This window comes from Coregonus clupeaformis, chromosome 23, assembly GCF_020615455.1.
Source record: "Coregonus clupeaformis isolate EN_2021a chromosome 23, ASM2061545v1, whole genome shotgun sequence".
In the NCBI taxonomy this organism is placed as follows: Eukaryota; Metazoa; Chordata; class Actinopteri; order Salmoniformes; family Salmonidae; genus Coregonus; species Coregonus clupeaformis.
In genome coordinates, this window is record NC_059214.1 from 34,708,495 (window position 1) to 34,780,583 (window position 72,089).

General features: G+C 43.3%; 2 protein-coding genes and 1 long non-coding RNA gene across 8 annotated transcripts in view; 2 read left to right on the forward strand and 1 right to left on the reverse strand.

The window, feature by feature from the left end:
* The first annotated feature begins 360 nt into the window (after positions 1–360).
* On the forward strand, positions 361–5,472 carry LOC121536321 (alpha-globin transcription factor CP2-like). 3 transcript variants are annotated; one of them, XM_041843596.2, is made up of 6 exons: positions 361–509; positions 2,852–2,938; positions 3,081–3,194; positions 3,331–3,473; positions 4,336–4,381; positions 4,491–5,472. In XM_041843596.2, exons 1-6 carry the CDS (start codon positions 410–412, stop codon positions 4,532–4,534), a joined length of 534 nt encoding a protein of 177 aa, XP_041699530.1. In that variant the 5' UTR covers positions 361–409; the 3' UTR covers positions 4,535–5,472. The 3 variants fall into 3 exon arrangements, 1 of the variants encoding a protein (XP_041699530.1); XR_005994855.1 differs by lacking the exons at positions 361–509; positions 4,336–4,381; positions 4,491–5,472 and having other exon boundaries at positions 2,833–2,965; positions 3,085–3,184; positions 3,331–3,413; XR_005994856.2 differs by lacking the exons at positions 361–509; positions 2,852–2,938; positions 3,081–3,194 and having other exon boundaries at positions 3,435–3,473; positions 4,336–4,385; positions 4,497–5,472.
* A 6,932-nt stretch (positions 5,473–12,404) lies between these two features.
* Positions 12,405–55,688, forward strand: LOC121537009 (sterile alpha motif domain-containing protein 9). 4 transcript variants are annotated; one of them, XR_006657272.1, is made up of 6 exons: positions 12,405–12,734; positions 45,244–45,297; positions 45,402–45,484; positions 52,152–52,233; positions 55,113–55,162; positions 55,265–55,688. XR_006657272.1 is itself a non-coding variant. In XM_041844725.2 (4 exons), the coding sequence occupies exons 3-4, from the start codon at positions 45,461–45,463 to the stop codon at positions 50,276–50,278; spliced, it is 4,560 nt and encodes a 1,519-aa protein (XP_041700659.2). In that variant the 5' UTR covers positions 12,406–12,734; positions 45,244–45,297; positions 45,402–45,460; the 3' UTR covers positions 50,279–50,618. The 4 variants fall into 4 exon arrangements, 2 of the variants coding, with proteins under 2 accessions (XP_041700659.2, XP_041700660.2); XR_005994936.1 differs by lacking the exons at positions 55,113–55,162; positions 55,265–55,688 and adding an exon at positions 52,373–52,427; XM_041844725.2 differs by lacking the exons at positions 52,152–52,233; positions 55,113–55,162; positions 55,265–55,688 and adding an exon at positions 45,743–50,618 and having other exon boundaries at positions 12,406–12,734.
* A 7,401-nt stretch (positions 55,689–63,089) lies between these two features.
* LOC121537010 overlaps positions 63,090–72,089 on the reverse strand; it is a 14,140-nt gene continuing 5,140 nt past the window's right edge. Inside the window, exons 2-4 of the long non-coding RNA XR_005994939.1 lie at positions 69,994–70,048; positions 69,806–69,876; positions 63,090–63,214 (exon numbers count right to left, since the gene is read on the reverse strand). This is a non-coding gene — a long non-coding RNA (uncharacterized LOC121537010). The remainder of the gene's footprint in view (positions 63,215–69,805; positions 69,877–69,993; positions 70,049–72,089) is intronic.

Genomic DNA, 72,089 nt, shown 5'->3' on the forward strand with positions numbered 1-72,089 from the left:
TATTTCATAGTTTTGATGTCTTCACTATTATTCTACAATGTAAAAATAAAGAAAAACCCTTGAATGAGTAGGTGTGTCCAAACTTTTAACTGGTACTGTAGGTAGGTAGATAGAGCAGCGGAATTAAATTCAGTATGAGTCGTCAGGCAAATGTAGGACGAGGTCTCAGGTCAGCCAAATTGAATCATTATCTACAGTCCAATCCCATTGGAAATGCTTATTTGCACTAGTCTTATCAGCACAAATCATTACTAAATGACCCAACTCTTGTTCTCTTCCACGTTTGTGTGACACTTTAGTATTAATGCTGTTACTCTCATCTCTTATCTTTTTAGGCGATTGTTTGGAGGCAGTGGGCAGTCAGTGGGTGCTATAGCTACTCATTTCAAGGGCTGTTCTTCTTTTTGACATGTTGCACCTTGTGCCATCGTCCTCACCGCAGGACACGCTGCAGTGGCTTCAGCGTCACAGGTTCTCGCCTTTCTGTAGGATCTTCTCCAGCTTCTCAGGTACTCTATAGTGTGTGAGCTCATTTTCTAAGTGGGCTGCTCATTTGACGACTACACAGAGCAGGTCTTTGCCGAGAAGCTGCTTAAGTACCAGTCCCTCGTGGTACGCTTGGACAGCTTTGTGTGTAGGTGCAAGCTGGTGGCACTGATATTCAGCAGTCTCGGCCAGGTACACAGGCTTGCAGTGCTTGGACTCCAGATTGCGGGCCTGACAAAAACTAGGGCAAAGCAGTTAGCTAGGTACCTCTCTGTTTCAGCTGTCGTGGGCAGCCTAGTTGTTTGGAGAAGTAGGTGCTTTCTGTACCCTTGAGTGCCATGCATACAGGGACCTTTGAAATGTTTGGATCCTTTTTTTGTAAATTTGATTGGTGGATTCAAATAAAGTATTTAAAGTGTGTGTGTGTGATTCATCTAATGTAAGACTTAACCTACTGTTTGTTTGTTCCTGTACATTGTTGCCAGAACATCCATTTGCTTGAGAATGTTAGGCCTGTTTCTAAAAGTATCAGCTGTCTTTGTATCTTTTTGTTTTGATGCCTAGGGGTTGATGTCTGAAGGACTTTTCTAGTGAAAATGAAAGATATAGGTTAGAAAATGTACACTGCTCAAAAAAATAAAGGGAACACTTAAACAACACAATGTAACTCCAAGTCAATCACACTTCTGTGAAATGAAACTGTCCACTTAGGAAGCAACACTGATTGACAATAAATTTCGCATGCTGTTGTGCAAATGGAATAGACAACAGGTGGAAATTATAGCCAATTAGCAAGACACCCCCAATAAAGGACTGGTTTTGCAGGTGGTGACCACAGACCACTTCTCAGTTCCTATGCTTCCTGGCTAATGTTTTGGTCACTTTTGAATGCTGGCGGTGCTTTCACTCTAGTGGTAGCATGAGACGGAGTCTACAACCCACACAAGTGGCTCAGGTAGTGTAGCTCATCCAGGATTGCACATCAATGCGAGCTGTGGCAAGAAGGTTTGCTGTGTCTGTCAGCGTAGTGTCCAGAGCATGGAGGCGCTACCAGGAGACAGGCCAGTACATCAGGAGACGTGGAGGAGGCCGTAGGAGGGCAACAACCCAGTAGCGGGACTGCTACCTCCACCTTTGTGCAAGGAGGAGCAGGAGGAGCACTGCCAGAGCCCTGCAAAATGACCTCCAGCAGGCCACAAATGTGCATGTGTCTGCTCAAACGGTCAGAAACAGACTCCATGAGGGTGGTATGAGGGCCCGACGTCCACAGGTGGGGGTTGTGCTTACAGCCCAACACCGTGCAGGACGTTTGGCATTTGCCAGAGAACACCAAGATTGGCAAATTCGCCACTGGCGCCCTGTGCTCTTCACAGATGAAAGCAGGTTCACACTGAGTCTGGAGACGCCGTGGAGAACGTTCTGCTGCCTGCAACATCCTCCAGCATGACCGGTTTGGCGGTGGGTCAGTCATGGTGTGGGGTGGCATTTCTTTGGGGGGGCCGCACAGCCCTCCATGTGCTCGCCAGAGGTAGCCTGACTGCCATTAGGTACCGAGATGAGATCCTCAGACCCCTTGTGAGACCATATGCTGGTGCGGTTGGCCCTGGGTTCCTCCTAATGCAAGACAATGCTAGACCTCATGTGGCTGGAGTGTGTCAGCAGTTCCTGCAAGAGGAAGGCATTGATGCTATGGACTGGCCCGCCCGTTCCCCAGACCTTAATCCAATTGAGCACATCTGGGACATCATGTCTCGCTCCATCCACCAACGCCACGTTGCACCACAGACTGTCCAGGAGTTGGCGGATGCTTTAGTCCAGGTCTGGGAGGAGATCCCTCAGGAGACCATCCGCCACCTCATCAGGAGCATGCCCAGGCGGCACGTGAAGGCCACACACACTACTGAGCCTTATTTTGACTTGTTTTAAGGACATTACATCAAAGTTGGATCAGCCTGTAGTGTGGTTTTCCACTTTAATTTTGAGTGTGACTCCAAATCCAGACCTCCATGGGTTGATAAATTTGATTTCCATTGATAATTTTTGTGTGATTTTGTTGTCAGCACATTCAACTATGTAAAGAAAAAAGTATTTAATAAGATTATTTCATTCATTTAGATCTAGGATGTGTCATTTAGTGTTCCCTTTCTTTTTTTGAGCAGTGTATTTTAAATGTGAAATCACCCATGAATGGCACTCAGATGACTGTCAGACACATCTACAAATCTATAATTGTTTCTCACTTTCTAATGCCAAAGGCCTTTGGAGAGAATAACCCAATCATTTTCTCTCTTTGTGTGTCTTTGTTCCTCCAAAACGTCATCAGACCAGTTTGGAAGTGACTGTGGATCTTCTGTGAATGTTGTAGGTGCTGACCTGTTGAAGATGAGCAGAGAGGACCTGATCCAAATCTGTGGTCTGGCAGCTGGCATCCGACTGTTCAACGCCATCAAAGGAAGATGAGACTATAGTTACAGGAAAGGTACCTATAACAGACCAACAAAATGGCAACACTTGACATCTTCACATGTTTAGTGCTTTGTTCAAGTGTATAGCTCTATATCTAAAAAAAGGACAATTCCTGTGGCGTCCACTGTGCAGGTGTATAAAGCCCCACCTCACCATCTATGTGTGTCAGCAACAGGCCAGGAATCAACCACAGACCAGGAATCAACCACAGACCAAGCCAGGGGGGGAGAGGGTAGGTCTCCGTATTACATCCCACAGAATCTCTGTTGAACATTCCTCTTAGTCCAGGACTAGGCTGGAAAAAATCTTTCTCTCTGTTTGGGAAACCAGCCCCATATTTTTTTACTGATTATGATCTCTTCCCTCCCATGTCCACAGTATACCACACTCTCTATCTAGAGGACCTGACACTGTGGGACCTCTCAGAGAAGATGGCTCTCCTTTACAATATAACTCCCCAGCAGATCAGCCACATCTACAGACAAGGACCTACTGGGATCCACGTGCTGGTCTCTGATGAGGTGAGAAAGTGTGGAAGCAGAGTTGGATTGGTTTTAATTTATGAGACCATTTTTGTGTGTTTCTATCAGTGAGTAGTATAGTAATAAATTATGTAGGAGAGCCAGTTGTTCCATGTAGGAGAGCCAGTTGTTCCATGGAGCAAGCTCGGCTTTATTATGCAATAAAGTCTAATTCTTGGATTCACAAGCTCCGGTCTCTTGAGAAATATCTTTAAGTTGTCTACTTTTCAGTCAAATATTTCTACGACAGTAGTGATAAGGGCGGGGAACAGTGAGGAGTGCTAGCTAGGGTTTATCTCCTCCAGTTGTTAGGTTATCTCCTCCAGAGGCCCTGGGTTGGTTGTTTGTCCCCCTGTGCCCTTGCCTGGCTTAGGTCAGGATGGGCCCACGAATCTCACTAATGGCCCTGTGTAAAAGGCAATTGCAGGGAAAATCACTCATTAACGACTGGTAGGGAACAGGGGAATGTAGGCCTATGGATGCAGGATCAACTCTCGCTCAGGTCTGGCTGTTATGGCCATGGCTGTTTCCATGCACTTGATGATGATGTCTAGTTACTGATCGACTGATAGATATTTGGGGCCTCTAGTCTCTAAGCTCTGGGGCAACATAGCAAGAAGGGCCCTTGAATACATAACACTGGTCATAATACTGTGAAGTAGATGATACTACCAGGATCAACCGAAACCCAGATGAAGGAAGCCATCTGTCGAAACGTTGGTTAATTAATTAATTAATCAATTGGATCGGAGCAATAGAATGTGGCGACCTTCTTTTTCTTTCTAACTACCAGAATCATACCAATAGAGAGAAAGATACAGTATGTCATTTTAATATCACATAACAAACAAATCTTTCTCAGATGGTGCGAAACTTCACTGAGGAAACAAGCTTTGTTATTAGCACTGAAAGGTAATATATTTCCCTCACTTAAATGCACAGAACCTCATCATGTAGATATTCAATTTTGATATATATATATATAAAGCCTAATAGTTTGTCCTGTTTGCCTTCTATTTGCAGATGAAATTAATGACAGCTACCATGTTGTGTTGAAGTGACTAGAGGAAAGGTCTGGAGTGGAGTGGATGGTTTCAGATCACTGTCCAAGTGTCTGGAACATATAGGGCTTGTTGAGGAGCATTAGACTTTGTAACATTAAACGGTGCAATTGTATAGATTGTTCATAGCTCACCCTATATATAATTTTTCTGTCCAAACACTGCAATAACAGTAAAAATCCCCTTGAGACAGCTATTTAGTTTACATTTGTATTTTTTTGTATTTTCTAAATTAAGTTATTGATTAATTTTGATTAGATGTATAATTAGTTTTTAAAATATGGTTTATTTAAAATACCTTTATTACTCCTGCAAAATTGACATGTTTTTTAAATCAATACCATGAAAGTCAATATAAAGTCATGTTTGTGAAATGTATCATAAAGTGCTGTTCAAAGAAATCCAAAATACTGTATACTACGTTGGCCTTCCTTTGGTACAATCTGTAGTTGTTGATTTGTTTGATGTTACATATTAGAAGGCTAACATTAGTTTCTGCGGTATCAGTACATATGGTATTATACATTGAGTGGGGACCAACTGTTTTGTTGGGGTCACACTAAAGTATTCACTCTTTGTTTGCTTCGTACCACAATTGCTTTAACGATTTAAATATTTGAGCTAAAATAATACAGACAAATATTTAAACCCCCAATACAGACTTACAGATAAGGCAAATGAACAGATAATATAGATGTAATAGCTGTATGATGTTTAGCTAATGATTCTATTCTGCTTCTGTTATTTATCTCCCATTTTATGTAACATTTTATGTACAGCATATCAGTTCTTCCACATACCTGTCCTGAAATGTAAATGGCTTAATATTGTCCAACATGTTAAGGAAAGTATTACTGCCCCAATGTTTCAATTTCAATGAAAGACAATCGTACATTTGGACTTGACTGTGATGATGTGATTTCACTCAACATAAAGTATTTTGCACTGCTCTGTACTATTCTTCTGAGTTCAGTTTCTTATTCAATTAAAAACAAAAAACAATGTATTAAGTGAGAAGTAGGTCATTGGTCTGAAGCCGAAAAAGATTAGATAATAAATTCACATGAGCACCACCATGCCTACTCCACCCATGCTCTACCAAGGTTTTACAGCACACATCTTTGGCCTACTACAGTAGCTATGTTGGTCTATTGTACTTTAAACAATGTATATGTAGGTTGATTAGGATTCAAACCTTCTCAAACAGCCTAATTTATACTCTTAGAGGAGGTGCTCCCACAATAATGTGATTTGTACTGCATACAAGTTAAAGTATTGGAATCTTGACACACGACACCAATCCCGTTCCACTACCTTTTCATGTTTTGTTTTTGTATTATAGGAACGCAAGCTTAGACCATCAAGACCATCATGCCACTGTAGTAATGTACTGCCTGACTGTATTTCCTTCACCTTTATTTTAGCAATACATGAAATTGAGAAAAAATTATATTTCATAACATCTTTTTTTGGTCAGTAGGGGCCAACATAACAACAGGTGATGGTTTGTTGGAGACTGACACTCATATAGTGCCTTCGGAAAGTATTCAGACCCCTTGACTTTTTCCACATTTTGTTACGTTACAGCCATATTCTAAAATTGATTAAATTGTTTTTTCCCCTCATCAATCTACACATAATACCCCATAATGACAAAGCAAAAACAGTTTATTTTATATTTTAAATTGACATATACATTTACATAAGTATTCAGACCCTTTACTCAGTACTTGGTTGAAGCACCTTTGGCAGCGATTACAGCATTGAGTCATCTTGGGTATGATGCTACAAGCTTGGCACACCTGTATTTGGGGAGTTTCTCCCATTCTTCTCTGCAGATCCTCTCAAGCTCTGCCAGGTTGGATGGGGAGCGTTGCTGCACAGCTATTTTCAGGTCTCTCCAGAGATGTTAGATCGGGTTTAAGTCCGGGCTCTGGCTGGGCCACTCAAGGACATTCAGAGACTTGTCACGAAGCCACTCCTGCGTTGTCTTGGCTGTGTGCTTAGAGTCGTTGTCCTGTTGGAAGGTGAACCGTCGCCCCATTCTGAAGTCCTAAGTGCTCTGGAGCAGGTTTTCATCAAGGATCTCTCTGTACTTTGCTCTGTTCATCTTCCCCTCAATCCTGACTAGTCTCCCAGTCCCTGCCGCTAAAAAACATCCCCACAGCATGATGCTGCCACTACCATGCTTCACCGTAGGGATGGTGCCAGGTTTCCTCCAGACGTGAAGCTTGGCATTCAGGTCAAAGAGTTCAATCTTGGTTTCATCAGACCAGAGAATCTTGTTTCTCATGGTCTGAGAGTCTATAGGTGCCTTTTGGCAAACTCCAAACGGGCTGTCATGTGCCTTTTTACTGAGGAGTGGCTTCCGTCTGGCCACTCTACCATAAAGGCCTGATTGGTGGAGTGCTGCAGAGATGGTTTTCCTTCTGGAAGGTTCTCCCATCTCCACAGAGGAACTCTAGAGCTCTGTCAGAGTGACCATTCAGTTCTTGGTCACCTCCCTGACCAAGGCCCGACTGCTCAGTTTGGTCGGGTGGCCAGCTCTAGGAAGAGTATTGGTGGTTCCAAACTTCTTCCATTTAAGAATGATGGAGGCCACTGTGTTCTTGGGGACCTTCAATGCTGCAGACATTTTTTGATACCCTTTCCCATATCTGTGCCTCGACACAATCCTGTCTCTGAGCTCTACGGACAATTCCTTCAACCTCATGGCTTGGTTTTTGTTCTGACATGCACTGTCAACTGTGGGACCTTATATAGACAGGTGTGTGCCTTTCCAAATCATGTTCAATCAATTGAATTTACCACAGGTGGACTCCAATCAAGTTGTAGAAACATCTCAAGGATGCTCAATGGAAACAGGATGCACCTGAGCTCAATTTCGAGTCTCATAGCAAAGGGTCTGAATACTTATGTAAATAAAGTATTTTTTAATTCAATTTTTTAAAATACATTTTCAAAAATCTCTACAAACCTGTTTTCGTTTAGTCATTTGTTTGTAGATTGCTGTGTTTTTTTTATTTTTATTAATCCATTTTAGAGTAAGGCTGTAACGTAACAAAATGTGGAAAAAGTCAAGGGGTCTGAATATTTTCTGAAGGTCTATAGAGGCTGTCTGCATTCCTGATTTCTGTAACTGTCAGTTTACCTGTGTAATATTGACATGAGTGCAGAAACACTTGTTTTGCAAACATGGTCCTGTTTTATCAAATGCTGTGCTGATCAATGGGCAGTTCATTACCTCTGTCAAATGAACATGTACACTGAACAAAAATGCAACATGTAATGTTTTACAAGATCCCAGAAATGTTCCATAGGCACAAAAAGCTTATTTTTCTCAAATGTTCTGCACAATCCCTGTTAGTGAGCATTTGTCCTTTGCCAAGATAATCCATCCACCTGACAGGTGTTGCATATCAAGATGCTGATTAAACTGCATGATCATCACACAGGTTCACCTTGTGCTGGGGACAAGAAAAGGCCACTCTATGTGCAGTTTTGTCACATGACTACATTAAAATATAAATACAGTAGGCTACATAGGCCTATATATTTAAATCATATTGAAATCAATTTCATGTTCAATAAATGTAGATTTGTTTAGCTAATTGTAGGCTACTGTATCAAATGTCTGCCTCAATTTCATGATGTGTAGGCCTAACAACATGTGCGCAATGATGCGCCAAATATTCGATTTAGTGCATAGCATTAGAATAATCAGCCTCAATATTTGCAGCCATAGGTGATAATTTATTTCTAGCAGCTGATCCGTCATCAGTATCTAATGTTAAGGTAAGATTTGAATGGAGAACACTGATCCGAGAGCGGCGCTGTTCTTTCAATCCTATCATTTTTACATTTACATTTTAGTCATTTAGCAGACGCTCTTATCCAGAGCGACTTACCGTTAGTGAATACATATTTTTTTTATACTGGCCCCCCGTGGGAATCGAACCCACAACCCTGGCGTTGCAAACGCCATGCTCTATCAACTGAGCTACATCCCTGCCGGCCATTCCCTCCCCTACCCTGGACAACGCTGGGCCAATTGTGCGTCGCCCATGAGTCTCCCGGTCGCGGCCGGCTGCGACAGAGCCTGGATTCGAACCAGGATCTCTAGTGGCACAATTAGCACTGCGATGCAGTGCCTTAGACCACTGCGCCACTCAGGAGCCCCTGTATCGACACATGCTTTAAAGACGCACTCATTTAAAGTTCTCTGTACGTGGTGTTTTGAGAAACGTGAGTTCTTCGACTGTTATAGAAACAACAAATCGTTACAACACTTGTAAGCTTAAGTTCCATCGCTATCGGGAAAATGGGCCTTGGCTATTACGTCATAGACATGGCTATTTGTATTCATGCAAAACATATGGATTCTCCCTTTGAAGAGGGGAGGGGGGTGAAGTTCACAACAATTTCTTATTGTTTTACACTAATTCAGTTAAGTCAGATGTTTGCCATCAGACCGCCCTCCCCTTGAGTTTAGCTGTTTGTATGTCTTCTGTATCCTTCCAGATCTTTCTCCTCCTTTTGACAAAATATTTTCAGCACCGACCATTATAAACGTCATTTTGCTTACTGGGTTCAGATCGTAGGGAACACACTGAAAAGTAACTTGACACTGTTGGTCAGTCAGCATTAAAATGGCATGAAGCCAGCTACAGTATCTAGCCAGTTTGACTGTCAAAAATCTGGTATGGTGGTGTGGTTCTCGGTAACGGCTGGACGGATCATAACGAGAGGAGGGGAGTGTAATAATCTCAATGCATTTAATATAGATTAGATTTACAACAAACTGCAGCTCCAACTACTAAAAGCACAGGTCAGGGTGCACTGTATAACACAGGAGCTGTCAAAGAGTTGGTGGATGGTCTAAGGCAGGGATGGGCAACTGTTGGCCCGCAGGCCGCATGCGGCCCCCCTTTTGTAGGCCAGCGGACCAATAAAACAAATATATACACTACTGGTCAAAAGTTTTAGAACACCTACTCATTCCAGGGTTTTTCTTAATTTTTTACTATTTTCTACATTGTAAAATATTGGTGAAGACATGAAAACTATGAAATAATATATGGAATCATGTAGTAAACAGAAAAGTGTTAAACAAATCTACATTTATTTTATATTTGAGAATCTTGAAATAGCCACCCTTTGCCTTGATGACAGCTTTGCACACTCTTGGCATTCTCTCAACCAGCTTCACCTGGAATGCTATTCCAACAGTCTTGAAGGAGTTCCCACATATGCTGAGCACTTGTTGGCTGCTTTTCCTTCACTCTGCCATCCGACTCATCCCAAACCATCTCAATTGGGTTGAGGTCGGGGGATTGTGGAGGCCAGGTCATCTGATGCAGCACTCCATCACTCTCCTTCTTGGTAAAATAGCCCTTACACAGCCTGAAGGTGTGTTGGTCATTGTCCTGTTGAAAAACAAATGATAGTCCCACTAAGCCCAAACCAGATGGAATGGCGTATCGCTGCAGAATGCTGTGGTAGTCATGCTGGTTAAGTGTGCCTTGAATTCTAAATAAATCACAGACAGTGTCACCAGCAAAGCACCATAACACCTCCTCCTCCATGCTTTACAGTGGGAAATACACATGCGGCGATCATCCGTTCCCCCACACCGTGTCTCACAAAGACACAGCGGTTGGAACCAAAAATCTCCAATTTGGACTCTAGACCAAAGGACATTTCCACCGGTCTAATGTCCATTGCTCGTGTTTCTTGGCCCAAGCAAGTCTTTTTTTATTATTGGTGTCCTTTAGTAGTGGTTTCTTTGCAGCAATTCGACCATGAAGGCCTGATTCACGCAGTCTCCTCTGAACAGTTGATGTTGAGATGTGTCTGTTACTTGAACTCTGTGAAGCATTTATTTGGGCTGCAATTTCTAAGGCTGGTAACTCTAATGAACTTATCCTCTGCAGCATAGGTAACTCTGGGTCTTCCATTCCTGTGGCGGTCCTCATGAGAGCCAGTTTCATCATAGCGCTTGATGGTTTTTGCGACTGCACTTGAAGAAACGTTCAAAGTTCTTGATATTTTCCGTATTGACTTAATGTCTTAAAGTAATGATGGACTGTCGTTTCTCTTTGCTTATTTGAGCTGTTCTTGCCATAATATGGACTTTTAGCAAATAGGGCTATCTTCTTTATACAACCCCTACCTTGTCACAACACAACTGATTGGCTCAAACGCATTAAGAAGGAAAGAAATTCCACAAATTAACTTTTAAGAAGGCACACCTGTTAATTGAAATGCATTCCAGGTGACTACCTCATGAAGCTGGTTGAGAGAGTGCCACAAGTGTGCAAAGCTGTCATCAAGGCAAAGGGTGGCTATTTGAAGAATCTCAAATATAAAATATATTTTGATTTGTTTAACACTTTTCTGGTTACTACATGATTCCATATGTGTTATTTCATAGTTTTGATGTCTTCGCTATTATTCTACAATGTAGAAAATAAAAAAAATAAAGAAAAACCTTTGATCATCAGTTATCATATTAAAAACTGCAAACATTTGCCTCCACCCTATGGCAAAATGTGTAGAATTTGCAGACCCACGAGCCACTGCGGCCCCTCATGATGAGTTCTGTTTTTTGGTGGCCCCCACCCCCATCAAAGATGCCCATCCCTGGACTAAGGGCACTCGTTAGGTATCGTGATGTTGACTATTCACTGTTTTCTTCACACCTGACACAACCTCACAGTTCCTCTGTAGCAGTGAGGTCATTCTGGTCACAAGGGGTACAGAGAAAGGGAGTACCAGAACCAGACAACTTGGTAACAATGCCACTTCGTGTAGGACCGGCCAGCGGTTCTCAACCTTTTCTGTTCCGGGGACCCCCAAATCACTGTCAAAAGCTCTTGAGGACCACCATTCGGTATTTCTTAGCATAAAATATCTTGTCTGTCAAATTTTGTCAATTTTATCAGTGAAAGTTAACAGATTAAAGGCCTACTATTATTATTATAATAAACAATTTACATTGTGAAAAGCAACGTAAAATTGCTTATAATTAATACTCCCAGCTGTTTTTAAAAATATATATATATAAATTCGCTGGGCTACAGTATCACAATTTGACTTGCACCTGATGATCCGTTTACACTCTTCATTGGTGTTTTACATTACGCGTATGAAGTTATTATAATGTTATTACCATAGAATTACATACAGAGTGAATTATAGGATCTATGGTTATTACAGAGTATTCCAGGATTGCATTTGTCATCGCAAAACAATATAGTTCAAATTAGTCATACAATCAGGTTTCATGGTACATTATTGAGCAGCATACAGTAGGCTATCCTCTCACCAATGTCCCAAACTTGGCTTTCAGCTTCGTCCAGCATGCCTGTCCTGTAGCTGGTTAGGATCCTGTGGCCAGCTTAGGAGGACTAAGAATGATCTGCAATGATGGTCTGAGCTTTCAGCTTCAAGGTTGTAGGCTGTTTGCTGGGTTAGTCTTCATTTGAATAAATTCAAAGTAGATCCCTAGTCTGGATTTCCATATAATTTGTGTAGAGAAAAGGGATAGGGCACAGTACAAGTTTCAAGTTCTTTAGTCTTATGTATGGAATAGGCATGGTATACATTTTCAACGAAATGCTTACTTGCAGGTTCCTTCTGGACAATGCAACAACAATAAGAAATAGTAAAAAATAAGAATATTAACATACAGGTCTACAACATGGGGGCATATCCCCTCCTTTCAACACAGATGAAAAAGAGAAGACGGAGAGAGAGTACCACTGGGATGATTGAGATACACCCCAAGTTAAATTTCGGTTCAACTGAAAGGTTCCGAATTTGTAAGGAGGAAGCTGAGGAAAGGGATTGCCCAGAGAAGACAGACAGCTAAAGCCGCCACCCGAACGCAGTTTCAGTATAACGGATGATCCTTTAAAATAACTATTTTAACAGTCTTTGAAAATCTTTCATATTTCTAATTATAGTGTTACATTGAATTTGGCCACAACAACTTCTTATTGTTTTACACTAATTCAGTGAAATCAGATGTTTGCCATCAGACCGCCCTCTCCGTGATTTTATTTGTGTCTTCCGCATCCTTCCAGATCTTTCTCCTTTCGACAAAATCTTTTCAGCACCTACCGTCGTTTCTTCCCACCACAGAGATCAGCAAACTATTTCATGTTGGAATCTGTCAGCAAAGCTATGATCATGAGTGGTACGTTTGCATGACGTTTTACATTATAATATAGCCTCTGATATAATTATAATTTACAGAAAATATGTTTTATGTTCAGTCTGATATCTATCCTCATTTGACATCGACGAGCCCTCGCAATTATGTTATCCATTATCTGGATGTGACATTTCTATAAGCCTATTATTATTAATGACATTAAAACATCTATTTGAACCGATTTTCATGTATTATGGAAATCAAGGACATGTTGCAGATTGAACTACTGTAGCCAAACATATACATTTACGTTTTAGTCATTAAGAAGACGCTCTTATCCAGAGCGACTTACAGTTAGTGAGTGCATACATTTTTCTACAAGAAAAGTGTTACACTACACTCTTAGAAAAAAAGGTGATATCTAGAACCTTAAAGGTTTCCTCGGCTGTCCCCATAGAGAACACTTTGAAGAACCCTTTTTGGTTCCAGGTAGAACCCTTTCTACAGAGGGTTCTACAAGGAGTGTTCTTTTTAAATAGTTAAAGCCACAACCCTTAATTCGTGTTTCAGCCAAAATGCAGCCCCACCACTTGTTTACTCCAGGTATTAAATTAACCCAGGTGGAACTAAAACCCAGTACCTAGTTAAAAAAAAAAAGTAGGCCTATGTAATGAAACATTTTTGTCCACATTACATTTTCCACAGCCAACAACACCTGTAAGCAACAGCAAAATCCGACAACCCCATAGTAGAATAGTTTACCAATTCACTTATTCAGCCTGTTGCATTCTATGCAGGGGAGGCCCTAGCCTTTTTGGGGCCCTAAGCGAGATTTTGTTGGCGTGCAAAACCTTGCTTGCAAAACATCTTAGTGGCCTCCCCTTTTGACGGGAGAGAAAAATATAAGTTCTAAGGTTAATTTCCTGCAATTCTACAGATTTTGCCATGGGGTGTATAGAAATTGTAGAAGTTTTAAAGCTAATTTCCTGCAATTCTACAAATGTTTCCACAAATTATTCCATGTTAATGATATCTTTGTGAGAGTGACTAACAAAATCAATGGGGGCCCCCTGGAGGTTAGGGCCCCTGGGCACGTGCCTTGCATGCCCGGTCGGTAGTTGGCTATGATTATTACAAGTTTAGATAGCTGGCTAGACTAATTTATCAATCAAAAAATTGTTAGCTGACATGGCTTATCGAGGGACTGTCAGTGACTGACACAACCAAATGTCGAACTTGCACCTTGTGTATTCTACTATTCTAACTCTCAACAGTAAATTGAGGCCCCAAGAATTTAGTCAAAAATTACTTTATTTTGAAGGAATGCCTTTGATTTGACAGCATGCATATGGGCAGTTCGGCACGACCCGACCATTAAACCCGATGACGTGTTTCTGCACATGAGCTTCGCTAGCTAACGTTGCCATGACAACTCCTACAGGCGTGATCGAAGATTTCTAATGGAAAAACTGTTGTGTGTGGATATTCTAGTTTTTCCCTTTAGGGCACCTGTAACGCCCACCTGCTTACATACATTGGAATGCTTGGAATGTTTTATCCTGTGAAACGCATTAAACAATGCCGACGTTAGTTTTTACTCCCGTCTCATGTCCTGTCCTTATATTAGTTGTATAAGTAATACAGTGTGCTATACAACAAAACTGGCGACGAGGAAGAAACGTTCTCACGTTTGTGTTCATTATTTTTGGTAGAAAGTCTGAGTTTAATTCGTTTTTTTACTGTAGAAAGACGCAAAGTAAACGTGGAGCTAGCCAGTCGAGTGATGCTAGCTAGCTTCTGATGTCACAGCAATGAGAGCCTCGAGGAAGAGGAAGAGGAAGAGTTTCGCTGTGGGAGAAAGTGGAATCACTGCAAGTAAAAAACAAGCCAAAAAAAGGGTCTGGGAGTAAGGGACCGTCTAAAAAGTGTGACAAAGAAAAATAATAAGCTAAATGTCTGCACTGGTTGGAAATATAAGAACATTTGATGAATCTGTCAAGTTCAATGGAGTTCTTACACAGAATGTTTTGAGTACTTTGTGTTGGCAAATGGAATTAAAGCAGATGTAGTTGTGCCAACATTTTTGACTGTTATGTGAGGAAAAACATTAAATCTACTGCACAGCCTAGTAACGCCTGAAAAACCTGGTGATAAATCATATGATGAAATTGTTTCCGGTCACTAATTCTAACTGGCTGAACCAGTAGAACCGGGGCGCAGGTACCTACCCACCCTTTTGGCCTTGTCTGCCTTATACGGTGAGGGAAAAAAGTATTTGATCCACTGCTGATTTTGTACGTTTGCCCACTGACAAAGACATGATGGGGCGGCAGGTAGCTTAGTGGGTAAGAGCGTTGTGCCAGTAACCAAAAGGTCGCTGGTTCTAATCCCCGAGCTGACTAGGTGAAAAATCTGTCGATGTGCCCTTAAGCAAGGCACTTAACCCTAATTGCTCCTGTAAGTCGCTCTGGATAAGAGCGTCTGCTAAATGACTAAAATGTAAATGTAAATGATCAGTCTATCATTTTAATGGTAGTTTTATTTGAACAGTGAGAGACAGAATAACAACAAAAAAATCCAGAAAAACGCATGTCAAAAATGTTATAAATTGATTTGCATTTTAATGAGGGAAATAAGTATTTGACCCCTCTGCAAAACATGACTTAGTACTTGGTGTCAAAACCCTTGTTGGTAATCACAGATGTCAGACGTTTCTTGTAGTTGGCCACCAGGTTTGCACACATCTCAGGAGGGATTTTGTCCCACTCCTCTTTGCAGATCTTCTCCAAGTCATTAAGGTTTCGAGGCTGACGTTTGGCAACTCGAACCTTCAGGGAGCCTCCACAGATTTTCTATGGGATTAAGGTCTGGAGACTGGCTAGGCCACTCCAGGACCTTAATGTGCTTCTTCTTGAGCCACTCCTTTGTTGCCTTGGCCGTGTGTTTTGGGTCATTGTCATGCTGGAATACCCATCCACCAGGTTGTACGCGCTCCTGAGATCCAATTTTGTGAAGAATCGCGCCCCGTGTAATGACTCCGTCATACTAGCAATCAGAGGGAGTGGATAGCTGTATTTGATTGTGATCTGATTGAGACCACGGTAGTCAATGCACGGGCATAAACCACCATCCTTCTTCTTCACAACAAATTAACTTGATGACGCAGGGGAAGTGGACGGCCGTATGTATCCCTGTCTCAGAGATTCGGTGACATATGTCTCCATAGCCGCCATCTCCTCCTGAGACAGAGGATACACATGACTTCGAGGAAGCGCAGCGCCTACTTGGAGGTTTATCGCACAATCCCCCTGTCGATGGGGTGGTAATTGAGTCGCCTTCTTTTTACAGAAGGCGAGAGCCAAATCGGCATATTCAGGTGGAATGTGCATGGTGGGAACTTGGTTCGGACTTTCCACCGTCGTTGCCCCTACGGAAATACCTACACACCTCCCCAAGCACTGATCAGACCATCACTTGAGAGCCCTCTGTTGCCATGAAATGTTGGGGTCATGAGAAGTTAACCAGGGAAGCCCCAACACCATGGGAAACGCAGGAGAATCGATCAGATACAAACTAATTTTCTCCTCATGGCCCTCCTGCGTTTTCATCCTGAGAGGCGCTGTGACCTCCCTAATCAACCCTGACCCCAAACGGCGGCTATCTAGGGCATGGATAGGGAAGGGCACATCAACTGGAACAATAGGAATCCCTAACTTATAAAATTCCCAGCTGCGCCTGAATCTACTAGCGCCTTATGCTGGGAATGAGGAGAAACCTCGGGAAACACAACTTTAATACACATATGCGCAACAGGGAGCTCTGGGTGAGTTGGGTGCCTACTCACCTGGAATGGCTCGTCAGTGCACTGCCTACTGCCTCGACTCCTAGGAGACCCTCCCCAGCACCGACCAGCAGTGTGTCCTCTGCGGCCACAGTTGGTGCAGGGGACGGCCCCTCTCCTGGTCTCCCTCATACCAGCACCTCAGAGCTCCATAGGGGTCGGCTCGGAAGTGCTGGGGGATGGAATGGACGGCCCCGGATCCGGACGTCCGCGGGTAGCCAACAGGGTATCCAGGCGAATCGACATGTCCACCAGTTGGTCCAGGCTTAGGTTGGTGTCCCTGCAGGCCAATTCCCGACGCCCGTCCTCCCTCAAGCTACATCGGTAGTGGTCGATGAGGGCTCTCTCATTCCATCCCGCGTTGGCAGCCAGCGTCCGGAAGTCCAGTGCGAACTCCTGCGCGCTCCTCCTCCCCTGTCTGAGGTGGAATAGATGCTCACCCGCTGCTTTACCTTCTGGTGGATGATCGAATACCGCCCTAAAGCAGCAGGTGAACTCTGCATAGTTGACAGTAGTGGCGTCTATTCCCCCCCCACTCGCCGTTGGCCCACTCCAGCGCCTTGACGGACAGACAGGAGATGAGGGCGGACACGCTCTCGTATCCCGAGGGTACCGGGTGGATGGTTGCCAGGTAGAGTTCGACCTGGAGCAGGAAACCCTGACACCCGGCAGCTGTGCCATCATAAGCCCTCGGGAGCGAGAGCCGAATCCCACTGGACCCCGGAGGTGAAGCGATGGGTATCGATGATGGTGGTGGTGTAATCGGAGGAGGTGTAGGCAGACCTCCTCTCTCCCATCGCTCCATGGTGTTCACTACACGTTCCATGGCGGTGCCGAGAGCCTGGATCATGGCCGCTTGTTGTTGCACGCGTTCTTCCATTGATCCTGCTGGCACCGCTGCTCCTGCTGACTCCATGTCACTGGTGTGTGATTCTGTCATAAGCATCAGTGAATGCGGGGGGTGAAGTCAAATGCAGGACACAGAGCTTACTGGAAATGTACTTTACTCAAAAGTAACCAGAGTATAAACAACCTCCAAAACAGGGAGGAAAATAACCTGCACAATAAACTACTGCCGATGACGAAAACAATCACACACAAAACACAATGAAAGACAGAGGGTTATATAGGGAATACAATGCAACATAATTGGAAACAGGTGTACACAATCAAGACCAAACAAGTCAAACACAGAAACATAGATCGGTAGCAGCTAGTACTCCGGGGACGACGAACGCCGAAGCCTGCCCGAGCAAGGAGGAGGGGCAGCCTCGGCTGAATCTGTGACATCTATGGTCAGATTAGGCATATTTAACAGGATTATCATACAAGATAAATGTCTAGCGGGTGACATGTAGGCCATTTTATGCTCCAATAATAGTATGGATACTGCATGTGGAACTCTTAGGGTTAAATCATGGTACAAAACTATTGATGCCGAATCCTGCACCGCCTGAGCTGCAGCTACCACAGACTGTAAACATAGTGGCATTGCTTGTGCTACCTGGTCTAACCTAGATGAATAATATGCAATGGGTTTGTTTTTCTCACCATGTTTCTGAGTCAAGACCGATGTCATATATCCCTCCCTACAGTCCACCGTTTGAGTAAAAGGCCTGTCATATCTAGGAAAAGCTAAGACTGTTTGGGAAGTTAGCAACTCTTTTATCTCTATAAATTGTTCCTCCGCTTCGGAGTTCCAAATGATTTTATCATGGCCTGCCATTGCCTTCCCATAGATAAGATCACTTAATTTACCAGTATGCAGTGAATAATGTGGTACCCAAGCTCTACAGTAGTTTATCATTCCCAAAAAGCTCATCATTTGTTTCTTGTTTAACGGTTTTGGCGCTTCAAGTATAGCAGTTTTCCTGGATGAGTTTAATGTTCGCCCCTCCTGAGTTATGGTATGTCCTAAGTAAATTACCTCGCTCTGCCAGAGTTGAAGTTTCTTTTTGCTTACTTTGTGTCCCTGCTCTGCCAGAAAGGTCAACAATTGGATTGTATCTGTTTTACATCCCTCTTGAGTGGGATTAGCCAATAGAATATAATCTACCTAAATTAACATTTGGCTTCCTTCCTGAGGTTCAAACTTTCACAAATTCCTGGTTATAGCCTGGCTCTCCCTCCCCGCTCACTACCATGTTATCCCGTACCACATACAGTGGGGAAAAAAAGTATTTAGTCAGCCACCAATTGTGCAAGTTCTCCCACTTAAAAAGATGAGAGAGGCCTGTAATTTTCATCATAGGGACACGTCAACTATGACAGACAAAATGAGAAAAAAATATCCAGAAAATCACATTGTAGGATTTTTAATGAATTTATTTTCAAATTATGGTGGAAAATAAGTATTTGGTCAATAACAAAAGTTTCTCAATACTTTGTTATATACCCTTTGTTGGCAATGACACAGGTCAAACATTTTCTGTAAGTCTTCACAAGGTTTTCACACACTGTTGCTGGTATTTTGGCCCATTCCTCCATGCAGATCTCCTCTAGATCAGTGATGTTTTGGGGCTGTCGCTGGGCAACACGGACTTTCAACTCCCTCCAAAGATTTTCTATGGGGTTGAGATCTGGAGACTGGCTAGACCTTGAAATGCTTCTTACGAAGCCACTCCTTCGTTGCCCGGGCGGTGTGTTTGGGATCATTGTCATGCTGAAAGACCTAGCCACGTTTCATCTTCAATGCCCTTGCTGATGGAAGGAGGTTTTCACTCAAAATCTCACGATACATGGCCCCATTCATTCTTTCCTTTACACGGATCAGTCGTCCTGGTCCCTTTGCAGAAAAACAGCCCCAAAGCATGATGTTTCCACCCCCATGCTTCACAGTAGGTATGGTGTTATTTGGATGCAACTCAGCATTCTTTGTCCTCCAAACACGACAAGTTGAGTTTTTACCAAAAAGTTATATTTTGGTTTCATCTGACCATATGACATTCTCCCAATCCTCTTCTGGATCATCCAAATGCACTCTAGCAAACTTCAGACGGGCCTGGACATGTACTGGCTTAAGCAGGGGGACACGTCTGGCACTGCAGGATTTGAGTCCCTGGCGGCGTAGTGTGTTACTGATAGTAGGCTTTGTTACTTTGGTCCCAGCTCTCTGCAGGTCATTCACTAGGTCCCCCCGTGTGGTTCTGGGATTTTTGCTCACCGTTCTTGTGATCATTTTGACCCCACGGGGTGAGATCTTGCGTGGAGCCCCAGATTGAGGGAGATTATCAGTGGTCTTGTATGTCTTCCATTTCCTAATAATTGCTCCCACAGTTGATTTCTTCAAACCAAGCTGCTTACCTATTGCAGATTCAGTCTTCCCAGCCTGGTGCAGGTCTACAATTTTGTTTCTGTCACGGTTTCGGCCGAGGCTGCCTCTCTCCCTTGTTCGGGCAGGCTTCGGCGTTCGTCGTCTCCGGAATTCTAGCTGCCACCGTTGTATGTTTCATGTTCGTTTGCTTTTGTCTGTTTGTTTTCACACCTGTTTCTAGTTTGGGCGTAATTAGTGTCCTATAAGTTTCTCGTTGTGTTTGTCTAGTGTTGTGTGTAATTGATTTTCGTCAGTCGTGTGTTTCGCTCGGTTGAGCTTCTCTCCACTGCGCTGGAGTATTTTCGCACCTGTTTGTGCGCTGTTACTATTTCGCCTTCGTGCGTATTTTCGCCTTCGGGCCAGTTGTCCTTTTGCCTTGGTTTTGGCTTTAATACAAGTCTTTGGATTATCGTTCTGAGTCCTGCGTTTGATTCCACCACTACACCTACAGCACGCCCTGACAGAATTACACACCAACCATGGAATCAGCAGGAGCCGAAGCAGGACAGACGAGACTGGAGGCCCAGGTTCGGGAACAACAGGACCAAATCCTGCAGATGGGGACCGCCCTGCAGGAGGTGATCACCACCCTCCGAGGCTGGGGTACGCCTCCACCGCCTCCCTCCCTGCCAGCACCATCGGCCAGTCCGCCCATTCCAGCGCCGGAACCTCGAGGAGTCCGACTCTCTCTCCCGAGGGCCTACGACGGAACCGCGGCTGGGTGTCAGGGATTCCTCCTCCAGGTGGAGCTATACCTGGCCACCGTGCACCCGGCACCTTCGGGGCATGAGAGCGTGTCCGCCCTGATCTCCTGCCTGGCCGGGAAGGCGTTGGAGTGGGCCAACGCGGAGTGGAGGAAGATCGACGCCACGACTATTACCTACGACGAGTTCTCCCGCCGCTTCAGGGCGGTGTTTGACCATCCCCCGGAGGGGAAAGCGGCGGGGGAGCGTCTGGTCTTCCTCTGGCAGGGGAGGAGGAGTGCCCAGGAATTCGCGCTCGAATTCCGTACTCTAGCGGCAGATGCAGGGTGGAATGATCGGGCCCTCGTCGATCTATACAGATGTAGCCTACGAGAGGACGTCCGTCGGGAGCTGGCTTGTAGGGACACCAGCCTCTCTTTCGACCAGCTGGTCGACATGTCCATCAGGCTGGATAACCTACTGGCTACCCGCGGGACGTCCTGCGGAGGGTCCGTCCATTTCACCCTCCAGCGCCTCCGAGCCGTGTCCCATGGAGCTCGGGGCGCTGGCGCTAGAGAGAGGAGGAGTCGGCAGGCTAGGGGGTCCATCCACTGCACCAACTGTGGTCGGGGAGGACACACCGCGGCTAGGTGCTGGGGATGGCCTCCTAGGGGAGATGACGACAGGTTCCGCACTGGGGATTCCCTCCAGGTGAGTAGGCGCCCCACTCACCCAGAGCTCACTGTTGCCCATTTTTGTATGCCTGTGCGTTTTCCACAGGTAGCACCTCATTCCCAGCATAAGGCGCTGGTAGATTCAGGCGCGGCTGGGAATTTTATTGATAAGAAGTTTTGTTTAGCGTTAGGGATTCCCCTTATTCCTGTTGATGTTCCTTTCCCCGTTCATGCCCTAGATAGCCGTCCGTTGGGTACGGGCTTAATCAGGGAGGTCACGGCGCCACTTAGGATGTGTGCGCAGGGGGTCATCAGGAGATGATTCAGCTGTTCCTGATTGACTCTCCTGCGTATCCGGTGGTGCTGGGCATGCCCTGGTTGAGTACCCATAACCCAGCTATTTCGTGGCAGGAGAGGGCTCTGATGGAGTGGTCTGCTCAGTGTGTGGGTAGATGTTTGGGCGTTTCCGTAGGGGGCTACCTCGGTGGAGAGTCCAAACCAGGTGCCCGCATTGCACGTTCCCCCTGAGTATGGGGATTTGGCTATTGCGTTTAGTAAGGCGAGGGCGACGCGGTTGCCACCCCATAGGCAGGGAGATTGTGCGATAGACCTCCAGGCAGGAGCTGCGCTCCCACGGAGCCATGTGTATCCTCTGTCTCAGGAGGAGAAGAAAGCTATGGAGATTTACATAGACGAGTCTCTGAGACAAGGATACATACGGCCTTCCACTTCCCCTGCGTCCTCGAGTTTTTTTTTGTGAAGAAAAAGGATGGTGGGTTGCGCCCGTGCATCGATTACCGTGGTCTCAATCAGATTACGGTGAAGTACAGTTATCCACTCCCGCTGATTGCGACCATGACTGAGTCGTTGCATGGGGCGCGTTTCTTCACGAAATTAGATCTCAGGAGCGCGTACAACTTGGTGCGCATCAGGGAGGGTGATGAATGGAAGACAGCCTTTAGTACCACCTCGGGCCATTACGAGTATCTGGTCATGCCATACGGGTTGATGAACGCTCCGTCAGTTTTCCAATCATTCGTGGATGAGATCTTCAGGGACATGCAGGGGCAGGGGGTGGTTGTGTACATTGATGACATTCTCGTGTACTCGCCTACCCGTGTCGAGCATGTGGCCCTGGTGCGTAGAGTGTTGCGGAGGCTGGTGGAGCACGACCTGTATGTGAAGGCAGAGAAGTGTCTGTTTTTCCAGGAGTCGGTCTCCTTTTTGGGTTATCAGTTGTCTGCGTCAGGGGTGAAGATGGAGGTAGACCGGGTGTCGGCCGTGCGTAATTGGCAAACACCAACCACTGTGAAAGAGGTGCAGCAGTTTTTAAGGTTTGCAAATTACTACAGGAGGTTTATCCGGGGTTTTGGACAGGTGGCAGCTCCCATCACGTCTCTGTTGAAGGGGGGTCCGGTGCGTCTGCAGTGGTCGGCCGAGGCGGACAGGGCGTTTGGGAGGCTGAAGGACCTGTTTACCTCGGCCCCGGTGCTGGCGCATCCGGATCCCTCTTTGCCGTTCCAGGTAGAGGTGGACGCGTCAGAGGCCGGTTTAGGAGCCGTGCTTTCAGAACGGTCTGGCGCGCCACCTAAACTCCGCCCCTGTGCTTTTTATTCTAAGAAGCTCAGTCCGGCGGAGCGGAACTATGACGTAGGGGACAGGGAGCTGTTAGCCGTGGTACAGGCTCTAAAGGTGTGGAGGCACTGGCTTGAGGGGGCTCAACACCCTTTCCTCATTTTGACGGACCACCGTAACCTGGAGTACATCCGGGCGGCGAGGAGGCTGAACCCTCGCCAGGCAAGATGGAGTATGTTCTTGACCAGGTTTACTTTTAAAATCACGTACATCCCTGGGTCACAGAATGGCAAGGCAGATGCGCTGTCTCGGCGGTATGACACGGAGGAGAGGTCCGTGGAGCCCACTCCCATACTGCCTGAGTCGTGTCTGGTGGCACCGGTAGTGTGGGAGGTCGATACTGAACTCGAGCGGGCGTTACGCACCGACCCCAGTCCACCACAGTGCCCGGAGGGTCGGAAGTACGTTCCGCTCGAGGTTCGGGATCGATTGATCTATTGGGCTCACACGTCACCCTCCTCTGGACATCCGGGTATCGGCCGGACAGTGCACTGTCTTAGTGCCAAGTACTGGTGGCCCACGTTGGCAAGGGATGTGAGGGTTTATGTTTCCTCCTGCTCGGTGTGCGCCCAGTGTAAGGCGCCTAGACATCTGCCTAGGGGTAAGTTGCTACCCCTGCCCGTTCCACAACGACCATGGTCCCACCTCTCTGTGGACTTTATAACAGACCTTCCCCTCTCCCAAGGGAATACTACTATCCTGGTCGTTGTGGACCGGTTCTCTAAGGCCTGTCGTTTGCTCCCCATGCCGGGTCTTCCTACTGCCCTACAAACTGCCGAGGCACTGTTCACCCATGTGTTCCGGCACTACGGGGTACCCGAGGACATTGTGGCTGATCGGGGTCCCCAATTCACCTCCAGAGTCTGGAGAGCGTTTATGGAGCGGTTGGGGGTCTCGGTGAGCCTCACCTCGGGGTACCACCCGGAGAGTAATGGGCAGGTGGAACGCGTAAACCAGGATGTGGGTAGGTTTCTCAGAACATACTGCCAGGACCGGCCGGAGGAGTGGTCAAGGTACGTTCCCTGGGCCGAGATGGCCCAGAATTCCCCTACGCCATTCCTCCACTAACCTAACTCCATTTCAATGTGTGTTGGGTTACCAGCCGGTTCTGGCACCCTGGCAGCAGAGCCAGATCGAGGCTCCTGCGGTGGATGAGTGGGCGCGGCGCTCGGAGGAGACGTGGAACGCTGCACACGTCCACCTGCAGCGGGCCCTCCGACGTCAGAAGGCGAGCGCTGATCTCCACCGCAGTGAGGGACCGGTGTACGCACCTGGTGATCGAGTCTGGCTCTCTACCAGAAACCTGCCCCTCCGCCTGCCCTGTCGGAAACTGGGTCGGCGGTTTGTAGGGCCATTTAAAGTCCTGAGAAGGTTGAACGAGGTATGTTATAGATTACAGCTACCTGTGGAGTATAAGTATATTAACCCCTCGTTCCATGTGTCCCTTCTCAGGCCGGTGGTAGCGGGCCCACTCCAAGAAAATGAGATCTTGGAGACTCCTCCGCCCCCCGTTGGACATCGAGGGGGCACCGGCGTACTCCGTGAGGTCCATCTTGGATTCGAGACGTCGGATGGGGGGTCTCCAGTATCTAGTGGAGTGGGAGGGGTACGGTCCGGAGGAGCGGTGCTGGGTGCCGAGGAGAGACATTTTGGACCCGTCGCTCCTGACGGAATTCCATCGGGGGCATCCGACGCGCCCTGCTCCGCGTCCTCCTGGTCGTCCCCGAGGCCGGAGTCGGCGCACGTCTGGAGCCGCGCGTCAAGGGGGGGGTACTGTCACGGTTTCGGCCGAGGCTGCCTCTCTCCCTTGTTCGGGCAGGCTTCGGCGTTCGTCGTCTCCGGAATTCTAGCTGCCACCGTTGTATGTTTCATGTTCGTTTGCTTTTGTCTGTTTGTTTTCACACCTGTTTCTAGTTTGGGCGTAATTAGTGTCCTATAAGTTTCTCGTTGTGTTTGTCTAGTGTTGTGTGTAATTGATTTTCGTCAGTCGTGTGTTTCGCTCGGTTGAGCTTCTCTCCACTGCGCTGGAGTATTTTCGCACCTGTTTGTGCGCTGTTACTATTTCGCCTTCGTGCGTATTTTCGCCTTCGGGCCAGTTGTCCTTTTGCCTTGGTTTTGGCTTTAATACAAGTCTTTGGATTATCGTTCTGAGTCCTGAGTTTGATTCCACCACTACACCTACAGCACGCCCTGACAGTTTCTGGTGTCCTTTGACAGCTCTTTGGTCTTGGCCATAGTGGAGTTTGGAGTGTGACTGTTTGAGGTTGTGGACAGGTGTCTTTTATACTGATAACAAGTTCAAACAGGTGCCATTAATACAGGTAACGAGTGGAGGACAGAGGAGCCTCTTAGAGAAGAAGTTACAGGTCTGTGAGAGCCAGAAATCTTGCTTGTTTGTAGGTGACCAAATACTTATTTTCCACCATAATTTGCAAATAAATTCATAAAAAATCCTACAATGTGATTTTCTGGAGAAAGAAAATCTCAATTTGTCTGTCATAGTTGACGTGTACCTATGATGAAAATTACAGGCCTCTCTCATCTTTTTAAGTGGGAGAACTTGCACAATTGGTGGCTGACTAAATACTTTTTAGTCGGTGTTTCAGCTACGTTCAACTGAGTCATAGCGTCTCTTCCTAGCAGATTAACTGGACATAGGCTTGATATCAGTACAGGTATGCATGCTCCTCCTCCTGAATTTTCATGTTTTAAAGTCACAGCAGCTGATAATCGCTCTATAAATTGATGACCTGAGGCAGATCGTACTAGGATTTTTTCCCCCATTAATCCTAATCCCTTCGGGCCTGTCGACTGCACAGATCGCTGTGCGACAGGCCCTTGTGTCACACAAGAATGTAATCTCTTTTCCCAATACTGTTAAGGTGAGGTATGGTTTCTGTTCTTGCTGCAGAGCTAATTCAATTGTTGCCAATTCAAAAACCTCACACGTATCGTTCTGTATTTCGTCTTGGCATTTATTCCTTAACTCATCCTTTTTTGTCTATATCTGGACAACTAGTCCCTATCTTAAATTCTTCTACCTAGATTTCTATTATTATTATCATCCTGGTCTCATTACTGAATCCATGACCTAGGTAATAGCTGTTTCACATTAGATTGTGCCTTTTTCTGATTACTGCAGCCCATTGCATTAAGTTAGTTTCAAATATCAACTTGTTGTTTAACAAATCTAGAACCTACATAAAGTTAGTGCTATCACGTCAGCATAATATTTAAAACTACCTACACTTCACTTAACATAATACTATAGGAGACTTCCATCAATCCTGGAAAAAAACTCCCACTCAGAAGACATGTAATACCATGTTTCATTAAGTTCACTACACCTTCTACTATAAACCTATAACCCCTTTCTAGTACTTTAATCATCACAACCTATTGTTTAATAACTTCATAACATACCAAAAATATCTACTTCTTCATAAGCCTAATAGTAACAACTATCTCCCATTGTTCAACATATCATAAACAGATTATCGTTTTTAGAATTAATGAACTGTCTGCATAACTCACTGTTGTTTAATCAAACAATATAATGTAATAATAATAATTACCAATTATCAAAAAACTTTCCATATTCAACTATCTAGACATGTTCTTCATATCATCCCAATACGTCCTACATATCTCAATATAGCCCAACCATCACTACTTTCTTTCACCCTGAAATCATGTCATTAGTAAATTGTCTCCACAAAATCTGCGATCCTTGCAAAGCAAGGTAAACAACTACTTCCATGTCGCATAGCAAGTTACGTCACCACTCTAAACGTCACTAGTTCGCAACACTAACTAGCTAGCCCTTTCATACCAACCATTCAACCTCCTATGACTTCCTTTTCCACAGCAACCATTGATCCTCGTACACCTAACGTAACCCATAATATCCCTTACAGCGCTCTCACGTTTCAGCAAGCCCCAATGGTTAACACCCACAGACAAAAAACATGGACATTCTTCCATTTTTTACTAGTAGACAAAATAAAACACACTCTCAAACAGCATTCTGCATTTACCTCTATCATAAGGTTTAAAAACTAACGTAACAACATTAACCATCCAAAATTGCTGTAGTAACCTCATGTTTGGTTCAGTTTATCACCAATCCTCCATTATTAGAATACATCAGATCTAGGTAAATATCATTTATAAGTAGGCTAGAAGTAACACCAAACACTTGCTGTATTTTACCATCATATATTGAATTCATATCCATATTCAATTCGATAGTCCACATTACAACTATTTTCTCAGTAGTTTTTAAACTATCAACTCATTCAGCAACACAAAAATAATTATTTTACTCCCCCCACTATTCTTGTTGAATAAGTGAGTCGTTACTAAAATTCCCTTACTATATTACCTCTGCTTCCGAAATGATAGATAGTCCTCTGTAGCTCAATTGGTAGAGCATGGCGCTTGTAACGCCAGGGTAGTGGGTTCGATCCCCGGGACCACCCATACATAAAAATGTATGCACACATGACTGTAAGTCGCTTTGGATAAAAGCGTCTGCGAAATGGCATTTTATATTATTATTATAATGATTGATCTTATTTCTATCACATGATCTATGTACTGTTTTCCACCCTCCACGTACGTCTACGTGTTTTGGCGCGCAAGCCAGCACTTATATATTCTTCCACTTTTACCTAATCTCTAGTAATCAATTACCCACACATAACATTCATCATATTTTAGTATATTCATATCAACTAAACCATTTGTATTTCTAGTGATTCTTTATTGCCACAAGTTAGTTTACCATAATCTAGTTCCAATCGGAACAACAACGTTAATTACCTAGACCCTGCCCCCTCAGTCATAAAATCCTCCCAGAATCCTATAGACTGGTCACTATTCCCTGAACTAACATCTCACACTATTTTATGACAAGCAGTGTTTTTACAAACCCCAAGATATCATTATATCAACCACTTATTGTCCAAACTTCAGATTAACTCATTCCCATATTCACACGACTTTCATATCACATTCACACAACGTTATTTCCCAACACTCAATCAATATTTGCACAACCTACAGGAATATTTTCTTCTATAATAGTGCCCAAATTTGAAATGTTAACCATATCAACATTTGACATTTCACTTATGGTCAATTTTACCATAATCTCAATTTCCCAAATGTAGCGAAAAACAATGTGTTGACGTCATATGATCAACCCCGTACGTACACGTGACCTTTTTCTCCAACCAGGATACCCCTATAACTATCTCATACATTAAAGAGTCTTCTTTCTACTGAGTAATCTTGATATTTCTAGAAAATCTAATACATGAAGGGGTTTACCCTTTACGGTTTACTGTCGATAATTCAAGAAAATCTCATACATTAAGAATTCTTCCTCTTATACATTAGAGAGTCTACAGTAACACGTATCCCCCTTATAGTTTCTATTGGTAATGGCCTCTACTACCCTGAATCATTTTGGACCCACTTCTTAATCGGATCTCACACCCGGCGCCGTTTTATATTTATCCAGAATACTGGCGCATGGTTTTCTCTAGATAAACGTCTAAAAACTGTGTACCTGATGAATCCCTTTCGGATTATCGACGGATTACTACCCTCACTACAGCAGATTTAAACTGTTAATTTTTTCCTACTGCAGTTTCAAGATATCAATCCCCCCAAAATTCATGAATAAAAATCACTGACCTTATCCTTGCAGCTGGGATATCAATCTCAATTTTTATGATCTCGTCACAGTTTCTGTCGTCCACCAGTTTTGCCACCGGCCTGTAAAGAACCCCCAATCACAGAGGCCAGGTTTTAGTCTATACGGAGGTATTATCCGTCTGTGCACGGTTTTCGGTGTCCCCCGGAACGACAGAAAACGGATTTTGAGATCCGGCTCGAAGGACCAATTGTCATGAGAATTTCTATCTCTAATAGGGTGTAAGGCTCTGGTTTAATAATGAATTAAACAAATTCTCCAGTCTGCAAGGGATCAGCCATTTTTATTTCAGAGAGCGCTCTGGCGCCAAAAACACACAAAACAAACAGCAGTTTCTAGGTCCCCCTTACTATGGAATGCTCATCTCCAACAGTTTCTAACATCTTCCCTGTTAGTGGTTCTATTTTCTTATAACTCTAACACAGTTTACACATTTATACACTATCGGGGTGGAACACTTTAGTCATTAAAATAAACATACAAATTCATCTATCAATCCACCCTTTGACAAAAATGTTACACCCTCAGGATAAATGTATTTACATCTATCAGTACCAGATTCAGCAATACCATCTTCAGGTGACAAGGTAGGGGTGGCTTCCGGTAGAGGGCAGGTATACAAGATGGCATATTGAATACACAGCGATAAAAATCACCTCAAGATAAAAACATAATATTCAATATCAGTAAGTTATACTAAATATTAACATTTCATATATTCGAGGGTAATAACATTCAATCTGGATAATAACACAAAACAAATTATAAGGCTAGAGAAATTTATCGACAAATATTGCAACAACACTAGAGATCCACTAGAGATCCAAATATTGCTGTGCCACTAGAGATCCTGGTTCGAATCCAGGCTCTGTCGTAGCCGGCCGTGACCGGGAGACCCATGGGGCGGCGCACAATTGGCCCAGCGTCGTCCAGGGTAGGGGAGGGAATGGCCGGCAGGGATGTAGCTCAGTTGGTAGAGCATGGCGTTTGCAACGTCAGGGTTGTGGGTTCGATTCCCACGTCAGGCCAGTATGAAAAAATTTAAATAATGTATGCACTCATAAGAGCGTCTGCTAAATGACGTAAATGTAAATGTAAGAACAGATAGATAGCAATAAAAACTGTAACATAGAGGCTCAGAATAAATTAGAGGAAAAACTAAAAGAAATTGAGAAACTTATTCAAGAAAGATCAAGTGTAATATATTATAAAAATAAAGCAAACTGGATGGAATATGGGGAAAAATGCACCAAATTCTTTTTTAATCTTCAGCATAGGAATGCTACCAAAAATAATTTACTGAAACTGGTTACAAATGACAGTCACCCATGATTCACCAAATTATATTTTGAAGGAGGAAACAAAGTACTTTAAGCATGTGTTTTGTTTCAGTCGCCTCCATCTCCTCTAACTGAAGCTAATTGTAGAGATTTTTTTCTATTGATAATGTAAAATTAACAGCCAAGACTTATGTGAAGGTGAAATCACAGAGGATGCAATTAAAGACTTTAAGTCCTAGAAAACTCCAGGGTTGGATGGCATACTTTTAAAAAAAAATAATTTTATTTCACCTTTATTTAACCAGGTAAGCCAGTTGAGAACAGGTTCTCATTTACAACTGCGACCTGGCCAAGATAAAGCAAAGTAGTGCAATAAAAACAACACAGAGTTACATATGGGGTAAAAAAAACATAAAGTCAGAAATACAACAGAAAATATATATACAGTGTGTGCAAATGTAGCAAGTTATGGAGGTAAGGCAATAAATAGGCTATAGTGCAGAATAATTACAATAGTATTAACACTGGAATGCTAGATGTGCAAGAGATGATGTGCAAATAGAGATACTGGGGTGCAAAAGAGCAAAATAAATAACAATATAGGGATGAGGTAGTTGGGTGGGCTAATTTCAGATGGGCTGTGTACAGGTGCAGTGATCGGTAAGGTGCTCTGACAACTGATGCTTAAAGTTATTGAGGGAGATAAGAGTCTCCAGCTTCAGAGATTTTTGCAATTCGTTCCAGTCATTGGCAGCAGAGAACTGGAAGGAATGGCGGCCAAAGGAGGTGTTGGCTTTGGGAATGACCAGTGAGATATACCTGCTGGAGCGCAGACTACGGGTGGGTGCTGCTATGGTGACCAATGAGCTAAGATAAGGCGGGGATTTGCCTAGCAGTGATTTATAGATGGCCTGGAGCCAGTGGGTTTGACGACGAACATGTAGTGAGGACCAGCCAACAAGAGCGTACAGGTCACAGTGGTGGGTAGTGTATGGGGCTTTGGAGACAAAACGGATGGCACTGTGATAGACTACATCCAATTTGCTGAGTAGAGTGTTGGAGGCTATTTTGTAAATGACATCGCCGAAGTCAAGGATCGGTAGGATAGTCAGTTTTACGAGGGCATGTTTGGCAGCATGAGTGAAGGAGGCTTTGTTGCGAAATAGGAAGCCGATTCTAGATTTAACTTTGGATTGGAGATTCTTTATGTGAGTCTGGAAGTTGAGTTTACAGTTTAACCAGACACCTAGATATTTGTAGTTGTCCACATACTCTAGGTCAGACCCGTTGAGAGTGGTGATTCTAGTCGGGTGGGCGGGTGCTAGCAGCGTTCGATTGAAAAGCATGCATTTAGTTTTACTAGTGTTTAAGAGCAGTTGAAGGCTACTGAAGGATTGTTGTATGGCATTGAAGCTCGTTTGGAGGTTTGTTAACACAGTGTCCAATGAAGGGCCAGATGTATACAAAATGGTGTCGTCTGCGTAGAGGTGGATCTGAGAGTCACCAGCAGCAAGAGCGACATCATTGATATACACGGAGAAAAGTGTCGGCCCAAGAATTGAACCCTGTGGCACCCCCATAGAGACTGCCATAGGTCCAGACAACAGGCCCTCCGATTTGACACACTGAACTCTATCTGAGAAGTAGTTGGTGAACCAGGCGAGGCAGTCATTTGAGAAACCAAGGCTATTTAGTCTGCCAATAAGAATGCGGTGGTTGACAGAGTCGAAAGCCTTGGCCAGGTCGATGAAGACGGCTGCACAGTACTGTCTATTATCAATCGTGGTTATAATATCGTTTAGGACCTTGAGCGTGGCTGAAGTGCACCCGTGACCAGCTCGGAAACCGGATTGCATAGCGGAGAAGGTACGGTGGTATTCGAAATGGTCGATGATCTGTTTGTTAACTTGGCTTTCGAATACTTTCGAAAGGCAGGGCAGGATGGATATAGGTCTGTAGCAGTTTGGATCTAGAGTGTCACCCCCCTTTGAAGAGGGGGGATGACCGCGGCAGCTTTCCAATCTCTGGGGATCTCAGACGTTATGAAAGAGAGGTTGAACAGACTAGTAATAGGGGTTGCGACAATTTCGGCGGCTAGTTTTAGAAAGAAAGGGTCCAGATTGTCTAGCCCAGCTGATTTGTAGGGGTCCAGATTTTGCAGCGCTTTCAAAACATCAGCTGTCTGAATTTGTGTGAAGGAGAAGCGGGGGGGGCATGGGCAAGTTGCAGCAGAGGGTGCAGAGTTGGTGGCCGGGTTAGTGGTAGCCAGAGGTATACCAAATACAGGTAACGAGTGGAGGACAGAGGAGCCTCTTAAAGAAGAAGTTACAGGTCTGTGAGAGCCGTACAAAATCAGCAGGGGATCAAATACTTTTTTCCCTCACAGTATATATATATATATATATATATATATATTTGCGAGAAGAAAAAAAACATATGGGGGAATGGAAGTGATGCAGACAATTACATTGATGGAAGTTACAATCTATCTGCAATATTAAAGATGATCTACCCATCCCCCCCCCCAAAAAAAAAGTAGCAGCGACTTCAGGAAGTACAAAAGGAAAGTGCATATAATGGAGCACACAGAGGATTAACAAAGTGATACCCTGTCTGAAGGGGAAGAATCTTTTCAGGTTTTGTCTCTTTCAGACAATGGACACGGATACTGGGTAACACCGCTACTGGATGGAAAAGCAGTACGGATGCAAGTGGACACTGGAGCAGTCATATCTTTGCTGTCTGAGGCTGTATACAAGGAGAAACTACACCACCTCACACCACAGCCCACGAAGATGATGCTGAAAACATGCACTGGTGAGACTGTTCCAGTAAGAGGAAGCGTGATTGTTACAGTGGAGAAGGTAAAGCTACCACTCTAAATCGTGAAAGGCAACCATCCAGCTTTGCTAGGATGCACATGGCTGGAAAATATCAAACTAAACTGGCAGAAAATTCACAAAGAGGACACATACCTACAAGGAATATTGAGGAAACACGCGGATGTGTTCAATGGAGAACTTGGCAGTATGAAGGACATAACAGTTAAGCTGACCGTGAAACCAAACAGCAAGCCAAAATGCATCAAAGCATGTCCCATACACCATAAAACCAAAAGTTGAAACTGAGCTAAACAGACTAGTCGAAAGTAGAGGATTGGATCCAGTGAATGTTAGTGAATGGGCTACACCCGTTGTTCCAGTCATAAAAAAAGATGGATCACAGACTCTGTGGCGATTTCAAAGTCACCGTTAACCACGTCTTGACTGCTGAAAAATATACACTACCCCTCATTGACGACCTCTTTTCTGGTTTAGCTGGAGGACAGAAATTCAGTAAGATAGACTTATGTCAAGCCTATCTACAGATTTATGTGGACCAAGGTTCACAAGAACTGTTGACCATAGTGACTCACAAAGGATTGTACAGGTACCGGAGGCTCCCTTTTGGAATCACCTCAGCTCTGGCCTTGTTTCAGAGAGCTATGGACCAGATACTGAGCGGGCTCACTGGGTTCCAATGTTACCTCGATGATCTACTCATCACCGGCAAATACGAGCAGGAGCACCTGATAAACCTGAACGCTACACTACAGAGACTGGAGGAGTACGGTCTGAGGGTCCAGAAGGACAATGCACGTTTTTCCGGCCTTCTGTTGAGTACCTGGGCCACGTCATCAACAGTTCGGGGCTCAACACGGCACCTTCAGAGGTGAAGGCCGTCGCGGAAGCTCCATCCCCACAGAATGTGAGTCAGCTGCGATCATTCTTAGGACCACTAACGAACTACGCAAAGTTTTTGCTGAACCTAGCTAACATGTTAAAGCCACTGAACAAAACCAAACCGTGGAAGTGGACAGACAGATGTGAGGAGGCCTTCAAGAAAGTTAAAACAGCCTTAGCTCAGTCAGAGGCCCTCACCCACTTCAACCCCAACTTGCCATTACAGTTGGCATCTGACACATCGCCTTATAGCATTGGTGCTGTTGTCTCACACATCATGCCATCAGGTGAAGAAAGGCCAATTGCTTTCTCATCGCAGACCTTAAGTAAAGCCGAGAGCAATTATGCACAGATAGAGCGTGAAGCACTCGCCATCGTGTTCGGAGTTAAGAAATTTCATCAGTTTCTGTTTGGCCGACAATTCACACTGCTGACGGACCATAGACCCCTCACCTCCATCTTTGGTCCCCACACTGGCAATCCGTCACTCACAGCCAGCGCATGTAGCGATGGGCATTACTGTTATCTGCTCACCAGTACGATATCAAGTACAGAAGGTCTGAGCAGCACTGCAATGCAGACGGCCTCTCAAGGCTTCCCCTTACCTGTCATCATACCGCCGCCACTGAGAAGGCAGGTGCTTGAAGAGCTCCATTCAGGGCACTGGGGCATGGTGCGAATGAAGGAGATTGCACACAGCTACTTTTAGTGGCCTTGTTTGGAAGCAGCTATCGAAGAAAAGGCTGAGTCATGTTCTGCATGTGAAAAGATGAGGAACATGCCTCAGCTAGCGCCACTACACCCATTGGACTTTCCAGAGGAGCCTTGGCAGCGAACCCACAGACTATGCAGGCCCACTGGAGGATCGTATGTTCTTAGTCGTAGTTGACGCACACAGCAAATGGCCTGAGGTCACAGTGATGAAGAGCACCTCAGCGGAGAGAACCATCGAAGAGCTACAGTCAATCTTCAGTCGCTTCGGATTGCCAATGCAACTTGTTAGCGATAATGGCCCCCAACTGGTGTCTGAAGAGTTCCAGTCATTCATGGAAGCAAATGGAATTCAACACATCAAGTCAGTGCCGTATCACCCTGCAACGAACGGCCTCGCTGAAATATTTGTCCAGACGATGAAGCAAGCTTTAAAATCATCAGAAGGGAATGGGTCCCTCAATAGGCGCCTAAACACCTTCCTGTTGACCTACAGAAACACACCCCATGCTACAACCAAAGTGGTACCCGCGTCAGCCATGATGAAAAGACAGCTTCACACTTCCTGAGACCTCCAAAGACTAAACAGGTTGTACAGACACAACAGAGAGCACAGGTGGAGAGATAGAGCAAAGCAAAAGACAGAAGCTTCAGAGTTGGAGAGGGAGTTCTTGCTCGGAACTACTGCAAAGGGCCAAAGTGGATGCCAGCAACAGTGGTCGCACAAACAGGCCCTGTGTCCTACACAGTTCACACACCGGAGAAGATCATCTGGAGGAGACACGTGGATCAATTGTTGCCAGGAACCAACCTCAGAGATGACTCATGTCAAGTGACAAACCAAGATCAGCTACTGGAGACCTACCATGACTACGAGACATCACCTGAACATCCGCTGCAGCAACCTACAAATTTGGAAAGTGCTCCAGACTCACCTGAACCAGCCAGAGTGCCTACTCTGGGTAATGTTGAACCCCAGTCTGGGCATACACCATCACCACTCAGACTCAGAGACAATGCGACTGTAGACTCACCTGTATGTCGTCATTACCCTGCAAGAGAAAGACGACCCCCTGAAAGGTTGAACATTTTGTTCATACTAACCTCCGACATTGGGGCAGTTCAGAAAAGGTTATTCTGAAAAGTTCCTTTATTTACATTAAGATAACTGTTATGTTAAAAATAAAATAATATGCAAAACAGTGAATATTTACTTTTTCCTTATGAGGCATCAAAAGTAAAGGGGGAGGAATATGTTGTGTATTGATATTCTATTTTGTTCCTTTAGGGCACCTGTAACGCCCCCCTGCTTATGTACATTGTAATGCTTGGAATGTTTTGTCCTGTGAAACGCGTTAAACAATGCCCACGTTAGTTTCTATAAGTAATACAGTGTGCTATACAACAAAAGGAGTTTCTACATACAGTGTCTTCAGAACGTATTCATAATCCTTGACTTATTCCATATTTTGTTGTGGTACAGCCTGAATTCAAAATGGATTAATTCCAAAAAAAATCTCACCCATCTACACACAATACCGCATAATGATAAGGGGAGACATGTTTTTAGAAAGGTTTGCAAATTTATTGAAGTCAAAACTGTAACCCGGCCACTCATGAACATTCACTGTCTTCTTCGTAAGCAACTCCAGTGTAGATTTGGCCTTGTGTTTTAGGTTATTGTCCTACTGAAAGGTGAATTAATCTCCCAGTGTCTGGTGGAAAGCAGACTGAACCAGATTTTTCTCTAGGATTTTGCCTCCATTCCATTTCTGAAAAACTCCCCTGTCCTTCACGATTACAAGCATACCCATAACATGATGCAGCCACCACTATGCTTGAAAATATGGAGAGTGGTACTCAGTAATGTGTGGTATTGGATTTCTCACAAGCAAACACTTTGTATTCAGAATTAAAAGTGATTTGCTTTGGCAAATTTTGAGCAGTATTACTTTTGTGCCTTGTTGCAAACAGGATACATGTTTTGGAATATTTTTATTTTCTACAGGCATCCCTCTTTTCCCTCTGTCCATTAGGTTAGTATTATGGAGTAACTACAATATTGTTGATCCATCCTCATTTTCTCCTATCACAGCCATTAAACTCTGTAACTGTTTTAAAGTCACAATTGGCCTCATGGTGATATCCCTTGAGTGGTTTCCTTCCTCTATGGCAACTTAGTTAGGAAGGACGCCTGTATCTTTGTAGTAACTTCACCATGCTTAAAGGGATATTCAATGTCTGCTTTTTTTTTACCCATCTACCAATAAGTGCCCTTCTTTGCAAGGCATTGGAAAACCTGGTCTTTGAAGTTAAATCTGTGTTTGAAATTCACTGCTCGACTGAGAGACCTTACAGATAATTGTGTGTGGGGTACAGAGATGGGGTAGTCATTCAAAAATCATGTTAACACTAGGCCAATGGCCACTGACGTTTGATTTTGTAACCTGCTCCTTCCCTGACTTTTCCTAAATGTTTGTATTTTACATTGCTCATTTGTCAGAATTTTAAAATCACAAACAGAAAAGTATTGAGCCTTTTTACCTGTTGTTTTCCACACCTATTCCCAACTTAACCCGCCAAGACAATGCGCTGTAGGACATTGATACCCAGCCAGGTGCTAATGTGTCTCTCTGGCCTCACTGAATGAATGACAAATGGATGAATGGGTGTTAATTGTGCGTTACTTCACAATTGAATTTAAATTAGGCCTAACTGAATGATAAGAAGGGTGAAGAGGTTGATTTAATTTAGAAAGACAATAGTGTAATGATACGTTTGTGTTATGCCTATTTATCAGCGTTGGCGCTCATGTTTATAGCAAATAATTTGACCGCGCACCTTGCAGGTTGATACCATTCTCTTTTTCATTTTACTTAAAAGAGAATGGTAATGATTATTTTATTTACTAAAACGCTATTACTAATCACATTTATTACAATGGAAACGAAAACATGCTACATGTTGCAGTAGGCCTTTAGAATAATGCAAAACAAATCGTTGACTCTATCCAAGTTGATGAGCAAGGGAAACAAATGATGCCAGTCAGCCGGCCCATCGAAACTACACCTAAACTGTACCGAAACTCATTTCACATATAATAATAAGAGTTAGCGTATTGACACGATTAAATTAACAATAGTCTGATGAGTGACAGTATTATCAGTTGTCAAATTGTACATGAAGAGATGGGCGCATCTTGTAATTGACAGATGCAGGGAAAGGAGTATCACTTTATCAAATCCTCCTTCAGTCACATGCAGGTAAAACGTTTTGATTTCTATATAGTATCAGAAAGAACATATTCTGCAGTTTCTATGACAGTTACCTTTGTCAAATAACTCTAAAAATTAAAGAGGTGCAGCTCTATTTTCAAATGTCACTTTTTCCAAGAATATCTGCGCTGTCGATGCGTTCAGCACATGACCACTAGCAGTGGCAGCAATGCTCTGGCTACTAAGCAGACTAGTAACATAATAAACGGAAAATTTGCTATTCTGTTTTCTTTTAAATACATGTTCTTATTTCCACAATGTTTGCTTTAAACCCGGCAAAACAAAATGATAATGGACTTCTTTGTGATGGACTTAAACTAGTGGTTTTTAGTTTTTACTTCTAGCCTAGAGCAGGGCTATTCAACTGTTACCCTACGAGGTCCAGAGCCTGCTGGTTTATTGTTCTACCTGATAATTAATTGCACACCCCTGGTGTCCCAGGTCTTAAATCAGTCCCTGATTAGAGGGGAACAATGAAAAAACGCAGTGGACCAGAGTTGAGTTTGAGGGGCCTAGAGTAACATAAACTAATGAAAATGCTATTATGTTACCTAAGACCTTTATAAAGACAACCAAATTATTATTCTTCCAATAGCATATATGAAATGTTATTATTAGACTGTTAGAATGTTGATGTGTCATTGGCTGGAAGTGTGGAAAATTGGCTTTAGGCCTACATTTCTCTCTAGGACTTTGTAGAATTATACAAAACATATCCTTGTCTTTATCTAAAAAAATATATATATATATTTCCACTAATATTTCTTCATGCAATTCATGCTTTACAATTGTTTATGCACTATTTATCAAGCCTAGGTGCTTATGTTTGCGTACCTTGCGGGTTGATATGCATCTAACGCGTACAGTGAGGGAAAAAAGTATTTAGTCAGCCACCAATTGTGCAAGTTCTCCCACTTAAAAAGATGAGAGAGGCCTGTAATTTTCATCATAGGTACACGTCAACTATGACAGACAAATTGAGAAATAAAAATCCAGAAGATCACATTGTAGGATTTTTAATGAATTTATTTGCAAATTATGGTGGAAAATAAGTATTTGGTCACCTACAAATAAGCAAGATTTCTGGCTCTCACAGACCTGTAACTTCTTCTTTAAGAGGCTCCTCTGTCCTCCACTCGTTACCTGTATTAATGGCACCTGTTTGAACTTGTTATCAGTATAAAATACACCTGTCCACAACCTCAAACAGTCACACTCCAAACTCCACTATGGCCAAGACCAAAGAGCTGTCAAAGGACACCAGAAACAAAATTGTAAACCTGCACCAGGCTGGGAAGACTGAATCTGCAATAGGTAAGCAGCTTGGTTTGAAGAAATCAACTGTGGGAGCAATTATTAGGAAATGGAAGACATACAAAACCACTGATAATCTCCCTCGATCTGGGGCTCCACGCAAGATCTCACCCCGTGGGGTCAAAATGATCACAAGAACGGTGAGCAAAAATCCCAGAACCACACGGGGGGACCTAGTGAATGACCTGCAGAGAGCTGGGACCAAAGTAACAAAGCCTACCATCAGTAACACACTACGCCGCCAGGGACTCAAATCCTGCAGTGCCAGACGTGTCCCCCTGCTTAAGCCAGTACATGTCCAGGCCCGTCTGAAGTTTGCTAGAGTGCATTTGGATGATCCAGAAGAGGATTGGGAGAATGTCATATGGTCAGATGAAACCAAAATAGAACTTTTTGGTAAAAACTCAACTTGTCGTGTTTGGAGGACAAAGAATGCTGAGTTGCATCCAAAGAACACCATACCTACTGTGAAGCATGGGGGTAGAAACATCATGCTTTGGGGCTGTTTTTCTGCAAAGGGACCAGGAAGACTGATCCGTGTAAAGGAAAGAATGAATGGGGCCATGTATCGTGAGATTTTGAGTGAAAGCCTCCTTCCATCAGCAAGGGCATTGAAGATGAAACGTGGCTGGGTCTTTCAGCATGACAATGATCCCAAACACACCGCCCGGGCAACGAAGGAGTGGCTTCGTAAGAAGCATTTCAAGGGTCCTGGAGTGGCCTAGCCAGTCTCCAGATCTCAACCCCATAGAAAATCTTTGGAGGGAGTTGAAAGTCCATGTTGCCCAGCGACAGCCCCAAAACATCACTGCTCTAGAGATCTGCATGGAGGAATGGGCCAAAATACCAGCAACAGTGTGTGAAAACCTTGTGAAGACTTACAGAAATGTTTGACCTGTGTCATTGCCAACAAAGGGTATATAACAAAGTATTGAGAAACTTTTGTTATTGACCAAATACTTATTTTCCACCATAATTTGCAAATAAATTCATTACAAATCCTACAATGTGATTTTCTGGATTTTTTTTTCTCATTTTGTCTGTCAGAGTTGACGTGTGCCTATGATGAAAATTACAGGCCTCTCATCTTTTTAAGTGGGCGAACTTGCACAATTGGTGGCTGACTAAATACTTTTTTCCCCCACTGTATGCTAAATGGGACACCTGGTAACCTTCTCAACGTTCTCTAGTGGGCACTTATAGGCTAAAAGGCCTGGCAGTTCTAGTGTTAAGCGCTATTATTGCACACAGAGTCCATGCAATTGTTAAGCAAATTTTTACTCCTGAACTTATTGCTATAAAAAAGGGGTTGAATACTTATTGACTCAAGACATTTCAGCTTTTCATTTTAAAACGTTTCCAAAAACATAATTCCACAATTTAATTACAGTGGGGAGAACAAGTATTTGATACACTGCCGATTTTGCAGGTTTTCCTACTTACAAAGCATGTAGAGGTCTGTAATTTTTATCATAGGTACACTTCAACTGTGAGAGACAGAATCTATAAAAAAAATCCAGAAAATCACATTGTATGATTTTTAAGTAATTAATTTGCATTTTATTGCATGACATAAGTATTTGATACATCAGAAAAGCAGAACTTAATATTTGGTACAGAAACCTTTGTTTGCAATTACAGAGCATACGTTTCCTGTAGGTCTTGCCCAGGTTTGCACACACTGCAGCAGGGATTTTGGCCATACAGACCTTCTCCAGATCCTTCAGGTTTCGGGGCTGTCGCTGGGCAATATGGACTTTCAGCTCCCTCCAAAGATTTTCTATTGGGTTCAGGTCTGGAGACTGGCTAGGCCACTCCAGGACCTTGAGATGCTTCTTACGGAGCCACTCCTTAGTTGCCCTGGCTGTGTGTTTCGGGTCGTTGTCATGCTGGAAGACCCAGCCACGACCCATCTTCAATGCTCTTACTGAGTGAAGGAGGTTGTTGGCCAAGATCTCGCGATACATGGCCCCATCCATCCTCCCCTCAATACGGTGCAGTCGTCCTGTCCCCTTTGCAGAAAAGCATCCCCAAAGAATGATGTTTCTACCTCCATGCTTCACGGTTGGGATGGTGTTCTTGGGGTTGTACTCATCCTTCTTCTTCCTCCAAACACGGCGAGTGGAGTTTAGACCAAAAAGCTCTATTTTTGTCTCATCAGACCACATGACCTTCTCCCATTCCTCCTCTGGATCATCCAGATGGTCATTGGGAAACTTCAGACGGGCCTGGACATGCGCTGGCTTGAGCAGGGGGACCTTGCGTACGCTGCAGGATTTTAATCCATGACGGCGTAGTGTGTTACTAATGGTTTTCTTTGAGACTGTGGTCCCAGCTCTCTTCAGGTCATTGACCAGGTCCTGCCGTGTAGTTCTGGGCTGATCCCTCACCTTCCTCATGATCATTGATGCCCCACGAGGTAAGATCTTGCATGGAGCCCCAGACCGAGGGTGATTGACCGTCATCTTGAACTTCTTCCATTTTCTAATAATTGCGCCAACAGTTGTTGCCTTCTCACCAAGCTGCTTGCCTATTGTCCTGTTGCCCATCCCAGCCTTGTGCAGGTCTACAATTTTATCCCTAATGTCCTTACACAGCTCTCTGGTCTTGGCCATTGTGGAGAGGTTGGAGTCTGTTTGATTGAGTGTGTGGACAGGTGTCTTTTATACAGGTAACGAGTTCAAACAGGTGCAGTTAATACAGGTAATGAGTGGAGAACAGGAGGGCTTCTTAAAGAAAAACGAACAGGTCTGTGAGAGCCAAAATTCTTACTGGTTGGTAGGTGATCAAATACTTATGTCATGCAATAAAATGCAAATTAATTACTTAAAAATCATACAATGTGATATTCTGGATTTTTGTTTTAGATTCCGCCTCTCACAGTTGAAGTGTACCTATGTTAAAAATTACAGACCTCTACATGCTTTGTAAGTAGGAAAACCTGCAAAATCGGCAGTGTATCAAATACTTGTTCTCCCCACTGTATGTGCTTTAGCAATTGCCAATGGTGTTGAATGCATAGGGAAGACCGGGGCTATGTAACTGTGTAAGTGTAGCCTATTCACAGTACATAATGCTTGGTTGGCTGGATGCCAGTGGAATGTTTTTGTTAGACATTCAAGTCATCAATATGTTGCTAACTTATGTTTAGACTTTAGAGTTTGTGATCTAGCTAATGATTAGCCCAATGGGGTAAATGTAGATGGGAAACCCTCAGCCTATTTATTTATAGCCACTATGCTGCATCAGGTGAAAGTGCTTATTGCTAAATAGCACACCTGCCTGATAATATGGACAAATATGTTATTGGGATCATTTTATATTTTAGATGTCAGCATCATTTAATTTTCATTTATTTTGGAGTAGAATGTCCTTTTAAAAAGTCACCAAAACTGACCTTCTCACAGTCATTCTCCCCCCAAAATGACATAATTAATTGAAATGTCCATTGAACAGCAGTAGGGATTGTACCATTATTACCTGGTATTTACTCAGAAATGATATTGTCACGATCGTCGACAGATGAAGCGGACCAAGGCACAGCGTGATAAGCGTACATTCTTTATTGGTGTACACAAAACGAACCAAAACAATAAACAAACGATACGTGAAGTCCTAGGTTACAACACAAAACCTTTCGGAACAAGATCCCACAATAAACTAGTGAAAACAGGCTGCCTAAGTATTGTCCCCAATCAGAGACAACGAGCTACAGCTGTCTCTGATTGGGAACCACCCTGGCCAACATAGATCAACACGATCTAGAACCAAAAACATAGAAAACAAAACATAGAAAATCCACACCCTGGCTCAACATATAAGAGTCCCCAGAGCCAGGGGCCGGGTGGGCATTCCGCCTCGGAGCCGGCTCCGGGCGTGACCACCACTCTCTCGCTACCCCCCCCGTAGCGCCCCTGGTCTGGTCCCGCTGGCCGGAGCTGGACTGGACACCGGTGGAGCGGATTGCTCAGGCACCGGTGGAGCAGGCACGGGCTGTGCCGGACTGACGACGCGCACCACTGGCTTGGTGCGGGGAGCAGGAACGGGCCGGACCGGGCTGACGACGCGCACCACTGGCTTGGTGCGGGGAGCAGGAACGGGCCGGACCGGGCTGACGACGCGCACCACTGGCTTGGTGCGGGGAGCAGGAACGGGCCGGACCGGGCTGACGACGCGCACCACTGGCTTGGTGCGGGGAGCAGGAACAGGCCGGACCCGGGCTGGCGACGCGCACCACTGGCTTGGTGCGAGGGACAGGAACAGGCCGGACCGGGCTGGCGACGCACACCACTGGCTTGGTGCGAGGGACAGGAACAGGCCGGACCGGGCTGGCGACGTGCACCACAGGCTTGGTGCGAGGGACAGGAACAGGCCGGACCGGGCTGGCGACGTGCACCACTGGCTTGGTGCGGGGAGCAGGAACGGGCCGGACCGGGCTGACGACGCGCACCACTGGCTTGGTGCGGGGAGCAGGAACGGGCCGGACCGGGCTGACGACGCGCACCACTGGCTTGGTGCGGGGAGCAGGAACGGGCCGGACCGGGCTGACGACGCGCACCACTGGCTTGGTGCGGGGAGCAGGAACAGGCCGGACCGGGCTGGCGACGCGCACCACTGGCTTGGTGCGAGGGACAGGAACAGGCCGGACCGGGCTGGCGACGCACACCACTGGCTTGGTGCGAGGGACAGGAACAGGCCGGACCGGGCTGGCGACGTGCACCACAGGCTTGGTGCGAGGGACAGGAACAGGCCGGACCGGGCTGGCGACGTGCACCACTGGCTTGGTGCGGGGAGCAGGAACAGGCCGGACCGGGCTGGCGACGCGCACCACAGGCTTGGTGCGAGGGTCAGGAACAGGCCGGACCGGGCTGGCGACGCGCACCACTGGTTTGGTGCGAGGGACAGGAACAGGCCGGACCGGGCTGGCGACGCGCACCACAGTCTTGGTGCGAGGGACAGGAACAGGCCGGGCTGGACTGTGGAGACGGACTGGAGGTCTGGAGCGGAGAGCTGACACAACCCGTCCTGGCTGAATGCCTATTTCCACACAATCTGTGTGAGGCATCAGCACAGGACGTACAGGGCTGTGCACTCGTACTGGCACTACAGCACGTGGCACTGGCGCAGGATATCCGGGACCGAGGAGGGGTACTGGAGGCCACGAGCGTTGAGCCGGCACACTCCGTCCTGGCTGCATGCCCACCTTAGCACGACACGTGCGTGGTGCTAGCACAGGACGTACAGGACTGTGCCGGAACACTCGCGGCACAGTACGTGGCTCCGCATAACACGGAACCTGCCCAGTCTCACGCTGCCTAGCCTGAGTACGGGGAGTTGGCTCTGCTCTACCTCTAGGCTCCGCCAACCACCCTTCCAGCCCCCCAAACCGATGGCCTCCTCTCCTAGTCCGCCGATTCGCCCTGTAGCTGCCTCCAGCCGCCCCGTCGTCCACGCCGTGTGCCCCCCCCCAAAAAATGTATTGGGGTTGCCTCTCGCGTGTCTGTCGTCGGCACGGTTGGCACCGTTTCTCCTCTCCTGCCTGGGCATTTACTTTTGCCCATGGCCCTCTGCCCGCGAATATGTCCTCCCAAGACCACCATTCGCCCACCTGGGACATCGCCAACTTCTCCTCCTGGGCACGCTGCTTGGTCCTCTGGTGGTGGGATCTTCTGTCACGATCGTTGACACATGATGAAGCGGACCAAGGCGCAGCGTGATAGGCGTACATACTTTTATTAGTGTACACACAACGAACCAAAACAATAAACGATACGTGAAGTCCTAGGTTAAATACACAAACCTTCCGGAACAAGATCCCACAATAAACTAGTGCCAAAAGGCTGCCTAAGTATGGTTCCCAATCAGAGACAACGAGAATCAGCTGCCTCTGATTGGGAACCACCCTGGCCAACATAGAAAACACGAACTAGAACACAACATAGAAAATAACACATAGAAACTCCACACCCTGGCTCAACATATAAGAGTCCCCAGAGCCAGGGCGTGACAGATATGGTCAAATGGTAATTACAGTACATAATTATAAGCTATTCATTATTTGTTTATTTGGGATTCATTACAACTGCAACTGTACCATTTTTGGTTTTTTCTTAGACGCCCAGCTCCCTTCTTTTGTGATTTGCAGACCGCGGCTACATCTTGTCTTACACAGAGTAGCTGCTAGGGGGCCTACATTCATAGCCTGAATCGGAACTGAATTGTTTCATTTCACTTTAATTTGACTTTGCGATTTAATCTGTTCATTGAAATTGAAGCGATTGGATCAGTGAGTGTGCAACACCTTGGTTACAATGTTTGTGGTGGGATCCTTTCACAGTTTCACAATAATATAGTCTTCCCCTCCTTGTTTTATGTTTACAGCAACACGGCAGCACAGCCTTTATGCGGGCATGGTGAAAACAGAAAACAAATTGGGTAAATCAAGTTTTGTTGGTTTAACTGCATATGTCTCTGGCCTATTCAATGGGTAACTATATTGAATTTCATGTAATGGAATATAATGTTGAACTGTTTTTCAGCTTCTCTATAAGTTTGACTGAGGAACCACTTCAGTGAAAAGGATCCAAAGGATTTCAGTATGGCTGAACAAGTCCAAATCAAGGTATATAACAAAGAATAAATAATCTCTCCACAATATGCTGTCTTCTCAGAAACACCAGAGACTACATTCAGAATCTGGGGTTGTCTTTCACATTTTTTTCTGCTTGGTTTATACAGTATACACATCGGTTATGCTCTGCTTGTGGTCATAGCTTTAGATGGGATAAAACACTGTTAAATCAGCTGTGAATAATCTTATTGTTAACATCTATATACAGTGGCATATACATTTGAATGAAATCAGACTATTTTATTTCAGAATGATGACAAACCAACTGACCTGCCAGCTGAGATCAAGGATTGGAATAAACATCAAGTGAAACAATGGACTCTCAACGAGGCTTGTATAGACAGTGAATCTGCAAATATCTTGCTTCAGCAGAACATTAATGGGCCCAGTCTTTTACTTTTAGAGAAATCTGATTTACTAGAGGTGGGTGTCACACTGGGGCCTGCAAAGTTGATCATTCACAAGAGAGATGAGCTTTTGAAACTTAAGAAAGTGCAGTTGGGTAACCCAACAACAAATCAGTCTGGTAGATCGTGCAAGCCGTACCCTTTTCATCGACACCATGATGCCTACCGATACAAGGCGAACAGGATTCTTGATGTAACAGAATCAGGTGCATCAGACTATATTGAACCCTGTCATGAATATAAAGGATACATCCATATGTCAGAGGCAGCTGTGGAGAGCAAAATGAACACGTTCACTGATGAGGTTATTCGATTTGCAGCAGCCTGCATGAATAGTCGCACTAATGGCACCATACATTTTGGAGTTGGCGACAAGCCAGATTTTGTTCATGGACAAGTTTTGGGAGTTAGCGTCCAGGACAAAGAGGCATATGTCAATGCTCTGCCACAAGCCATTGAGGGTCATTTTGAGGATAAACATATCCAGGCAGCCAAGATGTGCCTCAAACCACCTCGATTTGTTGAGGTTCTCAATCCCGATATGACATCATCAGAGAAGTATGTGATAGAAGTGGACATCGTGCCAGACTTTGTGATCTGTCAAGAGAACATCTATCATGTTTTCAGCTTGGATATAAGGAAATCAAAGAGGAAGTCCAAAAGCAAAGAAATGGAGAAAGAAGAGAAAAAACTATTCTTCATTCGTGATAGTAGCAGCAGCAGGGATCTCCTTGCACTAACCACTTTTGCCAAGCCGATGGAAGAATACAATAGATTTGTCTGCAATGTGTCACAGCTATCACAGCTAAGAAAACAAGCGGAGGAAAAGCGCCTTAGTGTGGTTAAAAGTAGTGTCCAGGGCTCCAGACTAAGTGAAATGATAACAGGTGGATCCCAATCCTTAGACAAATCCCACTTCGAGCGGTATGTGATAGTGACCAACAAATCACATTTAGTTCAATTGGAATCCCTGGGATTTCTTCTTGAACTGAACCCAACTGCTGTTTTGGACTTTGACCCAGAGTCGACAAAAAATGGATTGATGAAGCACTTTGAAGACCAGAGTACAATAAATGTCCACTTGCCAGTACAATATAAAATCACAGAGGCTGTCGAAGACATTGCTAGCAAGCTAAAACTGACTCGAAACACCAGCTGGATCCTCTGCAATGGGGGTATCGAAGGAGAGGTCCCCTCAGATGTAGATGACTGGTTGATAGAGAAAGGAGCGTCTGTACGAAATGTGATTTCATTCCTGTGCCGGAAAGATGTGCTACCACACAAGAGATTCCTGGTTATTTTCATATTGTTCTCTACTGTGAGTGAGAAAATGGACCCTCTACTTGAGACTTTCAGCACATTCTGGCAGGAGCTCAAAGGAATAGAGCAAATACTTTGCATCTGTGAAAATGAAGAAGCATTCACCTGCTGGAGGGACCTGATTGAATCACGCTATGGATTAGACATTAAAACAAGATCAATCTATGAGCTCAGTTTTGCTGAGGTTAACGGCACCGTCCTCAGCCTGTGGTCAGACAACCGGAAATCCAGCCGTTTCCTACCCTGTGGAGGAGGAAGCAAAGTGCTGTTCAAAAAGAAAGAGGAGAGCAGCCTGGACACCCTGAATGTTCTGTGTGTAAACCAGTGTGAGGGTGGAAATGAAGACAAGGCCCTTATCCAGGAGAAGTTCTACAAAGGAGGAAAGGTGTCATGGTGGAACTTCTATTTCTCTGAGCAGCCAGGATCCATGCCATTCATCAAACGGGACAAGTTCGACTTCATCATGAACACTGTCCTACCAGCTTTGAGTTCTTTGAGAAAATCTTGTGTGTCCTTCAACCTTTTGCATGTTCCAGGATGTGGTGGAACTACACTAGCCATGCATATATTATGGGCACTGAAAGACAAGTTCCGTTGTGCTGTTCTGAGGGACAGAACTGCTGATCATGCTGTTGTTGCCGAGCAAGTGGTCAAGTTACTGATGTATGACACAACAGAGCAATCGTCCCAGATTCCTGTGTTGCTCATGCTAGATGACTTTGAGGAGATGGATGATGCGTATGATTTGCAGCAGCTCATTGAGAAGGAATGTGTCAAGAGGGACATTGGATCTCGGTCCCCACAGGTCATTCTACTCAATTGCATGAGGGCTGAGTCTTGGGAGAAGACTGAATCAACTGAAGACACTGTGTTCATTGGCAATAACCTCTCTGAAATGGAGCAGAGGCAGTTCGAGAAAAAACTGGAGGAGATTGAGAAGACCTACAAGAATGCAGACACATTCTACGCTTTCATGATCATGAAGAAGAACTTTTCACCCGAGTATATACAAGGTGTGGCTCGCAACACCCTAAAGAGCTTCAACATAAATCACAAACATGGACAACTCATAGCTGTTCTGGTCTTGTTGAATGTCTACTGCAAGGGTGCAACGCTCTCAGTCTCTCTCTGTGAAGAGTTTCTTGGGCTCCAGACCAAGCCACATAGTGGATCCTCCGATGTTAAGGCTAGATTTGGGAAGTTTTCCACTCTAGTGACCTGCTGCACAGAGGAGGCTAAGGTTGTATTTGAGGCAGTGAGAATGATCCACTCAAGCATGGCCGTGCACTGTTTGCAGGAGCTTACGACCAACAGTGTAACCAAAGCTGAGATTACCGATCTACTGCTCACCACAGACAAGCTTTATGAGTGCGTACAGGGCAAAGATAAACTCATGAAGGATGTTCACACCATGTTAGTGAAAAGACATCACTCAGTCAAAGGTGAAGATTCTCAGTTCTCACCTCTCATCCAGGATATTGCAAAGGAGACACCAGGTGTTGAAGAAAATGTGCTATTCAATGCAGCCAAGCGCTTTGAAAAAGATGCCGTCATCTCTCAGCTTCTTGCCAGATACCAATACCTGAAGAAAAGGGATTTCAGGGAGGCGAAGGACTGGGCAAAGAATGCGAAAGATCTTTCCAGGGATAACTCCTACATTTCTGACACATCTGCGCAAGTTATCAAGCATGAGCTAAAGAGTGCCATACAAAGTGACAAAGAAGATCCCATAAAACCTGAAAAGCTGAAAGGCTATCTCAGAATGGCCCAGTCAGCAACAGAGGCCTTCAGGGAAACGCAGGAAATTGCAAAGAAGGAGGCTACTCTGAGAGTACAAAACAAGAGAGACAACAGCCCTTTCAACACTGCAGGGTGCCTTGGAGAAATTCAGGTTGCAGTCATCATTATCGAAATACTGGAAAAAAGTCCAGTGTTTTCTTCAGGCAATGTCCATCATGATTTTCTGAGTGAGGTTCTCTCTGGCAGGATTACAATCCAAGATGTTGCGAGGAACGATTCCAAACATCACAAACATGCCTCGTATTACTGCGTTCTCCATGAATTTGAAGATCTTCTGTACAACCTCAGACATAACATGAAGAAGCACTTTGATTTTCTTGACAGCTTTTATGTCAACTTGGGTCCCAGGTTCACCCTGAAAGACAGTCGAGAGGAAAGAACTCGACAGGAGCTCTTCCGGTGCTTTCATCGATACAGTGACCTCTTTTGCAAGATGGATTCCAAAGAATTGATGAAAAACAAGAACCTGAGCATCATGCTCCAGATTCAAAAGGGAAGGCAATTTTTGGAGATGAGAAAAGCTGATACTCATTCTGGGATTCTAAATTGTCTCTCTAATGGTACCCCAACTGACGTGATGGTAAAGATAGTCCGGCAGTATGCCTTCATTCTGAGTAATACTCCTGAAAGGAGTGTTAGAGATAAGGTCAACCTCATCTATGCCAATGTTGTGCTAAGCTGTGTCAAACCTGAATCTCAACACCTTCGCCCGTATAAGATCCTCATTGATCTTCTTTGCCAAGTTCTTCAAGGTCAAATTCCATATGGTGAAAGTTTGGCATTGCACTTTATTGCTGTAGCTCTGTTGTGGCCACAACAGATATTTATGTCACAAACTGTGGAGTCTCAGAAGTTGGGAAGCTATGTGTCACAGATGAGGACATCATTCTGGAACGAGATGAAATCAGTGTTGAATGGAAAGTCGCCTGTTGTCCATTTCTTCTTGGGGAAGAAGCAGGGCTATGACCGTTTTATCCACCTTGGAGAAATCGAGAGGTGTGTAAGCCCACAAGAAAACTTTGCTTCGCTCTGGGAAAATGGCAAAATATGGAAGCACGAGAGGGTCAAGGAGCTCCTTTGCAGGGTGACAGGACGGGTACAAAGAAAATTCATTTTGGCAGAGACCAGGAACACAGGCTCAAAGATTGAAGTCATTCCAATGTTCAAAAGCCAGCTTTGTGGAATATTGGAGGGAGCAAAAGTGTCATTTGTAATTGGTTTCTCAATGAAGGGCCCACTGGCTTATGACATCGATTGAACATCCAGAACAGCCTAATTGATGCAAAGTCAGACACAAATGACCAAATGATCATAAAAAATGTGTCATCTAGAAATTATTCTGAAGAGATTCTATAAAAATCACAAAACTGGTTTACTTTTGAAATGACGTTTTATGGTCTAATTGAGCTGCCATCTGCAGCGTTTATCTTGAATGCGATCTCCGCGAACGCGTTAATATTGCTTTGAAAATATGTGTTGTCTACAAGCGTGATTGGATTGAATCCCGGCCTAAGTCTTAAAAATTGGTTCAACATTCAAACCTACTGTTAACTTGAACTAACACTCACACTTTACTCCCCCCCCCCCCCTACTACTAGCTACTTTGAGGAAAAATTGACATACTATGACTGTGATATGTGGTTGTCTTACCTAGCTATCTTAAGATGAATGCACTCTGGATAAGTGAGTCTGCTAAATGTACTGTATACATGATCTAATCTGGGTTTTTGTCACATTGTTGCAATGTAATATCTCTAGCAAAGACTCCAGGATGAATTTCTTTCAAGCACAGAATATTTAGTTTTAAAATTGAGTAAGGAAATATTACTATTTTACCATTTACTATTACTAGTACTGTATAGGTGTTCCAATTTTATTTTACTGATGTACTGTTTTACTGTTTTTATTTGGTTTTACCATTGATTTTACCATTTACTGTTAGTACTATATCCATTCCAATTTTGATTTACTGTTTGTACTGTGTTACTGTTTATATTTACTTTTACATTTGGTTTTACCATTTAGTATTACTGTTATATGCATTCCAACTTTATTTGGCTGTTTTACTGTTTGTTTTTAAAGTGTTATTGAAATCATTATTTGATGTTTATATGTGCAGTGCAGCTATCCACTAAAACATTTTCATTCATGCACTGATGTTTGTAAAAATATTATTTGTTAAAATAACTTCAAAGCACTCAATATCATAACCATGAAGTAAATACTCCAATTATGTTTCCTGAATAAAACTTATATTGACTTATTTGTTCTGTATTAAATGCCAAGATTATGGTGTGTTACAGTAACCATAATAAAATATTGATGCAATAACTCAGCTACAATAAAATTCAAATAGCTTAATGGTGTGACAGATTCTCCAGACCGAACTTCCACCTGTTATTCTTACTCTCATATCAACCCTCCTATACTGTATCTTCTATTTGCTTCAGGTTTGGCTGATTTTGGGGTTTGTTCATGTACTATGGCCTTTCTACATTTGATATTACAGATTCTATATATTCAACAATGCAAGAAGACACATTGATGCAGTGACTATAATCAAAGATCCAGCTTATCATGGTGACATGAGGATTTTTCAAATATTTCACAGTATCTAAAATTGGTGTTCCAATTTATCTACAGTACTGCAATAAGGTTACAGCCACTGAGCCACATAATGTTATTTGTAGTGAATGGCTGTCCCACTACATTGAATGAAGTGAGTCAAATCTGACTCTCAAATTTCCCAAACTAGCCTACTGATCAAATGTGTGCATTGATTAATTCTGTCAATAATTTGCAGACATCACGTTGCGGTCATGTTCATTCAGAGCAAAATAATGAGGCGTCCTTCTTTCTTTGAATAAGGAAGCACTGCCCAAGTCTGACACATGATGGCACCTTGAGCAAAATAGAAGATTACTTTATTGTCCAATTAATTGTAAATTAATTCCCCTTCTGCCTTTAGAACCAGGGGTTTTGTGTGCGTGTTCAAAACTGCAGTGGCAGGAAATGTACCTATAACACACCAACAAAATGGCAACACTTCACATTTTCACATGTTTAGTGCTTTGTTCTAGTTTATAGCTCTATATCTTAACAAGCCAATTCCCATGGTGTCCTCTGTACAGGTGTATACAGCCCCGCCTGACCATCTATGTGTGTCAGCAACAAGCAAGGAATCAACCACAGACCAAGCCAATGGGGGACAGGGTAGGTTACATCCCTTGTTACATCCCACAGAATCTCCATTGAACATGCCTCTTAGTCCAGGACTAGGCTGGAAAAAATCTGTTTGTCTGTTTGAAAAATATGTTTTGCTGATGAGGATCTCTTCTGCCCATGTCCACAGTATACCACACTCTCTATCTAGAGGACCTGACACTGGGAGACCTCTCAGAGAAGATACAGTGGGGAAAAAAAGTATTTAGTCAGCCACCAATTGTGCAAGTTCTCCCACTTAAAAAGATGAGAGAGGCCTGTAATTTTCATCATAGGTACACGTCAACTATGACAGACAAAATGAGAATTTTTTTTCCAGAAAATCACATTGTAGGATTTTTTATGAATTTATTTGCAAATTAAGGTGGAAAATAAGTATTTGGTCAATAACAAAAGTTTCTCAATACTTTGTTATATACCCTTTGTTGGCAATGACACAGGTCAAACGTTTTCTGTAAGTCTTCACAAGGTTTTCACACACTGTTGCTGGTATTTTGGCCCATTCCTCCATGCAGATCTGCTCTAGAGCAGTGATGTTTTGGGGCTGTCGCTGGGCAACACGGACTTTCAACTCCCTCCAAAGATTTTCTATGGGGTTGAGATCTGGAGACTGGCTAGGCCACTCCAGGACCTTGAAATGCTTCTTACGAAGCCACTCCTTCGTTGCCCGGGCGGTGTGTTTGGGATCATTGTCATGCTGAAAGACCCAGCCACGTTTCATCTTCAATGCCCTTGCTGATGGAAGGAGGTTTTCACTCAAAATCTCACGATACATGGCCCCATTCATTCTTTCCTTTACACGGATCAGTCGTCCTGGTCCCTTTGCAGAAAAACAGCCCCAAAGCATGATGTTTCCACCCCCATGCGTCACAGTAGGTATGGTGTTCTTTGGATGCAACTCAGCATTCTTTGTCCTCCAAACACGACGAGTTGAGTTTTTACCAAAAAGTTCTATTTTGGTTTCATTTGACCATATGACATTCTCCCAATCCTCTTCTGGATCATCCAAATGCACTCTAGCAAACTTCAGACGGGCCTGGACATGTACTGGCTTAAGCAGGGGGACACGTCTGGCACTGCAGGATTTTAGTCCCTGGCGGCGTAGTGTGTTACTGATGGTAGGCTTTGTTACTTTGGTCCCAGCTCTCTGCAGGTCATTCACTAGGTCCCCCGTGTGGTTCTGGGATTTTTGCTCACCGTTCTTGTGATCATTTTGACCCCACGGGGTGAGATCTTGCGTGGAGCCCCAGATCGAGGGAGATTATCAGTGGTCTTGTATGTCTTCCATTTCCTAATAATTGCTCCCACAGTTGATTTCTTCAAACCAAGCTGCTTACCTATTGCAGATTCAGTCTTCCCAGCCTGGTGCAGGTCTACAATTTTGTTTCTGGTGTCCTTTGACAGCTCTTTGGTCTTGGCCATAGTGGAGTTTGGAGTGTGACTGTTTGAGGTTGTGGACAGGTGTCTTTTATACTGATAACAAGTTCAAACAGGTGACCTGTGTCATTGCCAACAAAGGGTATATAACAAAGTATTGAGAAACTTTTGTTATTGACCAAATACTTATTTTCCACCTTAATTTGCAAATAAATTCATAAAAAATCCTACAATGTGATTTTCTGGAAAGAAAATTCTCATTTTGTCTGTCATAGTTGACGTGTACCTATGATGAAAATTACAGGCCTCTCTCATCTTTTTAAGTGGGAGAACTTGCACAATTGGTGGCTGACTAAATACTTTTTTTCCCCACTGTACATCTCCTTTACAATATAACTCCCTAGCAGATCGGCCACATCTACGGACAAGGACCTACTGGGATCCACATGCTGGTCTCTGATGTAGTGAGATAGTCTGGAAGCAGAGTTTGATTGGTTTTTATTTATTTATGAGACCATTTTTTAAAACAAACACAGCAAAAGACATGTAGAGTTCAGATTAAGGATATTCATATGAGGATTTGCTTTAGAACCTCAGATTGGGCTGTTACAGTATGGCCCTCTCCTTGGACCTTCTCTTCCAATGCATTTTGAGGAGGAGGGGAGGAAAGCGGATGCAAGGAATCAAGGAAAATTGGGAAAGAGCCATGGAGAAGTACTAGGGGTTGCGGTCATGGGTAGTGTGTTTCTATCAGTGAGGAGTGCTAGCTAGGGTTTAAGGTCGTCATGTTGTTAGGTTATCTCCTCCAGAGGCCCTGGGTTGGTTGTTTGTCCCCCTGTGCCCTTGGCTGGCTTAGGTCAGGATGGGCCCACGAATCTCACTAATGGCCCTGTGTAAAAGGCAATTGCATGGAAACTCACTTATTAATGGCTGGTAGAGAACACAGGAATGTAGGCCTATTATTTTATCATTTAGCAGATGCTCTTATCCAGAGCGACTTACAGTTAGTGAGTGCATACATTTTTCATACTGGCCCCCCGTGGAAATAGAACCCACAACCCTGGTGTTACAAGTGCCATGCTCTACCAACTGAGCTACAGGAGGCCTATGGATGCAGATGCGAACTACAACAGGATCAACTCTCACTCAGGCCTGGCTGTTATGGCCATGGCTGTTTCCATGCACTTCATTATGATGTCTAGTTACTGATTGACTGATAGACTGATAGCTCTGGGGCAACATAGCAAGAAGGGCCCTTGAATACATAACACTGGTCATAATACTGTGAAGTAGATGATACTACCAGCATCAACCGAAACCCAGACCGAAACCCATCTGTCGAAACGTTGGTTAATTCATTAATAAATAAATTGGATCGGAGCAATAAAATGTGTGGTGACCTTCTTTTTCTTTCTAACTACCAGAATCATACCAATAGAGAGAAAGATACAGTATGTCATTTTAATATCACATAACAAATACATATTTCTCAGATGGTGCAGAACTTCACTGAGGCAACAAGCTTTGTTATTAGCACTGAAAGGTAATATATTTCCCTCACTTAAATGCACAGAACCTCATCATGTAGATATGCAATATATTTAAAAAAGTAAAATAATATGTCCTGTTTGCCTTCTATTTGCAGATGAAATTAATGACAGCTACCATGTTGTGTTGAAGTGACTAGAGGAAAGGTCTGGAGTGGAGTGGATGGTTTCAGATCACTGTCCAAGTGTCTGGAACCTATAGGGCTTGTTGAGGAGCATTATACTTTGTAACATTAAATGGTGCAATTGTATAGATTGTTCATAGCTCACCCTATATATAATGTTTCTGTCCAAACATGGTTCTGTCTGTTTTACTTTTTGGTATTTTTATTTTTGTATTAAGTTATTGATACATTTTGATGAGATGTGTAATTCATTTATAAAACATGGTTCATTTTAAATACCTTTATTACTCCTGCAAAATTGACATGTTTTTTTTAAGTCAGTACCATGAAAATCTATATAAAATCACTCAAGTTTGTCAAATGTATCATAAAGTGTTGTTCAAAGAATATACTACATTATTGGCCTTCCTTTGGTACAATCTGTAGTTGTTGATTTGTTTGATGTTACATATTAGAAGGCTAACATTAGTTTCTGCGGTATCAGTACATATGGTATTATACATTGAGTGGGGACCAACTGTTTTGTAGGGGTCACACTAAAGTATTCATTCTTATACTTACTTTGATTTCATCTTCAAATTATCATATCTTTCCTATCCACATGGTTTCTGTTTATTCAAAAGTGGCTTGTTTTGCAATACTACAGTGTTTCAAAAGTGATGCAAACTCTTTGTTTGCTTGCATACCACAATTGCTTTACCTATTTAAACACATTAATTAAAATAATCCAGACAAATATTTCAACCCCCAATACAGACTTACAGATAAGGCAAATGAACAGATAATATAGATGTAATAGCTGTATGATGTTTAGCTAATGATTCTATTCTGCTTCTGTTATTTATCTCCCATTTTATGTAACATTTTATGTACAGCATATCAGTTCTTCCACATACCTGTCCTGAAATTGAAATAGCTTGATATTGTCCAATATGTTAAGGAAAGTATTACATTTTAATGAAAGACAATCTTAAATGTAGACTTGACTGCCATGACAGTGATGATGTGATTTCATTCAACATCAAGTATTTTGCACTGCTCTGCACTATTCTTCTGAGTTCAATTTATTATTCAATGGCATGTGTTATAAACAAAATCAACTCTGTCACTCTGTTCCAACTAAAGAAAGCACAGGTCAGGGCCCAGAGAACACTTGTATGACACAGGAGTTGTGAAACAGTATGTGGTTGGTCCAAGGGCACTTGTTAGGTATCATATTGTTGTTTTCGTTTCTGTTCACCCCTGACACATCCCCTCAGTTCCTCTGTAGTAATAAGGCTAAGTCTTATACTAAACTTGTAGGCTATCCTCACACCAATCTGTCCTCAACTTGGGCTTCAGCTTTGTCCAGATTGCCTGTAGCTTAGGATGGGGCCAGTCCAGGTACAGTAGGTCCTGGTGGTTGTCAGTCACCAGCCTGGCCAGCCCCAAGGTCAGACTTGACAACATGATTGGACATCTCACTCTAGTGCATTTCTTTTTATGTACTCTGTTCATTTTTGTACACTTTATATCTTGTCAAAACACCTACCACAAGTTGTGGTGAAAGTATGTTGTACATTGATAAATAGCAATAGAGTCAGATACACATTTTGGCAAATGTATGACAAAATGTATCTTTCTCTGTTTAGTATTAAGCTTATGGCACTTCCTGCGACAAACATCTCAAAAAAGTTTTTCTTATAGACATAGCAAGGCATCCTACATCGTTGGCCTGAAGGGAGAGTGTGGATGGAAAGAAGGTCCGTGATGATGGCCTGAGCCAAGGTTGTTCCTGTGTATTTAGGCTTTCCTTACACCAATCTCTCCCTAACTTGGTCTCTAGTTTACCCAGCATGCCTGTAGCTGGTTAGGATCCTGGGGCCAGTCCAGGTAGATCCTGCTGGTGGTTGTCAGTCACCAGCCTGGCCAGCCTCAAGGTCAGACTTGACAACATGATTGGACATCTCCCTCTAGCACATTTCCTGTGAAGTACTATGTTCACTTTTGTACCACAACACAAAAGGTGTGGTGAAAGTATGTTGTACACAGGAACATATTTTGATCAATGTTTGACAAAATGTCTCTTTAGTGTTATCATTAATAAGCTATTTGTATTTTATTGTAACAGAGTTATTGCATCAATATATTATTATATTTCGCACATGCTTGAACTTTACACCTTTCTATGGCACTTGTTGATAATGGGGTACCTCACCCTACTTCATCTAAAATAAGGGACACCCCAGGAGACAAATTATTACTATAACACACCATGTTATTTTACATGTGGCATTTAATAGAACAAATACATCATTTTTATTCAGGAAACATCATTAGAGTATTTACTACATGTTATGATATTGAGTGCTTTGGAGTTTTTTGAACAAACAATACTTTTTACAAACATCAGTGCATTTAGAAACACATGTTGGAAATATGTTTAAGTGGAAAGCTGCACTGCACATATGAACATCAAAGATTGATATCGATATCACTTAAACAAACATATATACAAAATATTAAACAAACATATATACAAAATACAAAACAGTAAAACAAAATTGGAATGCATATAGTAGTAATACTAAAACCAAATACAATAGAAGTAATATTTCCTAACTACATTTTAAACCTAATTGTGCTTTAAAGAAATACATCCTGGAATCTTTGCTAGAGATATAACATTGCAACAATGTAAAAAATAAATCCAGGTCAGATAATGTATAATGTTGAACAAATTGTTAAGACTTAGAATTTAGCAATATTTACCTGGAACTAACCTTGCAGATAGCATTACTGGGTGATCTGAAAAGTCATAGTCAATCAATCAATAATATAATAATACTTTTAGCAAAAATGTTTATTTTTAATTCACAATCTGTAGAAGCAATGAGAATAGAAATGTTCAGAACTTTTGTAAAACATCACAGTACGGTTGAAATATATATGGCAAATAGAAATCCTATATGGATGGTGTTAAGAGATAGATAGGAGGTATTGAATAGAGTTGAAGGATGGGACTAATAACAAATAACAACAAATAATAACAAAGATAGCTAATAATGTAAGCATACTGTGTCCATAATAAGTATATAGGTTGTATGTTGGGAGCTTTTGGGAAAGAGCACAGTTAGAAAGTTAGAAGAAGTTCAGGAGCAAAAAAAAAAAAGAAATTTAAAATTAATAATAAATATATATATATAATAGAATTATTGTAAAATTAACTCTGTCCATAAGGTGTAGATAGTAAGTATAGACCGGAAGTAGAGGCCTGGGCATTGTTGTTCACTAATTTATTTTTTGTGTGATTTATACAGAATCTCTACAGAATATTTTCAAGATGACAGTGACTGATATCGCATAATTTGTGTCTGACTTCATATCAATTGGGCTCTTCTTCAATCGATGTCAAAAGCCAGTGGGCCTTTCATTGAGAAACCAATGAAAAATGATACTTTTGATCCCTGCGATTTTCCACAGAGTTGACTTTTGTACATTGCATTGACTTCTATCTTTAAGCCTGCGGTCCTGGTATCTGCCAGAATGAATTTCCTTTGTACCTCTCCTGTCACCCTGCAAAGGAGCTCCTTGACTCTCTCGTGCTTCCATATTTTTCCATTTTCCCAAAGTGAATCAAAGTCTTCTGGTCTTACACACCACTTGATTTCCCTAAGGCAAACTAGGCGACCATAGCCCAGCTTCTTCCCCAAGAAGAAATGGACAACAGGCAACTTTCCATTGATCACAGATTTCATCTCATTCCAGAATGATGTCTTCATCTGTGACACATAGCTTCCCAACTTCTGAGACGCCTACAGGTTGTGACATAAGGATATGTTGTGGCCACAGCAGTGCCACGGCAATGAAGTGCAATGCCAAACTTTTCACCATATGGGATTTGACCTTGAAGAACTTGGCAAAGAAGATCAATGAGGATCGTGTAAGGGTGAAGCTGTTGAGATTCCGGTTTGATAATGTTTAGCACAACATTAGCATAGATGAAGTTGACCGTTTCTCTAACATTCCTTTCAGGATTTTTACTCAGAATGAAGTCATACTGCTGGACTATCTTTTGCATCATGTCAGTTGGGGTATCATTGGAGAGGCAATTTAGAATCCCAGAATGAGTATCAGCTTTTCTCATCTCCAAAAATTGCCTTCCCTTGTGAATCTGGAGCATGATGCTCAGGTTCTGTTTTTCATCAATTCTGTGGAATCCGTCTTGCAAAAGAGGTCACTGTATCGATGAAAGCACCGGAAGAGCTCCTGTCGAGTTCTTTCCTCTCGACTGTCTTTCAGGGTGAACCTGGGACCCAAGTTGACATAAATGCTGTCAAGAAAATCAAAGTGCTTCTTCATGTTATGTCTGAGGTTGTACAAAATATCTTCAAAATCCCGGAGAATGTAGTAATACGAGGCATGTTTGTGATGTCTGGAATCGTTCCTCGCAACATCTTGGATTGGAATTCCGCCAGAGAGAACCTCACTCAGAATGTCATGACGGACATTGCCTGAAGAAAACACTGGAATCTTTTCCAGTATTTCGATAATGATGACTGCAACCTGAATTTCTCCAAGGCAACCTGCAGTGTTGAAAGGGCTGTTGTCTCTCTTGTTTTGTACTCTCAGAGTAGCCTCCTTCTTTGCAATCTCCTGTGTTTCTCTGAAGGCCTCTGTTGCTGACTGGGCCATTCTGAGATAGCCTTTCAGCTTTTCAGGTTTTATGGGATCTTCTTTGTCACTTTGTATGGCACTCTTTAGCTCATGCTTGATCACTTGTGCAGATGTGTCAGAAATGTAAGAGCTATCTCTGGAAAGATCTTTCGCATTCTTTGCCCAGTCCTTCGCCTCCCTGAAATCCCTTTTCTTCAGGTATTGGTATCTGGCAAGAAGCTGAGAGATGACAGCATCTTTTTCAAAGCGCTTGGCTGCATTGAATAGCACATTTTCTTCAACACCTGGTGTCTCCTTTGCAATATCCTGGATGAGAGGTGAGAACTGAGAATCTTCACCCTTGACTGAGTGATGTCTTTTCACTAACATGGTGTGAACATCCTTCATGAGTTTGTCTTTGCCCTGTATGCACTCATAAAGCTTGTCTGTGGTGAGCAGTAGATCGGTGATCTCAGCTTTGGTTACACTGTATGTGGTTGTAAGCTCCTGCAAACAGTGCACGGCCATGCTTGAGTGGATCATTCTCACTGCCTCGAATACAACCTTAGCCTCCTCTGTGCAGCAGGTCACTAGAGTGGAAAACTTCCCAAATCCAGCCTTAACATCGGAGGATCCACTATGTGGCTTGGTCTGGAGCCCAAGAAACTCTTCACAGAGAGATACTGAGAGCGTTGCACCCTTGCAGTAGACATTCAACAAGACCAGAACAGCAATGAGTTGTCCATGTTTGTGATTTATGTTGAAGCTCTTTAGGGTGTTGCGAGCCACACCCTGTATATACTCGGGTGAAAAGTTCTTCTTCATGATCATGAAAGCGTAGAATGTATCTGCATTCTTGTAGGTCTTCTCAATCTCCTCGAGTTTTTTCTCGAACTGCCACTGCTCCATTTCAGAGAGGTTATTGCCAATGTACACAGTGTCTTCAGTTGATTCAGTCTTCTCCCAAGACTCAGCCCTCGTGCAATTGAGTAGAATAACCTGCGGGGACCAAGATCCAATGTCCCTCTTGACAAATTTTTTCTCAATGAGCTGCTGCAAATCATACACATCATCCATTTCCTCAAAGTCATCTAGCATGAGCAAAACAGGAATCCGGGGCGACTGCTCTGTTGTCTCATACATCAGCAGCTTGACCACTTGCTCGGCAACAACAGCATGATCAGCAGTTCTGTCCTTCAGAACAGCACAACGGAACTTGTCTTTCAGTGCCCATAATATATGCATGGCTAGTGTAGTTCCACCACATCCTGGAACATGGAAAAGGTTGAAGGACACACAAGATTTTCTCAAAGAGCTCAAAGCTGGTAGGACAGTGTTCGTGATGAAGTCGAACTTGTCCCGTTTGATGAATGGCATGGATCCTGGCTGCTCAGAGAAATAGAAGTTCCACCATGACACCTTTCCTCCTTTGTAGAACTTCTCCTGGATAAGGGCCTTGTCTTCATTTCCACCCTCACACTGGTTTACACACAGAACATTCAGGGTGTCCAGGCTGCTCTCCTCTTTCTTTTTGAACAGCACTTTGCTTCCTCCTCCACAGGGTAGGAAACGGCTGGATTTCCGGTTGTCTGACCACAGGCTGAGGACGGTGCCGTTAACCTCAGCAAAACTGAGCTCATAGATTGACTTTGCTTTAATGTCTAATCCATAGCGGGCTTCAATCAGGTCCCTCCAGCAGGTGAATGCTTCTTCATTTTCACAGATGCAAAGTATTTGCTCTATTCCTTTGAGCTCCTGCCAGAATGTGCTGAAAGTCTCAAGTAGAGGGTCCATTTTCTCACTCACAGTAGAGAACAATATGAAAATAACCAGGAATCTCTTGTGTGGTAGCACATCTTTCCGGCACAGGAATGAAATCACATTTCGTACAGACGCTCCTTTCTCTATCAACCAGTCATCTACATCTGAGGGGGACCTCTCCTTCGATACCCCCATTGCAGAGGATCCAGCTGGTGTTTCGAGTCAGTTTTAGCTTGCTAGCAATGTCTTCGACAGCCTCTGTGATTTTATATTGTACTGGCAAGTGGACATTTATTGTACTCTGGTCTTCAAAGTGCTTCATCAATCCATTTTTTGTCGACTCTGGGTCAAAGTCCAAAACAGCAGTTGGGTTCAGTTCAGGAAGAAATCCCAGGGAGTCCAATTGAACTAAATGTGATTTGTTGGTCACTATCACATACCGCTCGAAGTGGGATTTGTCTAAGGATTGGGATCCACCTGTTATCATTTCACTTAGTCTGGAGCCCTGGACACTACTTTTAACCACACTAAGGCGCTTTTCCTCCGCTTGTTTTCTTAGCTGTGATAGCTGTGACACATTGCAGACAAATCTATTGTATTCTTCCATCGGCTTGGCAAAAGTGGTTAGTGCAAGGAGATCCCTGCTGCTGCTACTATCACGAATGAAGAATAGTTTTTTCTCTTCTTTCTCCATTTCTTTGCTTTTGGACTTCCTCTTTGATTTCCTTGTATCCAAGCTGAAAACATGATAGATGTTCTCTTGACAGATCACAAAGTCTGGCACGATGTCCACTTCTATCACATACTTCTCTGATGATGTCATATCGGGATTGAGAACCTCAACAAATCGAGGTGGTTTGATGCACATCTTGGCTGCCTGGATATGTTTATACTCAAAATGACCCTCAATGGCTTGTGGCAGAGCATTGACATATGCCTCTTTGTCCTGGACGCTAACTCCCAAAACTTGTCCATGAACAAAGTCTGGCTTGTCGCCAACTCCAAAATGTATGGTGCCATTAGTGCGACTATTCATGCAGGCTGCTGCAAATCGAATAACCTCATCAGTGAACTTGTTCATTTTGCTCTGCACAGCTGCCTCTGACATATGGATGTATCCTTTATATTCATGACAGGGTTCAATATAGTCTGATGCACCTGATTCTGTTACATCAAGAATGCTGTTCGCCTTGTATCGGCAGGCATCATGGTGTCGATGAAAAGGGTACGGCTTGCACGGTCTACCAGACTGATTTGTTGTTGGGTTACTCAACTGCACTTTCTTAAGTTTCAAAAGCTCATCCCTCTTGTGAATGATCAACTTTGCTGGCCCCATTGTGACACCCACCTCTAGTAAATCAGATTTCTCAAAAGTAAAAGACTGGGCCCATTAATGTTCTGCTGAAGCAAGATATTTGCAGATTCACTGTCCACACAAGCCTCGTTGAGAGCCCATTGTTTCACGTGATGTTTATTCCAATCCTTGATCTCAGCTGGCAGGTCAGTTGGTTTGCCTTCCTCTTCATTCTGAAATAAAATAGGCTGATTTGATTGAAATTCATATGCCGTATAGATGTTAACAACAAAATCATTCACCATTGAGCAGGTTTACTCAACATTTGGTGGTGTTTTAGCCCATATTCAGCTATCACCACAAGCCAAACATAACAGATGTGTATACTGCACAAAGCAAGCATGAAAAATCTTTAGTAAATCATCAGATTCACATAATACATATGTGGTCTCTGGTGTTTCTGAGAAGGCAGCATATTTTGAGGATATTATACAAATTGATGATTGCAAAGTGCGTTTTATATACAGTAACAGTCAAAGGTTTGGACACACCTACTCATTCCAGGGTTTTTCTTTATTTTTACTATTTTCTACATTGTAGAATAATAGTGAAGACATCAAAACTATGAAATAACACATATGGAATCATGTAGTAACCAAAAAAGTGTTAAACAAATCAAAATATATTTTATATTTGAGATTCTTCAAAGTAGCCACCCCTTTGCCTTGATGACAGCTTTGCACACTCTTGGCATTCTCTCAAACAGCTTCACGAGGTAGTCACCTGGAATGCATTTCAATTAACAGGTGTGCCTTGTTAAAAGTTAATTTGTGAAATGTATTTCCTTCTTAATGCGTTTCAGCCAGTCAGTTGTGTGGTGACAAGGTAGGGGTGGTATACAGAAGATCGCCCTATTTGGTAAAAGACCAAGACCATATTAAGGCAAGAACAGCTCAAACAGCCCTGCAGATAACATTACTGGGTGATCTGAAAAGTCATAGTCAATCGATCAATAATATAATAATACTTTATTTTATATTTATAATCTGTAGAAACAATGAGAATAGAAAGGTTCAGAACCTTTGTAAAACAATATCAATCCAATATGGATGGTGTTAAGAGATAGATGGGTGGTGTTGAAGGATGGGACTAATAACAACTAACAACAACTAATAACAACAAGATAACGAATAATGTAAGCATACTGTGTCCATAATAAGTATATAGGTTATATAATTGAGAGCTTTTGTGAAAGAGCACAGTTAGAAAGATATGGCATATAGAAGCAAACCGGATGGACATCATGAAAATGATTGGAGAGGTTGAGGGTAGAGGAAGTTCAGGAATAAAAACAAACAAAATATAATTATTGTAAAATTGACTGTGGGGTTGGAAAGTAATAAAGGGAAATATATTTTTAAAAAGGAAATGTATATGTATGTGTATATATGTATGTATATATGTATGTATGTGTATGTACAGTTGAAGTCGGAAGTTTACATACACTTAGGTTGGAGTCATTAAAACTCGTTTTTCAACCACTCCACAAATTTCTTGTTAACAAACTAGTTTTGCAAGTCGGTTAGGACATCTACTTTGTGCATGACACAAGTAATTTTTCCAACAATTGTTTACAGACAGATTATTTCACTTATAATTCACTGTATCACAATTCCCGTGGGTCAGAAATTTACATACACTAAGTTGACTGTGCCTTTAAACAGCTTGGGAAATTCTAGAAAATGATGTCATGGCTTTAGAGGGTTAAGGACAACAAAGTCAAGGTATTGGAGTGGCCATCACAAAGCCCTGAACTCAATCCTATACAAAAGTCGTGGGCAGAACTGAAAAAGCGTGTGCGAGCAAGGAGGCCTACAAACCTGACTCAGTTACACCAGCTCTGTCAGGAGGAATGGGCCAAAATTCACCCAACATATTGTGGGAAGCTTGTGGAAGGCTACCCGAAACGTTTCACCCAAGTTAAACCATTTAAAGGCAATGCTACCAAATACTAATTGAGTGTATGTAAACTTCTGACCCACTGGGAATGTGATGAAAGAAATAAAAGCTGAAATAAATCATTCTCTCTACTATTATTCTGACATTTCACATTCATAAAATAAAGTGGTGATCCTAACTGACCTAAGACAGAGAATTTTTACTAGGATTAAATGTCAGGAATTGTGAAAAACTGAGTTTAAATGTATTTGGCTAAGGTGTATGTAAACTTCCGACTTGAACTGTATGTACAGTGGGGGAAAAAAGTATTTAGTCAGCCACCAATTGTGCAAGTTCTCCCACTTAAAAAGATGAGAGAGGCCTGTAATTTTCATCATAGGTACACGTCAACTATGACAGACAAATTGAGAAAAAAAATCCAGAAAATCACATTGTAGGATTTTTTATGAATTTATTTGCAAATGATGGTGGAAAATAAGTATTTGGTCAATAACAAAAGTTTCTCAATACTTTGTTATATACCCTTTGTTGGCAATGACACAGGTCAAACGTTTTCTGTAAGTCTTCACAAGGTTTTCACACACTGTTGCTGGTATTTTGGCCCATTCCTCCATGCAGATCTCCTCTAGAGCAGTGATGTTTTGGGGCTGTCGCTGGGCAACACGGACTTTCAACTCCCTCCAAAGATTTTCTATGGGGTTGAGATCTGGAGACTGGCTAGGCCACTCCAGGACCTTGAAATGCTTCTTACGAAGCCACTCCTTCGTTGCCCGGGCGGTGTGTTTGGGATCATTGTCATGCTGAAAGACCCAGCCACGTTTCATCTTCAATGCCCTTGCTGATGGAAGGAGGTTTTCACTCAAAATCTCACGATACATGGCCCCATTCATTCTTTCCTTTACACGGATCAGTCGTCCTGGTCCCTTTGAAGAAAAAACAGCCCCAAAGCATGATGTTTCCACCCCCATGCTTCACAGTAGGTATGGTGTTCTTTGGATGCAGCTCAGCATTCTTTGTCCTCCAAACACGATCGAGTTGAGTTTTTACCAAAAAGTTCTATTTTGGTTTCATCTGACCATATGACATTCTCCCAATCCTCTTCTGGATCATCCAAATGCACTCTAGCAAACTTCAGACGGGCCTGGACATGTACTGGTTTAAGCAGGGGGACACGTCTGGCACTGCAGGATTTGAATCCCTGGCGGCGTAGTGTGTTACTGATGGTAGGCTTTGTTACTTTGGTCCCAGCTCTCTGCAGGTCATTCACTAGGTCCCCCCGTGTGGTTCTGGGATTTTTGCTTGTGATCATTTTGACCCCACGGGTTGAGATCTTGCGTGGAGCCCCAGATCGAGGGAGATTATCAGTGGTCTTGTATGTCTTCCTTTTCCTAATAATTGCTCCCACAGTTGATTTCTTCAAACCAAGCTGCTTACCTATTGCAGATTCAGTCTACCCAGCCTGATGCAGGTCTACAATTTTGTTTCTGGTGTCCTTTGACAGCTCTTTGGTCTTGGCCATAGTGGAGTTTAATGTGTGACTGTTTGAGGTTGTGGACAGGTGTCTTTTATACTGATAACAAGTTCAAACAGGTGGCATTAATACAGGTAACGAGTGGAGGACAGAGGAGCCTCTTAAAGAAGAAGTTACAGGTCTGTGAGAGCCAGAAATCTTGCTTGTTTGTAGGTGACCAAATACTTATTTTCCACCATAATTTGCAAATAAATTCATTAAAAATCCTACAATGTGATTTTCTGGAATTTTTTTCCTCAATTTGTCTGTCATAGTTGACGTGTACCTATGATGAAAATTACAGGCCTCTCTCATCTTTTTAAGTGGGAGAACTTGCACAATTGGTGGCTGACTAAATACTTTTATATACAGTGGGGAGAACAAGTATTTGATACACTGCCAATTTTGCAGGTTTTCCTACTTACAAAGCATGTAGAGGTCTGTAATTTTTATCATAGGTACACTTCAACTGTGAGAGACGGAATCTAAAACAAAAATCCAGTAAATCACATTGTTTGATTTTTAAGTAATTAATTTGCATTTTATTGCATGACATAAGTATTTGATACATCAGAAAAGCAGAACTTAATATTTGGTACAGAAACCTTTGTTTGCAGTTACAGAGATCATACGTTTCCTGTAGGTCTTGACCAGGTTTGCACACACTGCAGCAGGGATTTTGGCCCACTCCTCCATACAGACCTTCTTCAGATCCTTCAGGTTTCGGGGCTGTCGCTGGGCAATACGGACTTTCAGCTCCCTCCAAAGATTTTCTATTGGGTTCAGGTCTGGAGACTGGCTAGGCCACTCCAGGACCTTGAGATGCTTCTTACGGAGCCACTCCTTAGTTGCCCTGGCTGTGTGTTTCGGGTCGTTGTCATACTGGAAGACCCAGCCACGACCTATCTTCAATGCTCTTACTGAGGGAAGGAGGTTGTTGGCCAAGATCTTGCGATACATGGCCCCATCCATCCTCCCCTCAATACGGTGCAGTCGTCCTGTCCCCTTTGCAGAAAAGCATCCCCAAAGACTGATGTTTCCACCTCCATGCTTCACGGTTGGGATGGTGTTCTTGGGGTTGTACTCATCCTTCTTCTTCCTCCAAACACGGCAAAATGGAGTTTAGACCAAAAAGCTCTATTTTTGTCTCTTCAGACCACATGACCTTCTCCCATTCCTCCTCTGGATCATCCAGATGGTCATTGGCAAACTTCAGACGGGCCTGGACATGCGCTGGCTTGAGCAGGGGGACCTTGCGTGCGCTGCAGGATTTTAATCCATGACGGCGTAGTGTGTTTCTAATGGTTTTCTTTGAGACTGTGGTCCCAGCTCTCTTCAGGTCATTGACTAGGTCATGCCGTGTAGTTCTGGGCTGATCCCTCACCTTCCTCATGATCATTGATGGCCCACGAGGTGAGATCTTGCATGGAGCCCCAGACCGAAGGTGATTGACCGTCATCTTGAACTTCTTCCATTTTCTAATAATTGCGCCAACAGTTGTTGCCTTCTCACCAAGCTGCTTGCCTATTGTCCTGTAGCCCATCCCAGCCTTGTGCAGGTCTACAATTTTATCCCTGATGTCCTTACACAGCTCTCTGGTCTTGGCCATTGTGGGGAGGTTGGAGTCTGTTTGATTGAGTGTGTGGACAGGTGTCTTTTATACAGGTAACGAGTTCAAACAGGTGCAGTTAATACAGGTAATGAGTGGAGAACAGGAGGGCTTCTTAAAGAAAAACTAACAGGTCTGTGAGAGCCGGAATTCTTACTGGTTGGTAGGTGATCAAATACTTATGTCATGCAATAAAATGCAAATTAATTACTTTAAAATCATACAATGTGATTTTCCGGATTTTTGTTTTAGATTCCGTCTCTCACCGTTGAAGTGTACCTATGATAAAAATGACAGACCTCTACATGCTTTGTAAGTAGGAAAACCTGCAAAATCGGTAGTGTATCAAATACTTGTTCTCCCCACTGTATATATATATATATTTGCGAGAAAAAACAAACATATGGGGGATTGGAAGTGATGCAGACAATTACATTGATGGAAGTTACAATCTATCTGCAATATTAAAGCTGATCTACCCCCTAAAAAAAATAAAAATAATAATAATAAAGAACAGCTCAAATAAGGAAAGAGAAACGATAGTCCATCATTACTTTAAGACATGAAGGGCAGTCAATCCGGAACATTTCAAGAACTTTGAAAGTTTCTTCAAGTACAGTCACAAAAACCATTAAGCGCTATGATGAAACTGGCTCTCATGAGGACCGCCACAGGAAAGGAAGACCCAGAGTTACCTCTGCTGCAGAGGACAAGTTCATTAGAGTTACCAGCCTCAGAAATTGCAGCCCAGATAAATGCTTCACAGAGTTCAAGTAACAGACACATCTCAACATCAACTGTTCAGAGGAGACTGCGTGAATCAGGCCTTCATGGTCGAATTGCTGCAAAGAAACCACTACTAAAGGACACTAATAAGAAGAAGAGACTTGCTTGGGCCAAGACACACGAGCAATAGACATTAGACTGGTGGAAATCTATCCTTTGGTCTGATGAGTAAAACATTTGAGATTTTTGGTTCCAACAGCTGTGTCTTTGTGAGACGCAGAGTAGGTGAACGGATGATCTCCACATGTGTGGTTCCCACTGTGAAGCATGTAGGAGATGGTGTGATGGTATGGGGGTGCATTGCTGGTGACACTGTCGGTGATTTATTTAGAATTCAAGGCACACTTAACCAGCATGGCTACAGCAATACGCCATTCCATCTGGTTTGCGCTTAGTGGGACTATCATTTGTTTTTCAACAGGACAATGACCCAAAACACACCTCCAGGCTGTGTAAAGGCTATTTGACCAAGAAGGAGAGTGATGGTGCTGCATCAGATGACCTGGCCTCCACAATCACCCGACCTCAACCCATTTGAGATGGTTTGGGATGAGTTGGACCGCAGAGTGAAGGAAAAGCAGCCAACAAGTGCTCAGCATATGTGGGAACTCCTTCAAGACTGTTGGAAAAGCATTCCTCATGAAGCTGTTTGAGAGAATGCCAAAAGTGTGCAAAGCTGTCATCAAGGCACAGGGTGGCTATTTGAAGAATATACAATATATTTTGATTTGTTTAAGACTTTTTTGGTTACTACATGATTCCATATGTGTTATTTCATAGTTTGGATGTCTTCACTATTATTCTACTGGTACCAGTCAAAAGTTTGGACACACCTACTCATTCAAGGGTTTTTCTTTATTTTTTACTATTTTCTACATTGTAGAATAATAGTGAAGACATCAAAACTATGAAATAACACATATTACTATTATTTTTTTAAATTAATTCCTTGTTAAATACCTCCATTTGGCCTTGTTCAGCCATACTGAAATCCTTTGGATCCTTGTCACTGAACTGGTTTCTCAGTCAAACTGAAGGAAAAGTTGAAAAACAGTTCAACATTATATTCCATACATGAAATGCAATATAGTCACCCATTGAATAAGCCAGAGAGAAATACAATAAAAAAATTAAAAAAAGTGATTTACCACTTTGTTTTCCGTCTTCACCATTTCCGAATAGCTGCTGTGTTGCTGCAACATGCTGTAAAACATAAAACCAGGAGAGGAAGACTATATTATTGTGAAACTGTCAAAGGACACCACCACAAACATTGTAACCAAGGTGTGGTGCACTCGCTGATCCAATCGCTTTAATGCCCCTCATTACAGACACAACCAGTTTCAATTAAAATATTAAATCATGAAGTGAAACAAAAGTGAAACGAAGCAATTCAGTTTGGATTCAGGCTCTGAATGCCTACTATAGCAGCCACTCTGTATAAGGCAAGATGTAGCCATGGTTGTGAAAATCTGGTTGGTGCAGGAGAGAACAGACAAAACCGCAAATGTATATCTGATTTAAAAAATGCATTACTTTTACCATGTCATTTCTAAGTACCAAGTAAATACAATCTTTACTGCTGTTCAGTAGTCATTTCAATTAAGATTAATAGACCTTTTGCACAACGTAGCAACGCCCACTTCCACTCAACTTCCTACCTGATACATAGCTTCCTTTTTTTTTTTAGTCATTTAGCAGACGCTCTTATCCAGAGCGACTTACAGGGGCAATTAGGGTTAAGTGCCTTGCTCAAGGGCACATCAACAGATTTTTCACCTAGTCGGCTCGGGGATTAGAACCAGCGACCTTTCGGTTACTGGCACTATGCTCTTAACCACTACGCTACCTGCCGCCCTTCCTCTCCTGAATGTAGCCATACTAGCCTCGAAGTCGCTTGTTTTATCATTAATATACTGAGGTAATCAGTATATTAATATAATCATATTTCTATCATACAGTGAGGGAAAAAAGTATTTGATCCCCTGCTGATTTTGTACGTTTGCCCACTGACAAAGAAATGATCAGTCTATAATTTTAATGGTAGGTTTATTTGAACAGTGAGAGACAGAATAACAACAAAAAAATCCAGAAAAACGCATGTCAAAAATGTTATAAATTGATTTGCATTTTAATGAGGGAAATAAGTATTTGACCCCCTCTCAATCAGAAAGATTTCTGGCTCCCAGGTGTCTTTTATACAGGTAACGAGCTGAGATTAGGAGCACACTCTTAAAGGGAGTGCTCCTAATCTCAGTTTGTTATCTGTATAAAAGACACCTGTCAACAGAAGCAATCAATCAATCAGATTCCAAACTGTCCACCATGGCCAAGACCAAAGAGCTCTCCAAGGATGTCAGGGACATGATTGTAGACCTACACAAGGCTGGAATGGGCTACAAGACCATCGCCAAGCAGCTTGGTGAGAAGGTGACAACAGTTGGTGCGATTATTCGCAAATGGAAGAAACACAAAATAACTGTCAATCTCCCTCGGCCTGGGGCTCCATGCAAGATCTCACCTCGTGGAGTTGCAATGATCATGAGAACGGTGAGGAATCAGCCCAGAACTACACGGGAGGATCTTGTCAATGATCTCAAGGCAGCTGGGACCATAGTCACCAAGAAAACAATTGGTAACACACTACGAAACCTTAATCACTTGGAGAAGATCTGCAAAGAGGAGTGGAACAAAATCCCTCCTGAGATGTGTGCAAACCCGGTGGCCAACTACAAGAAACGTCTGACCTCTGTGATTGCCAACAAAGGTTTTGCCACCAAGTACTAAGTCATGTTTTGCAGAGGGGTCAAATACTTATTTCCCTCATTAAAATGCTAATCAATTTATAACATTTTTGCATGCGTTTTTCTGGATTTTTTTGTTGTTATTCTGTCTCTCACTGTTCAAATAAACCTACCATTAAAATTATAGACTGATCATGTCTTTGTCAGTGGGCAAATGTACAAAATCAGCAGGGGATCAAATACTTTTTTTCCCTCACTGTATTTCTGTTTATTGTGTCTCTTAGCTAACTAGCTATTAACGCGCTAACTAGTAAGGTGGCTAGCAAATAGCCAACACCCCCCTCCCTTACCAACCATGGCACTGTTTTACACAAGGTGCTTGCAAGAGCTGCCAAAGATAACAGTGACGGATGTACATCATCTGGCCAAGACAAGTAGCAAAGCACCGACCTCCAAGTCCACTCTGCCAACCCTGATGTTCTAGCAGTGTCTGAATCTTG

Coding starts and splice junctions, on each gene's coding strand:
- LOC121536321 (XM_041843596.2), top strand. CDS start 410: ATGTTGCACCTTGTGCCATCGTCCTCACCGCAGGACACGCTGCAGTGG. Junction 510..2,851: donor GATCTTCTCCAGCTTCTCAG/GTACTCTATAGT, acceptor TGAATGTTGTAG/GTGCTGACCTGTTGAAGATG. Junction 4,382..4,490: donor AAGCTTTGTTATTAGCACTG/AAAGGTAATATA, acceptor TTTGCCTTCTAT/TTGCAGATGAAATTAATGAC.
- LOC121537009 (XM_041844725.2), top strand. CDS start 45,461: ATGGCTGAACAAGTCCAAATCAAG. Junction 45,485..45,742: donor CTGAACAAGTCCAAATCAAG/GTATATAACAAA, acceptor ATTTTATTTCAG/AATGATGACAAACCAACTGA.